The sequence below is a fragment of the Mauremys mutica genome, chromosome 19 (genome assembly GCF_020497125.1).
Source record: "Mauremys mutica isolate MM-2020 ecotype Southern chromosome 19, ASM2049712v1, whole genome shotgun sequence".
NCBI classification, from domain to species: domain Eukaryota; kingdom Metazoa; phylum Chordata; order Testudines; family Geoemydidae; genus Mauremys; species Mauremys mutica.
In genome coordinates, this window is record NC_059090.1 from 26,217,790 (window position 1) to 26,276,250 (window position 58,461).

The 58,461-nt window shown below is 55.3% G+C and overlaps 3 protein-coding genes across 8 annotated transcripts; 1 reads left to right on the forward strand and 2 right to left on the reverse strand.

Moving 5' to 3' along the window:
- Positions 1–3,548: 3,548 nt before the first annotated feature.
- SERPINF2 (serpin family F member 2) lies at positions 3,549–13,270 on the reverse strand. Of its 2 annotated transcripts, none has more exons than XM_044994163.1 (10): positions 13,134–13,270; positions 11,822–11,885; positions 10,956–11,027; positions 9,517–9,588; positions 8,495–8,945; positions 7,987–8,130; positions 7,536–7,739; positions 6,511–6,653; positions 5,726–5,930; positions 3,549–4,433 (listed from the first exon to the last, which is right to left on the reverse strand). In XM_044994163.1, the coding sequence occupies exons 1-10, from the start codon at positions 13,247–13,249 to the stop codon at positions 4,108–4,110; spliced, it is 1,797 nt and encodes a 598-aa protein (XP_044850098.1). In that variant the 5' UTR covers positions 13,250–13,270; the 3' UTR covers positions 3,549–4,107. The 2 variants fall into 2 exon arrangements, with proteins under 2 accessions (XP_044850098.1, XP_044850099.1); XM_044994164.1 differs by lacking the exon at positions 13,134–13,270 and adding an exon at positions 12,442–12,566.
- A 6,379-nt stretch (positions 13,271–19,649) lies between these two features.
- WDR81 (WD repeat domain 81) lies at positions 19,650–35,560 on the reverse strand. Of its 3 annotated transcripts, none has more exons than XM_044993446.1 (11): positions 35,365–35,560; positions 29,072–32,653; positions 28,569–28,676; positions 28,167–28,357; positions 25,668–25,858; positions 25,169–25,334; positions 24,869–25,034; positions 23,803–24,501; positions 23,121–23,266; positions 22,705–22,884; positions 19,650–21,626 (listed from the first exon to the last, which is right to left on the reverse strand). In XM_044993446.1, exons 1-11 carry the CDS (start codon positions 35,543–35,545, stop codon positions 21,300–21,302), a joined length of 5,937 nt encoding a protein of 1,978 aa, XP_044849381.1. In that variant the 5' UTR covers positions 35,546–35,560; the 3' UTR covers positions 19,650–21,299. The 3 variants fall into 3 exon arrangements, with proteins under 3 accessions (XP_044849381.1, XP_044849382.1, XP_044849383.1); XM_044993447.1 differs by lacking the exon at positions 35,365–35,560 and adding an exon at positions 34,358–34,481; XM_044993448.1 differs by lacking the exon at positions 35,365–35,560 and adding an exon at positions 33,788–33,929.
- A 92-nt stretch (positions 35,561–35,652) lies between these two features.
- LOC123352902 (protein ABHD15-like) lies at positions 35,653–43,306 on the forward strand. Of its 3 annotated transcripts, XM_044993450.1 has the most exons (4): positions 35,653–36,111; positions 38,184–38,390; positions 40,614–40,966; positions 41,362–43,305. In XM_044993450.1, exons 1-4 carry the CDS (start codon positions 36,085–36,087, stop codon positions 41,879–41,881), a joined length of 1,107 nt encoding a protein of 368 aa, XP_044849385.1. In that variant the 5' UTR covers positions 35,653–36,084; the 3' UTR covers positions 41,882–43,305. The 3 variants fall into 3 exon arrangements, with proteins under 3 accessions (XP_044849385.1, XP_044849386.1, XP_044849384.1); XM_044993451.1 differs by lacking the exon at positions 38,184–38,390 and having other exon boundaries at positions 35,658–36,111; positions 41,362–43,302; XM_044993449.1 differs by lacking the exon at positions 35,653–36,111 and having other exon boundaries at positions 36,926–38,390; positions 41,362–43,306.
- Positions 43,307–58,461: the final 15,155 nt, after the last annotated feature.

The following is a 58,461-nucleotide window of genomic DNA, read 5'->3' on the forward strand; positions in this document are numbered from 1 at the left end:
CAGTATTAACAAGAATGACCTAATATGCTCAGTGAAGGAGAAATGGGATGGGACTGTGGCTGCAAGCAGCTTGTCTAGAGGGAAATGCTGAAAGTGTAGTGAAGGCAGCTGTACCAAACCCCACATTTGGGATTGTCCTGGAATCTATCCCTGCTGTGCTGCAGGCCTTACCCTCTAGGCAATGAGAAGCATAAAACTGACTTATTCATACATGCACTCATCGCCTACAGGCCCTCAGCTGATGGGAAGAAGGGATGACTGAAGACCCACATGAACCGCAAACCAGCATCTTTGTGAGCTGGAAAAGCAAATCATCCCATTTGGTTTCTTGTGGGTCAGTGCTGCTTCATTGACCATGACCAAGCGAGAAAAAGCAGTCTTCCTGAGCAGTAATAAGATGGACAGTTACAGCCTTATGTGGAAACTGCTTCTGGACTTGTAAGCAGAAATCTGTGGAAATAAGCTTGTCCCTGTGACCCCTTCTGCATTCACCCGAGGCTGAGTGACGCTGGTTGTTGGAGATTAGCAGTTGTCATTTCCCATGTTTTTCTCCACTTCCTCTTCTTAATGTATGTGTTTAGTACTAAAATGCCCCTCGTGAAAGGCTTTGGGCTGATTCTTACTAAGGCCTTGTCTACACAAGAAAGTTGCACCAGTTTAACTATAGGTGTGATTTTTAACCCATGCAAAGGCTGTGTGAACACACCTATTTTGCTTTAGCTAAGTCAATTAGTCCTTTTCTATGTGGAGAGTTTAACTAAAGTTGTGAGTTTAAACAAACTTAGTTAAACCAGTGCAAACCCATGTGGACATTTTATTTTGATTTGAGTGGCTTATTTTATTTCAAATAGGGCATATTCTTTCTGAACAGCATTAGGCTTTATGTTATGGACGTTTTGTATGTTTAATATTCATATGGATTTGCTATAGTGAAGAAATTCAATAACATTTTAGATATGAAAGTTATCCAGAAATATTAGTTTAGTGATGGCTTCACCCTATGGGCAATTGTTTTCAGGGCAGAGGTCCTGTACCTACATGGGGGAACAGAAATTTGATAGTAAAGGGCTTTTCAAACTAGCAGAAAAAGTTATAGCAAGATCCAATGGCTGGAAGTTCAAAAAATTCAGACTGGAAATAAGGTATAAATTTAACACTGAGGGTAATTGACCATTGAAACAGCTTACTAAGGGAAATGGGAAATTCTCCATCACTGGAATTTTTTTAATCAAGATGGGATGTTTTTCTAAAAGACCTTCTCTAGTTCAAACTGGAATTAATTCAAGGAAGTCCTATGGCCTGTGTCATACATTTGAGACTAGAAGATCACAGTCATCCCTTCCGGCCTTACAATCTATGATAGAGCTTTACTTTACCAGAATAGGTTCAAGGGTCACTACCAAGATGTATGGATGTTAGGAAGCAAGAGCATTGTCCTGTGGTGTGAAGTCGTGAGCCTGGATGTTAATAATAGTTTGCATTTCTACAGCCCCCTCCATCAGAAAGCCTCAAAAGACTGCGCAAAATCTCATGAATTAATTTTGACATAACATATTATTTGTTGAACATAAAAAGTTAATTGTGCCTTATACACAGAACAGCAGGAACTAGCCACTGCCCTCTGGAACAAAGTGAAGATGGGAGTAGGAGAAGAAATGCAGGAGGGAACTACCAGAATGAAGGGGAGTAGGAAGAAATAAGAACTGAGTTGTGCAGAGCTTTGAAGAGGAAGAAAAATTTACATTCTGCACCAAGGGAGCCAGAAGGCAGTGGTGTGGAAGGAAGATGACTTTAGCTGCAGGATTTTGGATAGAGTGGAATGCAGCAAGGTGCGAATCAAGGAGGAGGTTGCAGTAGCCAAGGCAAGACCTAACTAAGGCATGGACCAGCATCTCTAAAATAAGGCAGTAATTATGAGAGCAAAGCAATCTGAAATGTTCTCTGAGGGCCCTGGTAATAGAGCTGGATTCCTGCTGGTTTTCTTGTTAATTACATAGTAGAGTAATTACACCCTCTTCTTGACCAGTAAACGTCATTCCATGGGTCACAGGGCTGGGAATTATTCTTAGCTGGTCTCCCCTTAGACTTGGAATCTGTAAACCATGTGTGGTGTCTATTGGTAATTGCAGGTTTGAGCCAGTTGCTTTCTTTGAAAAAGTTTCTTGTGTCCCTGAAGTTTGTGGTCAGTGAGTCGATCCCCCTCCCTCCGATCCCAACAGAAAGTACAGCCAGTCAGTGAGGGAGATGCCAGCAGGCAGCATGCTCTTTGGTTGGGGCAGATCTACTCAGGAAAGGGGGAGCTGTTGGGAAGGTGACTGGTTCTTTAGCTACTTCCATGCGAAAACAAAACCACTAAGGTATATCTGTGTGATGTCTGGGAGTGAGCCTCTCAGCTCGGGTGAAGAGACTTGTGTTAGCAGGGTTCACCGTAGTGTGCTAAAGGTAGCTGTGTAGATGTTGCAGCTTGGGCTCTGAAACCTGTAGGAGGAGGGTGGGCTTTAGAGCCCAAGCCACCCCGTCTACACAGCTACCTTTAGCACACTATCATGAGCCCTGCTAACCCAGGTCTGTGGACCAGGGTGGGAGGCTCGCTCCCAGATGCACTGTAGACATTCCCCAGAACGGCTTCCTAGAAGCAATGAGAAGCAGAATCTGCGATGGCCAACAAAGAGTGGTTCTAAATTCCCTTTGTCAGCATGTAGACATTCACTGTTAATTGCTACAGAAACACTGAAACTAGCAAGACTAACGTAACACAGCTTAAGTTGCTGTGGTGGGGGTTGCTTTTCCCCCAGACCATCAGTCTTTGCTGCTTGGGTCAGACATGCTGAGTTATTTCAGAGCAGGGATCCAGTGAGCTGTACCCATCTCAGAAGTGAAGCTCCAGGTGAACGCCATTCCTGTACTGACAGAAGGAAGTGACGCTGACCCCAAGGAGATGCAGTCATGTCTTGGAAGATGTCAAACTCCAGTAGCATTGTTCTTCAGGCTCAGGAGCATCCAACATAAGATAACAAGCCACATGTAGGATGTGCCAGACCAGATTACACCACTCATCCATTGAATCCAGTAGCCTGCCAGCTGGCAATGCCCAATACCAATTCCTCCCTCAGAGGAAGGCAAAGACCAGCCAGTTGTGCTATGCTGCTAATGGGGACATTTCCTTCCTGACCCCTACAGCATTCAGCTCAGACCCTATGGCATCAGACTGGATCTCCCCACTCTTTGTATCCACCCACATTAGTGGATTCTCTGGTATGTTCAGCTGAGATTTCCAAAGGGGAATAGGCAATGTCCTTTTAATGGTTCCATATTTACTAGCCATTAATCTCATCCTGTGGCACCTCATTCTGGTGGTGAGAGTTGGAGTAAGGAGAAAGGACTGCTCACTTCTCATGAGACCCTTTAGGACCTTCCATCCTTCAGTCAAGCCCCAGTAACTCTTTTCCCCCCAGTCTTTGCAGTTACTCCGCCTGTTTACTGCCCTGCTGTGCCCCTTTCCAGTCTCTGCCGGGTATCTCTCAAGGTGCCAACTCAGCCAAACATCATCTGTTTCACTCTTTATTATTCTGCCAACATAAAAATTACTAAAAAACACTTTACAAAAGATGCCTCCAACATCCCAGGTGAAGGGCTGGTGCACGGGATAGAAATAAGCCCCCTCCCTTGTGCACACACCCAGCAAATCCCAGTACCCGGGGGACAGGGGCAGGAATGAGACTCACATCCCAGGGAAGGCGACTGGCTGCTAATCAATTTGATTGAGCTGCTATTTGCCTAGCTAGTGACAAGCAAGTCCTGCTGTTGGTGAATGTCCTGACCAAGGAATGTGCATAAGGGGCTCGGAGGGAAGAGCAGCTTTTACACCTCTTGTCTTTGTCCAATTGCACAGAGACATTGTCAGAAGCTAATGAATATTCAAGACAATTTGGTGCCAGCACTGCTGCTCGAGAGTGGTGCTGAGGGGCTCTAGGGAGAGCCCTGCCAGAGGGGACCCACTGGGATGGGGCAGAAGGGCTTCTGATGGAAGCCCAGCCAGGAGAGAGAGACCCTGCTACAGAGGTCTCACAGGCAGCAGTCCCAGGACTCCTAGGCACTGCTCCTCCCTTATTTGGGGATACTATTTTTGATGGCATTTTTCAGGGTAGGTGAGTCCTGTGGCTCTTTTTTCTGTTGGGCAGCGCTGGGGTTGGGGTTCTGGATGCTGCCCACAAAGAGTGGGATGCCTGTTGTCTCCTCAAAGATGATGAAGAGAAAGGGTTGGTTGAGGCTGAAAGTGGAGAGTGAACGAGACATCATGACACTAGTGGCAGCTGATGCTTCCACGCCATCTTCTGCAAGCTCCAGGGTGGACTGGTGCTGGATGCTGGATACAAAGAGAGGCTCATCTGTTATCTTCTGCAGGTCTGGGGTGGAAAACAACTCCCCGAGGCCTAAATAGAAATCAAATTGGGGTCAAACAGAAGCCTGTCTACTCACTAGTTCAGTGCCATGGCATGCCATTGGCTCAGACATTCATTCTATCCCTGTAGAACGGTGGTTCTCAACTTTTGTACTGGTGACGCCTTTCACATAGCAAGACTCTGAGTGCGACACACCCCCCCTTATAAATTAAACATGGTTGTTTATATATTTAACACTATTATAAATGCTGGAGACAAAGCAGGATTTGGGGTGGAAGCGGACAGCTCGCAACCCTCCCAGGGGTCCTAGCCCCCAGTTTGAGAACCTCTGCTTAGACTAAAGGAAGCAACAGTCTGTATCGCTGTATACCGTACACAACACCAGGGACTGGACAGCGCACCATACCAGAGCCCATGCTAGGGAATGGGCAGGCAGAGTAAGGAAAAGTGCACTCTGGCCAGATTTATCAGTTCTTCCCTGTATGGCTAGCTGCCAGTGCCAAACAAAACACAGCTTTCATATGGACTGAACATCTATCCTGGGGCTTTATACTGCTGCCCAAAGCAGGGTATCTGAGCACCTTCCCCAGTGATGTCCCTAGTGGAATTCATAGAGTCTCTGGCATTTCTTCCTAAGGGGTGGGAAGCTCTGGTGGGGTATATTTTGTTTGCTGCTTGGTGTTTATTGGCTGGTTGTAAATTTTGTTTTTTTAAGGATACTTGGGTAGGTCGGGGGCTTTGTGGTGAATGTCATTCCTGCTATGCTGGAAATGCTTTGTCCATGAGGAAGGTTCTGCTGCATTTCCTAAACACACTCAGACTCTGCTTTTGCCTAATCTCATCTGGAAGTCCATTTCATAACCCGGTCCAGACCCTCTTAACAAAGACTGTTTTGTCCTTAGTTCTCACACACTTTGTTCTGGGCTTTGTCATCTGTATTGTCACTGAGAAGCACAGTTGTCTTAGCAGTTCATACATCCCAACATCAAGGGGAAATAAATTGAGGTCACAGGCAGGGGAAAGGTGCTCACAGCTGAGTTTGGAAGTGAGATGGAAAGCTGAAGGAGGGGAAGATAGGGAGAGACAGCTACAGGAACTGCAGTGAAGAAGGCTCTCAGATCAACAGTGACCACATTTTTGGGGAGTGGGCAGAGAAAAGGCTGGTGCTAAAAAAGCAAAGGGCAGGGACAGGGAGAAGAGTAAAGAGTTACAAGGTCTTTGAAGTTGTCTGGAGCAAGGAGATCAGTTCTGAGCTTCAGTGAACAGATAACTGCAATCAGCCCAACCCATTCATGCCGTGCAAACCTCATCCTGGGCATTACCTAGTTGGCTGAGGACTTGGTTGAGTTCAAGCTGGTAATCTACATGCAGTTTGGGCATCTTTACCATGGTGGGCTTCTCCTTGGGGAAGCGGCTGTGCAGCTTGTCATGGCTGAGGTTCGCCAGCACCTGGGAGACGTTCCACTTAAACTGGTTTGGGACAATGGCCACAAAACTCATGTTGCCCTTAAAGGGAAACCTGGCTACCTGGAAACAAACCAATCAGAAGAACTGGTGGAACAGGAAACAGCCAGGCAAAGACAATGAGGGCTCAGAAAGCGATTTGAACAATTAGCCAGGGGGAGCAGGGCAGCATGGTGGGAGTGGAGTGGCTGTTTTCCCAGGGAGACAGAGGTCAGACTGGAACAGATAGTGCTAATGCTCAGATCCAGTATTTATCCACAAGACAGGTGGAGACCAAAGATACGAGAAAAGGCAAAGCCCCCCCTGTAACATGAACTGCATTTACAGTGCAGTGGCTGTGTTCTGAAGAGATCCTCCCATCTTTCATGGGAGAATTCCATCTCCACGTTGCTTCATTTCTCTCAGACTTATCCAAAAGGTCCATTAGGTCCCATCTAGTCCATCATCCCATGAATTTGAAGGGAAAGATGTTACAGCTTTTCAGGGAACGAAGGCAAAGGATGTTTGAAAAGAACTTCTGTGTCCTGCGTCTGTGAACAGGTATTACCAATCTCTTCTCATAGAACATGGATGCAGTGGGGGCATTGCAGTAACAAAGGGATATTCCCGTAGCTGCCTAGCAACACCCCAGACAGACTCTTACCTGAACCTCCAGGGGATCCAGAGTAAACCAGCTCAGGGAATATTTCTGAGCTTTCATCATCTCAACTGGAACTATGAACTGGTCGTCAAGGTGGAATACATCTGGCCCAGTCTGGCTGGGATCAAACTTATGCCTCCAAAATCCTGTCCAAAACCATAAATTTATAATTAATCAAACCCAAACCTGAATGAAAAACGAAGGAAAGTGCCTGACAACACATCAGCAAACAGGTGAGTGGTGACTGGAGCAGGGAGAAAGAAGTGCCATAGCAGGAAGAATTGTGAGTGCAGGATGTCTTTATCCTCAGGAGAGGCTGTGTGGTGCAGTGGAATGAGCCAACGCCTAATGGCATCCCCTCTCTGTGCCTCAGTGATGAGGGAGAAGACTGAGGTGCTGTGGGGAGGAAGTAGAGAATGCAAGTGCAGGGTAAAATCAGTGATGGAGAAGAGAGACAGCTGCAGAGCGACCAGTAATGCAGGGATTGAGGAAGGAAGCCAGCATCAGTGATAGGGCAAGGAGCTCCTGCAAGTGTACAGGCCAGGCCCCTGACAGCACAGAGGTACTCAGCCCTCAGGGAATTAGAGGAAGACTAAGCTACGGTTGTGCTGGGCTGTAAGCTGGCCAGTACTTAGCAGGAGCACCTCAGAGCACCTTGCTGGGCACCTAATGAAGTGTGTGTGACCTGGCTAAGAAGAGCAAGATGATGCACTGCTTCCCAGGGATCAGGACCAGCGAGGCGACAGGGACACTGTGGGTTAGTTCTGGCTCCTGAGTCAGTTAACATGTGTAGCACAGGTGAGGAAGTCAGGAGGCTGTGCTGTAATGAGATTTGAAGACAAGACTAAACAAGGGGAACTGCATACATCCAGGGGGAGGAAGAGGGATCTAGCAAAATGGGGAAGAAATGAAAGGAGATTCCACCTGGGTACATGCAGCCACTTCACCTGGGGAAAGGACCTGGAACCCCAGCTAGTCACAGGGGGGAGGGCTGGAAACGGGGGACTGTGGAGTGCGCTGAAGCTCACCTTGGAAGTGGACAGCATTGAGTAGGAGCATCACAGTGCTCGCAGGGAGCTGATCCAGGAAAGTGGATATCTGCCCTTCAGTTGCCTCCTTTATCCACTTGTTTATGGCTATGAGGTCATTTTCATTGTTCCCAGACAGGGTCACAGGCTTTGCCCCATAGAATCGTTCCGAGTTCTCCAAGAATTTCTCTTTAACCTCAAACCCTGCAAGGAAGGAACTCGACATGAAGTCATCTGGCCTTGATGAAACTCACTCAGCGTGTCAGACAGTGCAGTGTGAAGCCAGATGTGCTCACCAGATAGCAGGGGTATCCCCACAGGGAGTACTTCAGGAAACTAACAGGTGTCACTGTTCTATCAGCACAGCTTCTTCAGTCTGTGTGTGTGTGTCACAGAGAGTTTTATTTCAGCAGCCACACCCCAGTAGAAATTCCCCGTTCCTGGCTCTCACCTTTCTGCAGATAGATGCGTGAAGCTACACTGAGCATGGACCCTGTGAGCTGCCTGCGAATGCTGCTCAGCAGGTGGTGGAGACAGGGCACTGATTCCAGGTGCAGCGCCTCCAGCAGGCGTTTCTCCGTCTGGTTTGCTGCTCCTTAAAAGCAACGTCAGATTTGTGTCAATATCCGAGGGACTAAGGGACAGGTGCTCTGACCGCCTCCCTCTGTGGCTGGGCATCTGATGTCTTCCCAAAGAGTCTCTGGTGGTCTGAGTGTAAGGCATTAGCAGCACTACCACAGCACCTCCTGACTGGGTCCATGCTGTCCCAGCAAGTGAAACTGAGACCAGCCTCAAGTGAGGGTAACCTCATTCCCCTTAGTAAATAAAGCCAGAGAATTAACATGGGCGGGAGGGTGCCCGGCTTAGTGTTTGCATTTTGGACATTGGCTATGGGTGCTTCTCCTAGAGGGAACATCATAGAGGGCGAAAGCTTGTGCTGTTTGAACCTAGTAATTTACCTAGTGCCAGCTGGGACAATGCCAGGGTGATGCTGAGGGGAGACAGGATCACATTGGGTCTGCTGGTGTCCATCTGGACCTCTGTCAGGAGATCGATGGTGAATTTCATCAGACCTTCTGCAAGCCTGTGTGTCTGCTCCTGAGACATGTCACAGCCTCTCTCTTGACCTTCTCCCTCCTCTTCAGAGGAATCAACTTCTTGCCCCTCCAGCACCTGCTTGTGATTTCCTACTGTCCCGGTGACAAGATGGCCCTGTGAGCTTGTGAGGCCAGCCCCGGGGCTTGTGGTGCTGGTCGTGGTAGGAAGTGGCTGTGTAGGCCCATGGATGTCTTCCCAGGTGTCAGAGGTGGAATCCAACTCTGCAGCATTTGGCAGGGTCAGATCCACTACTGGCAGAAGAGTGGTGGTGGGAACTAACTGTGGATCTCCTCTGCGGATCTCTTCAGAGTGCTGCAAAGAAACAGAAGGAAGTTACATTGAAAGAAAGCAGGGAAAGAGAGCTGCATTCCTCACTCTCTTACTGGGGCTGCAGGTGGCTTGTCACAGGGAGGGGACGAATGGGTCCAGTTCACACTGGTAGGGAGGCAGCATGCCTAGTTAGCTGGCACAGGCTATGTGCTCTGTGATGAAGCATTACAGGTAGTCAGTGAGAGGGAGGCTACCCAGAGGGAACTGATGAGCAATCTGAAAGATCAGCACTGTCCTGACGACTGAGCAGCTACTATTAGGGATGCATTGAAGAGCAGAGGGACCAAGTCCCCTGACAATAACAGCAACCAGATGATGACCTACAGTAAAGAGGAGGAGGAGAAGGGACCTGTTGCAGCCAGTCCCGTCTCAAAACTTATGTGTATTCTTTGACTATGGAGTATTAGTGCCAAGGTGGCCGCTGTGTGTTGACACCGTACATCCCAGGACAGAATATGCTGAGGTAGTGACAGCATCACCCCTTGTGCCTGGGCTGCTCTGTCTGAAGCAGATCAGCCCCAGCTGTGGCCAATGTCCCCCTCTTCTCTGTTACCTGACTGGTCAGTTGTGCTGAGGGATCCCACGCCGGGTTCTCTATGCTGGTGGCATTTTCCGCTGCAGGGCCCTGAAAGTTGAAAGTAGTTATTCAGGATTTCACATTAGCACAAACTTGGAAAATAGAAAGTGCCTTATTCCAAAGAAAACGGGCCAAGCTGGGGTCTTCCAAGACATTCAATCACTCTTCCCTGCCTACTCTCTTGATCTGTCCTGCCTAAGTGAAAAGATGGCTTCATCTCAGCTTCCTTCGGTTAAATATCTCTGGCTAACATCCTTCTCTTGGCACAAGGAGTCTCCTGCGCCCCAGTTCTGTCTCCCTTCTTGTCCAGGCCTCCCTTTGCCTCTTCCGTCTGTGGCTCCAGCATCATCCTCAACCCCGAACTCTCCTCCTCTCCACACTTCTAGCACTGCAGATCTGCCTTGCACCATCTCTTCAGCATTCTCTGTGGGTGTCACAGCCTCAACATCTACAATGCTGGTCACTTCTTGGACCTAGCTGGCCCTCAGTAACTCCACCTAAATGACAAAAAACCTCCCTACAGAATAGCAGGGGAGAGGGAGAGACAGACAGAGGTTTCCTTGTGTGTATTTGAACAGATCCATGTGGCACTCAGATAACACAGGGATGGGCACAGTGTAAGAGCCAAGACAGACAGTTTCAGACACATGCCTCTATTCTTCCTGGTCCACAGCTGATAATTTCCTTTATCAGTTTTATGACTGAATAATTAATTCACCAGCCAGTCTCTTTACACATCAGTTTCTGTCCCTTATACCAGTGATTCGCAACCAGGAGTACGCATACCCCTGGGGTACGCAGAGGTCTTCCAGAGGATACATCAACTCATCTAGATAGTTCCCTAGTTTTACAACAGGCTACATAAAAAGCACTAGCGAAGTCAGTACAAACTGAAATTTCCTGTAGATAATCTGCTCTATATACTATACAGTGAAATGTACGTACAATAGTTATATTCCAGTTGATTTATAATTATATGGTAAAAATGAGAAAGTCAGCAGTTTTTCAGCAATAGTGTGCTGTGACACGTTTGTATTTTTATGTCTGATTTTGTAAATGGGTGGTTTTTAAATGAGGTTAAACTGGGGGTACATAAGACAAACCAGGCTCCTGAAAGGGGTACAGAAATCTGGGAAGGTTGAGAGCCACTGACCTATGCCATATGCTGGCCTCTCACTTCAGGCTGGGATTTTCAAACCGGCATGTTGGAGTGAGGTGTCATTGAAAGTCAGCTGAGCTGGGCTGCCTGGCCATATTTGGGATGCAGTGCGTGTGGCAGACTCTGCACACAGGGAAGTTGGACAGCCCCATATTTTTGGCATGTGTTTGAAGGTGGCACTGGCAGGACTAGACCAAGGTGAGCTTTACAAATACCCCGGAGTAACCTCCGCACATGGGAGCCTGTAGCTTCTTACCGCAGGGCTCTCCTGCTGGGCAGCGTTGTCAGAGGGGGGAGTCTCCAGCTCAAGGGCATGTGCCAAAGGAACCTGGAAGGAAATTAACTGAGTCAGAGTTGGGGGAAAGGGAAGAGGCCAGAGATGGATACCAAATAGCTTCCTCTAGGTTCGCATGAGGAAATCACTCCCCTCTGGCTCACTTCCTGCCACGTCCCTCCAGACTGGGCCAGAGACTAGCACGGCCCCTGTGGTTCCCTTGGCTGACTGAAGCAGAGATGGTTCTAACCTCTTTGTAGAATGGATATAACAGAAGTGGAAGTCCCGAGGTGGGTGATGGAAATGATTAGAGAGAGACTGGAAAGATTGGGACTGTTTAGCTTAGAGAGTGAACAGGAGAGAGGGATGCAGAATAGTGGCTGGGACAGAAGATAGATTGAGCAATTCTAGATCTGCTGTCATGAGAGCAAGGAGGCAAATGGATGAAATCACAGTTCCTGATAAACTCCTGTAACTCACAGCCACTAGATACCATTGAAGCTCAGGGGTGTTTATCTGGACCATGAGCACATCCACAGTCACATCAGACTGGATAAAGAAACCGAGGTCTATAAGCCCTTGTGTGTGTCAGGGCAGGAGCCAACAACTGACTGAGCGGGTGCTGAAGCAGCGTCCCATGGGGGCAGGTTATTCCACTGTGGTCTGTTTGGGGATTTCTTCAGAAGCATCTGGTGCCAGCCATTTGGAGATCAGCCCTGTTCTAATCCAGCTTGGCATTGCCTGCCCTGTTCCCGCCATTGCCCCTGGCTGACTGGGGTGAAGAGTGTGCTGACAGAGGAGATGTCCTGCAGGACGGATGAAGGCAGTGCTTTGAGCCTGTGTCTTACCCCTGGGCTATCGTGCAGAGTGGACAAGCAGAGCAGCAGACCCCAGAGCAGCATCGCGGTATTTCTGGAATACAAAAGCTGTCAGTGACACTCACAAGCTACTCCCTGGGTCCTCTCTGCTCCCAGGGTGCCTGTACTGTGCCTGCCCATTATTACAATGAGAACAGCAACGGATTATGAGCCCAGAGGAGAGGAAAGGAAAGCAGGATCCAGGAGGAACAGACACAAACTGCTGGGAAACCAACCCAGGGAGACAGCCGCGGCAAGGTGAATGATGCTGAAGCAGCTCTGGAGTCCAGGCCCAGCCCCAAGGCACTGCAGCCAGAGAGTTGGCCAGGCCCCAGCACTGATGCAGTGCTGTAGCTGTGCTCAGGAGTTTATTCTCCCTGGACACTTGCATTTCTAACCCCTCTCACCCTCTTTTGGCTGGAGAGCAAATTGCAGTTTCCTAATGATTCCCACATGAAATCTGTCCCACACAACCCAGGGGGAGGCCCAGCTTCTCCACTCTCGCCCATGCACACAAAGCTGAGGATAAGGGACAGGCCCCTGGCTGACGGGCAGAGACAGTCCCAGCCCTGCTGCTGCTCTGTGCCTCCATGGGGGACAGTGATACTGACCTGCCTTTTAGGGAGCTGCAAGGATTCGGCAGGTGCTGCCTGTAGAGGGTTGTGGATGGGAAGTGCAGCGTCGGAGCTGATCACTAGTGTTGCCCCCTCAATAGCTGGCCTGCACCACAGAGCCCTCCCCTTCCCGCCACTCACATAGTCCCCTTACAGGAAAGCACTGCCCCTCCCACTGCTACACTCTTCTTCCTGTCACTTGGGGGGCCAGGCTCCCAGCCAGTGCCTCAGGCATGGCCCTGCCCACTCGCACTGGCCTGCACCTCGCTGGGACCCGGCTCCAGCCCCAAGCACTCACCCTGGTCTAGTGGGGGTCGTTCTCCTTCTCCTTGATCGGGTAAACACCCAGCACCACCCCCAAAACAGAACTGAATTCCTGGGGGGCAGCGTCAGTTTGCCAGGCAGTCCCTAGCTTAACCTGGAAAAGCTGGGCTGCAGCCCTTCTCCAATCATATGTGAAGAGCTGGAGGGCATTTCCCCCCCCATCAGAAAAAAATCCAACAGCTGGCCCCACATGCAACCCCAAACCCCAAACTCCAATCCCCGAGGCCCCTGGCCCTCAGCTCATTGTTGAATTCTCCACTTCCCACCCACTAGGGCAATTTCACACTGTGCCCCCTCCCCCACTGGAGCAGTTCCCCCCAGTTTATTGCCAAATCCTCCCTCCCCCCAGTTCCTCTGCCCCTTACCTCGTTTTGCTAAGCATTTCTGTTGGTGCAGGCACCCTCTCTACCCAGCCGATGGCTCTGCATGGGGCGGATGAAGCCCCTTGTCCAGCCCACGCTTGCCAGGCAGCAACAGGCATGACCTTCAGCACCACCCCTTATTTGAAGATTTTTCCCTTTCAGCAAATATTGACCCTGTACATCCGGTTAAACATTTGTTCTGGGATGGAGCGAATTGGTGTTTTTCTGTGGGGCTCTAGGTCGCTGCACCCCAAGGACAGCTGTGACCCTGATTTTACCAGTTTATGTTACTCCTGAAAGTCCAAGAGTAGAAGTAACAAGTGGAATCTTTTGTCTAATTGAGTCTCTCCCCCTTTGCGCCTGTGGGGGAGTGCAGACCCCTTACGCCTGGCCACAAATGGGAGAGCCAAGGTTTGGGATTTAATGGCTTTTGGGTTCCTCTCACTGCCACTATTCCTAGAGTTTTCTTTGCGAGAAACTCCAGTTTGCTAGTCTATTTATCCCAGCCTCTCCTCCTGCTGCAGCAAACATGGGATGTAGCCCTTTGACACATGGCCAGGGCCCAAGTTGCTGGCTGCAGTGTGTCCAAGCAGGAAGCAGAGTGGCCTCAGCTTGGGCTGAGCTGACACCCTCTGGGCCATGCCACACATCATGAAGGCAGCAGCAGAGCCATGCCTAGAAGAGTTGGGTTTCCCCACCAGCGACAGTGTTGTGAGCCCTTCTCTCTCTCTCTCTCTCTCTTTCTCTCACACACACACACACAGCAGGATGGTCTGGTGGGAAGGGCACGATCCTGGGTTCCATCCTGGCTCTCTCACTGGCTCGCTATAACCTTGGCCTGAGCTTGCCCTCTGTACAGTGGAGATAATGATCCTCACCTGTCTCTGGGGGTGAGGCGGCCTCATGCGTTACTATCATTGTTGGACTAGAGTGCTAGATGGGTGGAGATTTTGAATGGGACCATAGGGCCTGAGCCAGGGCTGTGCTAGCTGAGTCTAGGCTTAGAGCCTTCGAGTGAGGGCAGGAGGGCTGCTGCCCCCTCCCCACACACATACACCCTGGAGTAGGCCCTGGCCCCCACAGTGACTACAGGGAGAAGCCTTAAGAGGTTAGGGAGGGTAGAACAGGTGAAAACAAGACAGGCCTGAGAACTGTCACCACAGGCTGATTTGGGATGGGTCAGTGTTCTGTTGGGAAGCTGCTTTGAAAGGCCAGGAAGGGGGAGAGGCGCTCTAGAACATACTGAGGTAGAAGTTGGATACAAGGGTCAGCAGTACAACCTACTCCAAGCTGGCAAGGCAGAGGGCTGCTCAACAGCACCCCTTCCGTCAGTGGAGCCTACATGAGGAGAGCTGGCATGGTTCTTTTCAAGTAACTTCTCAGAGCAGAGAAACTGTTGGCTGCAGAGAAGTCACTTTGCAACCCTCTCCAACAACCCCATTTCCCTCAAACACACAGCCACACACCACCTCCACCACCCAGCTACACCCCCTGCCTTTCCCCCAAACACACAGCACCTCCACCACCCAGCTACACCCCAGGCCTTTCCCCCAAACACATAGCACCTCCACCACCCAGCTACACCCCCTGCCTGTCCCTCAAACACATAGCACCTCCACCACCCAGCTACACCCCAGGCCTTTCCCTCAAACACATAGCACCTCCACCACCCAGCTACACCCCCTGCCTTTCCCTCAAACACATAGCACCTCCACCACCCAGCTACACCCCCTGCCTTTCCCCCAAACACATAGCACCTCCACCACCCAGCTACACCCCAGGCCTTTCCCCCAAACACATAGCACCTCCACCACCCAGCTACACCCCCTGCCTGTCCCTCAAACACATAGCACCTCCACCACCCAGCTACACCCCAGGCCTTTCCCTCAAACACATAGCACCTCCACCACCCAGCTACACCCCCTGCCTTTCCCTCAAACACATAGCACCTCCACCACCCAGCTACACCCCCTGCCTGTCCCTCAAACACATAGCACCTCCACCACCCAGCTACACCCCAGGCCTTTCCCCCAAACACATAGCACCTCCACCACCCAGCTACACCCCCTCCCTGTCCCTCAAACACATAGCACCTCCACCACCCAGCTACACCCCAGGTCTTTCCCCCAAACACATAGCACCTCCACCGCCCAGCTACACCCCAGGCCTTTCCCTCAAACACATAGCACCTCCACCACCCAGCTACACCCCCTGCCTTTCCCTCAAACACATAGCACCTCCACCACTCAGCTACACCCCAGGCCTTTCCCCCAAACACATAGCACCTCCACCACCCAGCTACACCCCAGGCCTTTCCCTCAAACACATAGCACCTCCACCGCCCAGCTACACCCCAGGCCTTTCCCCCAAACACATAGCACCTCCACCGCCCAGCTACACCCCAGACCTTTCCCTCAAACACATAGCACCTCCACCACCCAGCTACACCCCCTGCCTTTCCCTCAAACACATAGCACCTCCACCACTCAGCTACACCCCAGGCCTTTCCCCCAAACACATAGCACCTCCACCACCCAGCTACACCCCAGGCCTTTCCCTCAAACACATAGCACCTCCACCACTCAGCTACACCCCAGGCCTTTCCCCCAAACACATAGCACCTCCACCGCCCAGCTATACCCCAGGCCTTTCCCTCAAACACATAGCACCTCCACCACCCAGCTACACCCCCTGCCTTTCCCTCAAACACATAGCACCTCCACCACCCAGCTACACCCCCTGCCTTTCCCTCAAACACATAGCACCTCCACCACTCAGCTACACCCCAGGCCTTTCCCCCAAACACATAGCACCTCCACCACCCAGCTACACCCCAGGCCTTTCCCCCAAACACATAGCACCTCCACCACCCAGCTACACCCCAGGCCTTTCCCTCAAACACATAGCACCTCCACCGCTCAGCTACACCCCAGGCCTTTCCCTCAAACACATAGCACCTCCACCGCCCAGCTACACCCCCTGCCTTTCCCCCAAACACATAGCACCTCCACCGCCCAGCTACACCCCAGGCCTTTCCCTCAAACACATAGCACCTCCACCACCCAGCTACACCCCAGGCCTTTCCCTCAAACACATAGCACCTCCACCACCCAGCTACACCCCCTGTCTTTCCCTCAAACACATAGCACCTCCACCACCCAGCTACACCCCAGGCCTTTCCCTCAAACACATAGCACCTCCACCATTCAGCTACACCCCAGGCCTTTCCCTCAAACACATAGCACCTCCAGCACCCAGCTACACCCCCTGCCTGTCCCTCAAACACATAGCACCTCCACCACCCAGCTACACCCCCTGCCTTTCCCTCAAACACATAGCACCTCCACCACTCACCTACACCCCAGGCCTTTCCCTCAAACACATAGCACCTCCACCACCCAGCTACACCCCCTGCCTTTCCCTCAAATACATAGCACCTCCACCACTCAGCTACACCCCAGGCCTTTCCCCCAAACACATAGCACCTCCAGCACCCAGCTACACCCCCTGCCTTTCCCTCAAACACATAGCACCTCCAGCACCCAGCTACACCCCCTGCCTTTCCCTCAAACACATACCACCTCCAGCACCCAGCTACACCCCCTGCCTTTCCCTCAAACACATAGCACCTCCACCACCCAGCTACACCCCACGCCTTTCCCTCAAACACATAGCACCTCCACCACTCAGCTACACCCCAGGCCTTTCCCTCAAACACATAGCACCTCCACCACTCAGCTACACCCCAGGCCTTTCCCTCAAACACATAGCACCTCCACCACCCAGCTACACCCCCTGCCTTTCCCTCAAACACATAGCACCTCCACCACCCAGCTACACCCCAGGCCTTTCCCTCAAACACATAGCACCTCCACCACCCAGCTACACCCCCTGCCTGTCCCTCAAACACATAGCACCTCCACCACCCAGCTACACCCCCTGCCTTTCCCTCAAACACATAGCACCTCCACCACTCACCTACACCCCAGGCCTTTCCCTCAAACACACACAACATGCAGCACCCATTTCCACCCATAGACTAATAGATTCCAAGGCCAGCAGGGACTGTTGTGATCATCGAGCCTGACCTCCTGTATAACACAGCCCAGATAACTGCCTCCAAATAATTCCTAGAGCAGAGCTGTTAGAAAAAAATTCAGTGTTGATTTAAAAATTTGCAGTGATGGAGAATCTACCACCAACCTTGGTAAATTGTTCCAATGCTTAATTACTCTCATTGTTAACATTTTCCACCTTATTTGTAGTCTGAATTTGTCTCACTTCAACTTCCACCATTGGCTCATGTTAGACCTTTCTCTACTAGACTGAAGAGCCCATTGTTAAATATTTGTTCCCCATGTAGGTACTTATAGACTATAATTAAGTCAGCCCTTAACCTTCTCTTTGTGAGGCTAAATAGATTGAGCGCCTTGAGTCTATCACTATCAGACGTGTTCTTTAATCCTTCTTGTGGCTCTTCTCTGACCTTTCCAGTTTATCAACATCCTTCTTGAATTGTGGGCATCAGAACTGGACACAGGATTCCAGCAGTGGTCGCACCAGTGCCAAATACAGAGGTAAAACAACCTCCCTGCTCTTACTCAGGATTCCCCTGTTTAGGCATCCCAGGATCACATTAACTCTTTTGGCCACAGCATCACATGGGAAGTCATATTCAGCTGAATAGCCACCACAACCCCCAAATCTTTTTCACTCACTGCTTCCCAGGATAGAGTCCCCCATCCCATAAGTATGGCCTACATTCTGTGTTCCCAGATGTATACATTGACATGAAGCCATATGAAAACACATATTGTTTGCTTGCAGCCAGTTTACCAAGCGATGTAGATCACTCTGAATCAGTGACCTATCCTCTTCGTTATTTACCACTCCTCCAATTTTTGTGTCTTCTGCAAATTTGATCAGGAGTGATTTTGTGTTTCCAAGTCACAGATAAGGATGTTAAATAGTGTAGGGCTAAGAACCAATCCCTGTGGGACCCCCCCCCGGAAACACACCCACTCAATAGCAATTCTCCATTTACAGTTACATATTGAGACCTATCAATTAGCTAGTTTTTAATGTTTAAAATGTACCATGTTAATTTTATATTGTTCTATTTTTAATCAAAATGTCATGCAGTACCAAGTCAAACACCTTACAGAAGTCTAAGTATATTACATCAACACTATGACCTTTATCAACCAAACTTTGTCTCATCAAAACAAGATATCAAGTTAGTTTGACAAGATCTATTTTCCATAATCCCTGTATTGATCTGCATTAATTACATTACCCTCATTTAGTTCTTTATTAATTGACTACCATAATCAGCTAGTCCATTATTTTGTCTGTGATCAACATCAGGCTGAAAGGTCAACTCATTTACCCTTTTTAAAAATTGGCACAATATTAGTCATCTTCTAGTCTCCTGGAACTTCTTCAGTACTCGAAGATTTTGAAAAATCAACATTAATGGTCCAGCAAGTACCTCATCCAGCTCTTTTAAAGCTCTTAGATGCAAGTTATCTGGACCTGTTGATTTTAAAATGCCTAACTGTAGTAGCTTCTGTTTAACATCCTCCAGAGATACGAGTGGACTGGAAAGAGTTTTATCATCACCCTACTGCATCATGTTTTTTCCCCAGTATATTTTAAAAACTCCTTGTCCATTGCTGGCCATAGATTTCTCCTTGCATCCCTTGGCTTCCCTTATCAATTTTCTACAATTCCTACCTTCTAAATTATATTAATTACTAACAGCTTTCTCTCTTCCATTTGTTTTATATATATATATATATATATATATATATATATATATATATATATATATATATACATACACACACACACACACACAGAGGGAGAGAGAGAGAGAGAGGGTTTTTTTTTGTTTTTTACTTTTTACAGCTGCCTTCACTTCCTCTCTAACCCAGGTCAGTTTTTTGATCAGCAGAGCCTTTTTTCCTGGTTTGTGGCTTTTTTTGGGCATCTAGTAAGGGGTTCTTAAATGATTCCCAACTATCATTCACTGTTTTCTGATTAAATTCTTCCTTGCAGGTGATTTGGCTCATACTTGTTTTCAGCTTTGTGAAATTGGCCCTCTTAATATATATAGCTGGTCTGAAGTTCATTACATTTATAATGTGCAAGGAGAATAAACTCATTATCATGCCCACCTAAGCTAGCATTAACTTTTAGTTTTGTGATCAGTTCCTCTATCTGTTAAGACAAGGTCTAATATAGAATTCTCCCACGTTGACTGCAACAGGTTTTGAGTTAGGAATGTTTAGAAAGTCCCAAGGATGTTTTAGTACTAGCAGCATGAGAACACCAGCATGTGTCACTCAGTCTGATGTCCCCCATGCTTGCGCAGGTTTTTTCCTGCGTTACAGAAAGGTGCATAAGGAGGCCATCATCCTTTCCCCATAAGTAAAACTACTGCCCATCTTCCCCCAGCACACGCATGCAGTCACACCACACCCCCCGGCACCACACACAGAAAGGCTCCTCTCGTGGTCTCTTTCAAAGGGTTTATTAGAATAAATATTTACATCTATTGCAAGTAGTTAATAGGCAACAAAGGACAGAGCTCCCCTCCCACCCCCAAATGGAGGGATAGCAAGGGACTAAGTGCTCATCTCCCCCACCCTCCATCTGCAAGCACAGGGCAGTGGGAAGTAGAGACCCCCCCCAGTAGTGGGTAGCCCTGGGAGTCCCTCCTGGGCAGGATGACAGCCCTTCCCCACAGTCCCTAAGCTCCACCCAGAGCCAGCAGGAGTTGCCCAGTCTCCTCCCCTCCACCTCCACCAGGTGGAGTGTTGATCTCAGGCCAGGCCCCTCAGCACCATTCTGCAAAGTCTCAGAGTAGCTCAAGAGACCGAGAGGGAGCCTGCAGCAGAACGATGCCATGGGGTATGGACAGGCAGCTACCCTCACTGATGGGCCCAGGGAACGCCCTCTTCCCCCCAGACACAGCTCAAGCACAGCTGTCTGGAGAGGGCTGTTCTAGCCACGGAGTCCTGGGGCAGAGGGCAGCACTTTGTGGGTGCAAGGCATGCTGGGTCCTGCCCCTCGCTGTCCTAAACCTGTAGGGTAGAGTGTGAGGTATGACAGCAAAGAGGGGCTCAAGCTGCCCTCCTCGGTGAGCCTGAACTCCACCCAGCTCAGATGGGGCCCCGCCTTCAAAAGGAGCGGACAACAGCCTCATTCCAGAGCACGCAAAAGAAATCCCCTCCCCGCCGCCATGGGGAACATGGATCTGCCTCTTCTGGGACAGGAGCGAAGGAAAGACGTACATCCCCCTCCCCGCTCCAGGAGCATGCAGAGATTCAGGGCAGAGGGCCTGGCTGGGAGCCTGAAACCCCCCCGACAGGTCTAGTTCCTGCCTCCCCTGGCAGCTGGGGCTGCCCCACCCCTCTGTAGGCACATTCCCACCCTCAAACAGAGGGAGTAAATGGCTGGCTCGGCTACCCGCCACTGCCCTAGGATCAGTGAGAAGCCACAGTGGGTGCTGGGAAGGGTTCCCAGATGGATGCCATGGCGGGGGTGGGGTTGTTAATAGGACTGCAGCAGACTATAAAGCAAACTGAGAAAAAGAACCCGTGTCCCTTCAGCCCTCACCTTCCAGGACAACCAAATAGCCCAGTGCCCTACAGGCCCCATAGGCAAGCATGCCCAACACCAGGCCGTTCCCAGGCTCAGCTGGCCCCACCCCTTTGTGACTTTCCAGCGATTCTGGGCTGGAGTGTGGAGGGCAGCGGCTGTGTTCCTCTTACCAAGGGCTTCCTCTCACTCCTGTCCTGGAGGGAGGCGGGAGAACGCCCAGAGTCCACCTGTCTCTCGAGAGCAGCTCAGTCCCGGGGGTAGTCAGGCACACATGGTGTGGAAGGCTCCAGGCCTCTTGCAGGGGGGTGATGCTGCCCTGCAATGCCCAGATTTCTCCCAGCAGCAGTGGAGGTTCCTCCATTATGGCTTTTTCGAATGCAGGTAGGGGTTGGGGATGATTTACTGAGAACTCCTTAACAAGTATGTTCCCCTGTATCTTGTATCCCGGAGAAATACCTCACCCCCTTTCCCCCATGAGCGAAGATATTGGCCTTACGTGCTACTACCAGAGCTAGTGGAACTGACTGCACAGGGCACCAGGCAGATAGGCCATGGAGGCCACTAGGCCAGGAGACGTATCACACCATTATCAGAACCCAGGAGGAGATGACATTTAGTGGGCAACACAGCCAGGCTGGTCAGGGTGCCCCGGAAGTTCTCTGAGCTCAACTTGGTCGTGCTGGTAGGGAAGGCCGACGACTCCAGCATGGAGTAGACGCCAATCTTATTGGCCACGGTGCCGGTCACCACTTCACTGCCGTAGAGGTCAAAGGCATGGATGGGGTCAGAAGCAGATTTATACTGATGCAAAGGCTTCTGCTCCAGTTCCTTCCAGACAGTCAGGGAGTGATCAGAAGATGAGCTTATTAGCACACTGCCCTCTGCAGCCTGCAGGAGAGAGAGTGCCAGTGAATCAGTGTTTCTGCACTAAGACCACCCCTGGCCTGAGAGCCCAGCTCTTCTCTCCCCAGATCACAAGACGCTGACCCTGCAAACAGGAGTAGCACTGAACTCCTCTCACCAGGGCACCTACAGCGTCTCTTGCTGGCAAGACCTTGTCAGTCCTAGACACCCTCCCATCTCAGACTCATGAGTGCAGTCTGGCAACTGGCATTTTCCCAAGGGACTTACTACAGCGTGCATCTCTGCCTTGCCTGACAGCCCTCTCCCTGCACATCGGAGGCTTGCCCCTTCCTCTGTCAGCCTGTTACTATCACAGAGTGGGCACCACTGCCAGACTCTCTCCTCCCCAGGCCCAGGTCCCCAAAGCACAACCCCGCTCGGCCCAGCTGAGACTCTGCAACACACTGCACTGAGGAGAGCAAAGGGCTGGGGCCGCTGCACTCTGGCTACCAGTGCTGTGAGAGGGTAAACAACCCACGCAGGTGAACTTTGTTTAACCTGAACTGGGTCAAGGACACAAAAACGCCAGTGCTGCTCCCTCAGGGCAGGTAAATATGGACAAGAGTTACTCATTAGAATGAGTTCCTGAGCAGGGAGGGGCTGCTAGCCTCAGGGAGAGAGCAGCACCCTCCCATCCTCCCCAGCTCACGTGTCTGGCCTGCCCCTCACAATGCCCACGCCTGCTCATCAGCAAGGAGACCAGGGATCTGCTGGCTCAGACGGAACGTGAGCTGGAAGAACCTAGTGCACCAAAAGTCACTGACAGCCCCAATCCCAAGGCAAAGCCCTGGCAAGGGGGCGACAGGGGTGGCCTTAAAATAAAAAATAAGTCAACCAAGAGTTGAAAAGACTTCTGAGGAGTGGGGGAAAGATGACAAATGGGCATGTCTACCCACCGCCCTCTGAATACTGCAGGAGCCACCGGCAGCAGGACACCCCACCACAGCCCTGTTTTTCCACTGCCGCAAGGCTCAGCAGGGTCTGCACAGCCAGCTCTCAGCCTTTAGCGCCGTCTGTGGTCCCCCACGTGCGGGGCAGCCCGAGCCCTATTCCAGCCTCTCACCTTTATCTGCAGGATGTCTCCCTCATGGGCTGGCCACCCCCTCAAGATGAGCCCAGTCCTGGTGTCCAACAGCACAATGAATCCAGATGAGAAGCCAGCCATTACACTGCGCCCGCTGGGACTGACAGCCAAGCAGCGGATGAGCCCAGCGCTCACGCCACTGGCCAGGCGGAACTCGTGCTACAGGAGACAGGTACAGGCAGGAGTAGCCCCAGTTACTGAGTGACAGGAGAGGATGCAGGGAGGGCCTGGATGCCAGGCCTAGCTCACCAGACTCCCCTTGTGGGTACCCAGGCACGCACGGACTGGGAGTAACAATGACTGGCCATACAAGCACCTGGGAGGTAGGTGCAGGTGTGGAACAGATCAGGGAGAAGGTGGCCCACAATGTCTAGAGATAGCAAAGACCCCGGTACCTGTAATCCTGGCTTCCTGTGGTCAATGAAGCGCAGCACAGAGTCTGCACTGGCCACAGAGATGCTGCTGTGGGGAGAGGGCATGGTGGTCACGGCAGTGATGGGAACTTTGCTGTCCAATGCATCAAAGGTCCGGAGAAGTTTACCTTTGAAAGGAACAACAAGCTGAGTGCACCAGCGCAGCCTGCCTACCTCATGGCAGCAGGGCAGGATCACTGCTCCCGGAACCAAAGACAATTCCAGTCCTTGTGTGCATCTCATCACTGCACTGCTGCAAGGACACCCATGATGTCAAGAGGGCGGGGAGGGAGAAGGAAGGGAACAGAGCAGTCTCTAGGGGGAAATCATCTGGCACCAGCAACCCAGGACACCTCTACTCCAGTCTCCTGCCTCTAGTGGCAGACTAGACTTGCTGCTTCAGAGCAAGGGACCCCCTCTGTCCTATAGGTAAGACTCTGCCAGGAGCAGGAGGAGAACAGAATCACTCTGTCTTACTCTGCAGAGAGGCCCCAGCCAGCTGTTCCTCATGAAATGGAGAGGGCAGGGCTGGATTTCCTATAGGTGCAGATGTACAGATTTAGCCTGGTCCTTCTCCGTAAGCGTAAGCCGACCTGCTGAGTACAGCTCAGCCTCTCACCCCTCTCCTGGCTTCCCCTCTCTACACCAGCCGACGCCCCCTCACCTGTGAACTGGTCCCAAACATGGACAGTACCATCGCAGCTCACCACCTGCTGCGGGGCCTCCAGCTGGCTCACGTAGAAGACAGATTTCTTGTGCTGAGCATACGTGAGCCGTGGCTCCGTCTCGCTGGTGCCATCCCCAGAGTTGTAGAGGGGCCAGAGGCGGACAGTTTTATCTTTGCTGCCACTCAGGAAGAAGTCCTCACAGCTGAGTGGTGCCACACACTTGATGGCCCCCGTGTGCCCCAAGAAGCTCTGCAGTTTGATCTGGTGGAAGTGGAAGCGGGGGTCGTGCTGGCTCACCCCGATCTCGTACTGCCAGTAGGCCAGCCAGTTCCCACACAGCATGTGGGCACTGCGGGGCAGATCCTGCTTCAGGGCATTCTCCTCACTGGCAGAAGAGGGGCAAAAGCCATCAGCTCTGGGGCTGAAGCAGAGCGAGCCAGAACTCGCATGCTGTGTCTCTGCAGGGACTTGAATGCGGTTTCCCACCAGCACGCTCCCAAAGGTACCCGAGTGACTGTCTTCGTGGTGACTAGAACTGGGTTCGCTGCCTCGGGCATCCTGGTCCAAGCAGGCTGTGCCCAGTGCTGGCTCCTGACTGACCAGTGGCAGGCTCTTTGGGTTCACGCTCTCCAGGTACAAGTTGGCCAGTCTCCCAACCAGTGAGTGGTTAGGGACAATCGTCCGGATAACATCACCTGAAAGTACAGAGCACAGCTCTGGGAGAAGGAACCTCTCCCCAGCCTCCCCATCTCCCTCAGCAAGAGCACAAGGCTCACAGAGCATCCAGTATTCTGCTGGCCCAGGGCCCACTCCAGATACCGTCACCTACATGTCCTTCCTGGTCAGAGGGGCAGGGAGATCTTCCATTCCCTGCAGGCAGGGCAAGGCCCATATGATGTCCTGAGGGTTTATTCCTGTCCGTCAAAGCTGCATTACGGTTCAGGGCTCATGCACAGAGCAGATGCTGCACTTGGACCCCAGGCCAGGCATGTAACACAGAGTGCAGGGCAAGGACTGTTGGCACGAGGCCCCAGCAGCGGAGAGGAGGTAGCTGAAGCATACCTAGCAGGCAAGAGAAGGGGACATAGGTGGTGTAGGCCATCTCTGGGCTAAAAACCTTCTGTAACTCTGCCAGTGTGGCGGGGTCCAGGGGCAGCGCTCTCCCATCTGAGAAGGGCACCTCCAGCTCAGGCGTCTCACCAGGGCTCAGTGACTCTGAAGACAGACCCTGAACAAGAGAAGACAGATGATTTCCAGTGAGACCAGCCCCTCACGCGTGCCGTGGGCACCAAGGGCTGCAATGTCCTTGTGCCCACAGCCCCATGGGGAAGAGGGAGACAGAAGCCATTGACCGTCACTAACCTGCTCTTGCAGTTCCTGCAGCAGCGAGAAAGCCCCAAAGAAGGTTCCTACAGTGTCACTCAGGTGCTGCTGCACCATCTCCTGCCCAATCCGCAGGCAGATCAGGGCAATTAAACTGATGGTCTTAACACACAGGACAGTGCGGGCCTGGACACCACTAGGGAAACTGAAGAGAACACATCAGTCACCACCCCGCCCCACAGACCAACAGTGTGCACCCACTTAGTGGTTCTTGCCCTACAGGTGCACGGGGGAGGGACAGCACTGTCAGAGAGCTCCAGAGAGATGAACTCAGGATTGGCATAAGGAGAGCCCACCAGGGAGGGATGGGGCAGAATGGCAGCATGAGCCCCCATAGTTCTGAGCCCACCCCTGCCCAGGAGAGCTTTATCCCAACCCTTTAGATTGCACATGACTTTTTATCCACACCAGGCAGAGGAAATGCCAGGGTTTGGTGGGTGCCGATTGGTCCCTGGGAGTGGTGGCTCTCTACACGCACCCAATGGCAGGTGACGTCAGGAAGCCCAGTACTGGGAGCAGGACCTCCTGGCTGATCTTGGGGAGAATGTCCATCAGGGTGGCATCTGAAAGGCACACGATTATCTTCTGGGTCAGAGTCACAGCTGCCAGCAGCCCAGCCTCCTTCCTGCTGTTTAGCCGGCCAGAGCCAACCCCACTGCTAGGGCCAACCTGGAGGGCAGAAAGAAGAGTCGAGCAGCCGTAAGCTCTCTCCATTACCACCTCCCATCCCGTGGTTACCAGCCTCCCTGCATAGGTCGGACAAGCCACATTCTGGAGCAGTTCCCAAGGAATTCATGCTTGCACCTCTCTCAGCCTCCAGAGGAGCTTCCCACCCCTGCTCAAGCACCGAGCCCCACCAGGGACCCACAGACTGCAGGGGAGAGGCTGAGCCCAAAGCCCTCATCTGCTAGAAAGACCCTGAAGCCAGGAGGAGGGACAGTGGTGAGAACAAAGCACTTCAATTCCATGGTACGGACAGCGTCTGCCTGCAGGACACACCTACGGCCTGGAGTCTGAGTGGAGGAAGCAGAGAGAAAAGGATGCCCTAACCTGCCCCAGCCTTCAGTTTGCCCAGCGCACAGGCCTGAGCACCACTGGGCCATGCCAGGACGCTAGCAGAACATCCTGGGAACCGGACTCCTGGGCCAGTGTCATTCAAATGAGTGATACAGGATTCAACGCCAGCTCCTGGACCCGGCTCCATTCCGAGGGGCCAGCCCAGCATGCTTCGGAGCTGGAAGAGCAGCCTCTGCCCAGAACCCCAGAGGTCAGGCTTGGAATGTAAGTGACCATTTTCTCTGCCTTAAGGGCACTGGCTACAGCAGAGCTCTGGCCACAGTTACACCGAAAAGCTTTCTAATAATGCTAACACCAAAGGCATCCTTTCTAGATTATCCGCCCTTCAAACCATGCTCTTACCCAGGGGTGGCCAACCTGAGCCTGAGAAGGAGCCAGAATTTACCAATGTACATTGCCAAAGAGCCTCAGTAATACATCAGCAGCACCCCCATCAGCAGCTCCCCGCTCCCAGCACCTCCCATCCACCGGCAGCCACACCAATCAGTGCCTCCCCAGCCATCCCCGCACCTCCCAATCAGCTGTTTCGTGGGGTGCAGGAGGCTGGGGGAGGCGGGGGAGGAGCGAGGGCATAGCAGGCTCAGGAGAAAGAGTGGAATGGGAGCAGAGCCAGGGGTTGAGCAGTGAGCACCCCCTGGCACATTGGAAAGTTGGTGCCTGTAGCTCCAGCCCTGGAGTCGGTGCCTATACAAGGAGCCGCATGTTAACTTCTGAAGAGCTGCATGTGCCTCCGGAGCCACAGGTTGGCCACCCCCACTCTTACCCAAGATGCAGGGCAGAGACCTGTTCACACTGAAAATGGGAACAATTCTCGGTGGCAGCTTCCGATCACAAGCTATGTTTCTTCCCAGGAGAGAGAGAGAGAGAGAGAGAGAGAGAGAGAGAGCGCGCGCGCAAGACAGACAGACAAGAGGCTAAAGCAAATCAGCTGTTAGCAGCTGGAGTTACGTTAGCAGCTGACTGGAGAAATTGAGAAATCCCCTCCAGGGCAAATGGCTCACAGAGAGCTGGTAGGGAAAAAGAGTTAACTCAGCGACTCCCAGGCTCTTATGCTGACCACTTGCATGCTAAAGCTGCTTGAAAGTTTCCATAAAGTTTTTATTGAAAAGTGGCCTTTTTTCAAAACCAAATTTTCCCACTGAAATACGATCAGCATTGTCAAAGTTTTTCATGAACTGTTGTGCCATTCCTCACCCACAATTTTTAATAAAAAAATGTTAGGAAAATGGTTACTGAAATTCTTCATGTAGCAAGAGTCTGTAAGTAGAAAAGTAACAACTATTTAAAAGAATAAAAATGGGTCTGTTTCGAACACTTCAAAACAAAATCAAGGTTGTTGTTTTTTTAAAACAGGTTACCATTTTTTGATCACCTCTACTGAACACTTTGCCAAATAATCAACAGGAGCAACTAAGAATTTCAAACCAAGCCCACAAATCTTGCTAATCTTTCAGTATGGAATTGAGGGGCAGACGGCTTCAACCCCTCCTGGGCCTGTCCCATATGTACGGAGTGCAGAACTCTTACACCAAGAGCTCCTGGAAAGCGAGGGTTTCCAAACAGGAAATCCCTACATTGCACCCATGGGCATCACTGACAGGAAGTGGGAACTCACTCCTGGAATAGGTAGTTCCGGCTCTGGCTGCATCAGCAAAGTGCTCTCCCTGCCAACTCCCAGCCAAGCAGCAGCCCAGCAGGACACTGCTCAGCTTACAATGCCCAGGATTAAACACAGCGAAGGCATGTGCTCTGGAGACTAGCAGCTCTCTCAGCAGCACATGATAAGGGCCTGTGCTGTATATCATCCCTCCCGTGTGCCTGCAGCTCAACATTTGATGCAGCTCTTGCTCCATCACATGCATGAACAGCTACAAGTAAAGGAGAAAGACAGGGCACTGACCAGGTAGCTGATGTAGGGCAGGTACTGATAGGTCAGAACAGGCTCTCCATACAGGTATGCCATATACATGAGACAGGCCAGGACCGGCTTGGACACCTGGTCCCCCAGCACTGGCCGCTTCTGGTAGATGTTTCCGGCATTCAGGGGACTGTTCTCCTCGTTGCTTGGTACAAACTGCTGTCTGGTAGGACCTGCCAGAGAGACAGCTCAGTGAGCTGAGAGAGACATTGTGCTGAATCCCAAAGGGCACATCCACCCCAACACTCAGATGCCCCCACCCCCCAGCCATGCAGGTAGGTCTGCACCTTCCGGGGGAGGGCAGCATTCACGGCACATTGCTCTGGGGCACAGTCAGAGGAGCAGCCCTTCAAAGCGCCTCTACAGCAGGTGGACGGACATTACCGATATAGCAGGATGTGAGGAGACGGAGCAGGTTCCTGGCAATGTAACGAGATGTCACAGTAGGGCCCAGTTTGGCCGAGAGCCACCTCACCATCTTACAGGCCGTGTCTGCAAAACAAGAGCGCAGAGTGGGAGAAGGAGCAATAATCTACCACTCTGTAAGCTGCCCAGACCCTGCCCATGGGACACTTAGAGCCTCAGTCCCCACCAGAGCTCCCCACATAGCTGACTCTTGACCTGCATCACCACCTGGGCTTCTGTCAAGCACCCGGCCAGCTGCATCAGCCAAGCAGCAACATCAGGACTCCATCTACCACCCTATTAAAGTCTCCATTTGATAGGTTCAGATTTGCTCTGATCACCTTCCTGGAGGATTCAGGAGCACGTCCAGAGCTGGTTCCAGCTCCTCCTGCACAGGACTGGCTTCCCATCTCCCCTTTCCATTGCTGCACCAGGCACTCACCACCTCAGACAGACAGACGGCAGCTAAGTGCAGCTCTTACCCAGGAGAATCGTCTGCTCTTTATCTTCAGAGTGGTCATGCAGCTCCTGCTCCTCCCCCTCCCCTGGCTCACTGTGGTCATCAGCCAGGGCAGCATCCATGGAAGCACCAGTGCCCCCTGACAGGGTAAGCTCTGTAGCAACTGTGGCCTCCTCCTCCTCCTCCTCCTCCTCCTCTTCAGAGTCTTCACTCTGCTTCAGGTCCTGACTGCTGTCCACAGACTTCAGGCTACTCTTGTCCTTCTGGGAATCCCCATCTGCAGGTCTGTCCTCCCCCAGTGACACTTCACTGGCGCTGCTTCTGTCACTCAGCCGCCCGAGGCTAAGCAACTCCTGCTCCTGAGGCTGCAGGGACTCGCTGACATAGAGGCCACTCTGGAAATCCTCATTCTCTGGCAGATAGGCCTGGTCGTGGAAGCTGACTCCAGACGTGTAATCCAAAAGGTCGAGTGCCGTGGAACCATGATCCACATCCATTTTGATCTCTTCCCCAAACGCACAGGAAACTGGACTGCCTCCTCCACTCTCCTCATCTTCTGCCGTTCCCAGAAGGGACTTACTTTCTTCCTGGGAGCTCTCAACACCAACAAGGATCTGCAGGATGTGAGCCAGCAGATTAGAGAGGAAGGACTGCAGCCCCAGACGCACCATTAACTGAGCCACAAAGCAGTCTGTATACAGGTAAAACCGGCCATGGAGGCAGCAGGGATTCTCATATGCACCAATCAAGGGCTTGAGCAGGTACTTGTTTGCATTCTTGGGGCCCAAGGCTTTAGCTATGGGTTCAAACAGGTACCAGGCGGTATAGACTGCAGTGTTCTCCTCCGACATCAGAGATAAGATGAAGGGCAGTAGGATCTCCAAGCCTTCAGGAGTGATTTCACAGAGGATCCCCTCCAGCTGCTGGCACAGCTGGAAAACGAGCTCACGGCCTTGACTCTCATCCTCCACTTTCTTTGACTGGTAGGTGAAAATGAATTTGTGCAGAGATGGGAAATATGGAGGGAAGGGAACAACTGAACTGAAAGGGCTAAGGAACTGCGAGGGGCTGGGTGGTGGGAGACCCTGGGAAACAGGGTTGTACTCAAAAAGCTGGACTCTGTTCTTGGCCACCTTGTTCTTTAGAAGTCTCCCCTCAGGCATGTTCAGCTGCAGCAAAGTATCCAGCATGTGCTGGAGCGGGGCTGGGATCTCCTTCGGGTGATACTGGCAAAGATTCCGAACGATCAGGAACCGTTCCAGCAGGGATGCATCTGGCTTCAGGGTGCGTACCCTTGGCGCAAACACAACCTCAGCTATCAGAACTCCCAGTGCCTGCATGTCTCTCTGGAAAAGATCTGAGGGGCCCAGCGGCAGCTCCACCAGCGGCTGCTCCATCTCACTGTTTAAGCCTTTAACCAAGAAGTTGTAGAGTTTTTCCAGCTCCTCCAGGGCCTGGACAGGATTAAAACCCTCAGGGAGCATAATCTTCATCTTGTCCCTTTCAGCTTGAGCCACACCAGGCTTACTCCTTCGATTAGGCCGGACACTTGAGGTTTTGCCTTCTGTAGGGTAGGCAGGGAGGTTGGAGGGCTGAGCTGAAGGCGTGCCGGGACAGGGCTGGTCGGCAGCTCTGCCAGCTGCAGGAATGGAATCCAGAGCTTCAGTGCCTTGCTCCAAATCAAACTCACCACTGATGGATTTTTCACCAGACCAGCTGGTTTCACAAGGTGTGGCTTCCAAGACCAGCCCATTAACTCCATCACCCATCTGACCCTGGGCATCCTCTAGGACTATTGTCTCTCTGGCGTTCTGGATGAGAGGTCGAGCAATGACTGGAGCTTCAGCAGGAATGTATGCAAGTCCCACCATGCGTCTGGGATGTGGCTGGTCAAAGAGCTGCACCACTCCATAGCTGGCCAGATGGGTGTGGTTGTCTACCAGATGGAGGCAGACGTTTTTCTCCTTGACAGCATCCTTCCCCAGCAGCTTGTAGCCAAAAGTGAGGTCAATCCAGTGGTGGAGATCCTGAGAGACTTCTCTGCTCTCCAGCAGCATGCGATGGACTTCAATGAACTCCTCGTAGGAGCTGCACCAAGATGGCACATCCAGGTCAGGCATGTCAGAATGAATGGATTTAAAGATGGTGGGGTCTGTGTAGAACTCAGGGATACACTCATCTGGAGTCCAGCTCTGCATGCGCTCCATGCTGGCAGGATATTCGTTTGGCTCCCACTGCGATCTCACATGACAGCAGAGCACAGCCTTGGGTGTCCTCCGGGCAGTGTAGACGTAGTAGGTGATGTCTGAGAGGACGTCGGAGATGTGGTGGGGCACATGGAGCTGTTCTCCACTTGATCCTCCAGCTGCAAATGCCTGCTTGGTCATCTCATAGGTGAAGTCCAACTGCTTGTCTCCTTTATTGAGGCGGAACTTGGATTTTCTTAGGTCTCTGAACTTGCCGTTTTTGGTGGTGAAATCCACCACCCAGGGGAGAACTGGGTGGTAGTTGGGGTCTCCCATTCTCCGTCCAGACAGGCGATTCAGCTGCATAAGGTAGTGGAAGTTACTGACTCGCCCATGCACCCAATCCAGCACAAGGCCCCTGAGCTCCTCCTGGCAAGCTGTGCGCCTAGCCTCCTTCCCAGTCCACTCCACAGCCCTGCTTTTCTCAGCCCTTTGTTCTTCATCAGCTCTCAGATCCCTCTCTTCCTCCTCCAGTTTCTCATACTCGCGGAGGTTAATTCTGAGCCGGCTGCACAGCTTCTCATCAACTGCCACATCACGAAGGGAGATGGGACCACATGCCAGCCCCGCTTGGTGACAGGCCCTCATGGCCTGCAGGACATGGAAGAGGATGAAAAGGACCTTGGCATGGCTGTTGGTGAGCTTCGCAGGGCTGAAGGTCACAATGTCATGCAAGCAATACTGCACATACGGGTAGATGATGTATAGCATGTTGGCTGACTCCAGAAGAGCTTCTGCTTGGAGGATGTTTGGGCAGGAGGACGTCCCCTTTGTGGCTGTAGAACCGTCTTTGGCAGTAGAGGCATACTGAACACTCCTACCCACCTGGAGAAAAGGGCAGCCATAAATCTTCTGAAGAGCCACTCTGAGCAGGTCCAGGGCCAGCACCGGGGGTGGTGTGTGAGCATGACAGTACGGCTGCACATACAGGCAGTGAGCTCTACACCACAAGTTTCTATAATTCTGGGAAGCAACATTCTGCATGAACCCATGGAGTGTTTCCAAGCGCCCGTTCTGATCATCCTGCGCACTGTGGTGCAAAGTCAGTGGATAAGCCAACCTCTCTTTCCTCAGACCATGGATTTCCACTCTCGTCCAGCCAGCAGGCAGCTTCTGCACAGAGTGCTGAAGGAACGTCCTCACCTCCACCTCGCTCAGCCCCTCAGGCCGGGGGCACAGGGTGGGCAGCACCCTGCGCTCCTTCAGGCTCACTAGCCACTTCACCGGGACAAAGGCAATGAGATGGGTCCCCTCAACAGCAGCAGTGAGCTGACGGTGATCAATATTCAGGTCTTTTTCCACTCTCCTAAGGAAGCACTCCATGCTGGTAAGGCACCGGCAGAGTTCCACAGCGGTCTCTGCAGGAAACAGACACACTTTAAATGAGACAGGCAGCTTGGAGGCTGCGATTCCACCCATCCCCCTGGGGCTCTCGGACTCTCCTCGGTCACAGGGCAGATCTACACGCCTGGCAGCCCAGGCAGACAGACTCATGCTAAGGGCTGGGGCTAGTGCTAGTGCTGTTGGAAGCAGGGAGTCCAGAGGCCCAGCACGCTGGAGGCTAGTCCAGCCTCTGCCTTTAGCAGACTAGCTCAAGCCCTGCTCGTGCGAGTCTGTCTGCCCTGGCTGGGAAGCTCACTCCCCGCCGCAGTGTAGACAGACCTAGGAGCTCCTGAACGGGGGTCACCTGAGGCGGGTGCCTCACCACTCTGCCATGGCCACAGGGCTGGCCAGTCTGTGCTCAGGACTGCGGTGGCAGCGCCATTGAACCTGGGCAGGAGCGGCACACAGGCCAGCCTGGCCACGGCCCCCCGCACCAGCCCCGGCCCCCCCACCAGCCTAGTCGCTGCCAGCCCGACCCCGGCCCCCACCAGCCTAGTCGCTGCCAGCCCGACCCGGCCCCGCACCAGCCCACCCCCGGCCCCACAGCCCTGCCCCCACCCCGCACCAGCTCCGGCCCCCCCACCAGCCTAGTTGCTGCCAGCCTGACCCCAGCCACGGCCCCGCACCAGTTCAGCACCGGCCCCGTACCACACACCAGCGCTGTCACTGCCAGCCCAACCCCGGCCACGGCCCCCGCGAACCAGCCGGCCCCCGGCCCCACAGCCCTGCCCCCACCCCGCACCAGCTCCGGCCCCCCCACCAGCCTAGTTGCTGCCAGCCTGACCCCAGCCACGGCCCCGCACCAGTTCAGCCCCGGCCCCGGCCCCCACACCAGCCCGGTCACTGCCAGCCCAACCCCGGCCACGGCCCCCGCGAACCAGCCTGGCCCCGGCCCCACGGCCCTACCCCCACCCCGCACCAGCCCGGCGCTCCCTGCGGCAGCCGGGGGCCGCGAGGAGCCGGGGCCCGAGGCCCGGGGAAGGGCCGGCGGCTCTAGGGGACGCGCGGCTCGGCGAGGAGCAGCCGAGCCGGGCCGGGCCCCAGCGCCGCGGGCAGCAGCGGCCCCGAGCCCGGCGGGGGGCACGGGACCGGGCCGCCCCCGCCCTCACCTGGGGCCGCGGCGCGGGGCTCCCCGGGCTGGGACGGGCCCGAGCCCTTAGCCCCGGCGGGCGGGGGCGGCCCGGGCCCCGGCCATGTTGGATCAGCTGATGCCGGTCACATGAGGCCGCTTCTCCGGGAAACAAACTCCACGTGGCGGGGGCGCCGGCCCCGGCCCCATCTCCCGGCGGGGTCCGCAGAGCCCCGGGGCGGGGCTGCCCGGGGCAGGCCCGCGGTGTCTGGGAGCGAAGAGCCGCCGCAGAAAGGGGCCCGCGCCAGCAGCCCACAGGGGAGGCTTGGAGTCGTCCTTAGTTCTGGGTCCCCGCCCCTGCTCCGGCCGAGGGGACCCTCATTTCTAGCATACAAAGCCCCTGAGGTTGCGGATGGGTCATGCTGGTACCGGGCCTTTCCCTTCAGCCTTGAGCTCCCGCACAGGCTCGCCCGCTGCGCCCACCCCCTTCACCGGGGGCCCGCGGGGTGGGGGGCCGCCCCAGAAACCCTGCTTTCCAGGACTTCCCACATGTGACCCCCCCTCCGGCTGCTGGGCGCAAGCTGGGCGCTCTGCAACACCCTGTGCTCACCCTGGTGCTGGACAGGGACAACCCTTCCCCAAAACAGGGCCGGCCAGCTGAAAACCAGGTGAATGGCCTGCTGGGGCCCCCCGCCCCTGCCCCCGCAAATGCATGGCATCCTCCAGCTTTATCCAGCTTCTGGGGCCATCACCACAGGGCTGCTGGGTAGGTCCCCATAGCAATTCCCTGCACGTCTGGCCTTCCTCCCCTTGGACAGAATCTTTTCATTCCCCCGCCTGGCCTGGGGCAGGGAGAGAAGCCGCAGCAAGGGCAGGTATTAGGATGATGCTGTATAGAGAGCTGCTGCTGTGCATATTGAGGCACGAGTGCAGGACCCATGGGGTTGCATGGCTGCGAGCCACACGGGGCCGGAAGTGGTCAAGTCACTACAGAAACAAAAGCAGCACAGAACAACATGGCCCGCTCCTCCATCCACAGCAAGGAAGTGGGGAAGTGAGATGATGCGGTGTGGTCAGAGTAAACAGCCAGACAGCGCCCACGCAACTCCGCAGCATGTCTTGGCGCCGCTGACTTGCAACCTGGCCCTGCAGTTTCAGTCCTGAGCTCTCCAGACACCTCAATAGTGATTTTCAGCCTGGGACATCTAGCACATACCCTTCTCCCCCACCCAAATAAAGGCTACTGACCCATCTGTGTTCTCCATATTCTCTCCTCCCCACCGCAGGGTTTTCTAAGCTTTTAATTTGGGGGCAAATTAATGCCAGTGGGATGCTGAGCAGGGCCGGGAAGGAATCCCATCTGCCTCTTAGCACTTGGAGCCCCTCTGATGAAAGGCAGAGGGGTTTTTATTAGTTTCACCTGTTGGAAGGTTTGGTGTAAGGCAGATAGTTTGATGCACATGCATTTGCATGCGCAGTGCAGGGCTGTGTGACACTCCTACTGCGCCATGTTTTCAGCTAGGCTGCTTGTGTGTGGCATAGCCATGTACCTGCTGTGTCCACAGAGCCCTTTTCACAGTCACTTCCACAGAGAAGCAATGGCTTATTTTCTCTCACCTGAATTAGGGACTTTGGGGATCCTGTGAGCTGACTGCGGGACCTGGGACAGAGGCACGCGAAGTGGAGTGGCAGCTGCGCTGGGGTCTGCCTGGTGGCCCAGAGAAAGAAACAGAGGAAGAGAGAAAGCAGAACTGGGAGTGACAGTGTCATGAATCCACTCCCTGCACCACCACCACATCCTGTGAGGTCCTTGTTCAGGGCCCTGCAACCGTCACAGCTTCCTATTTACTTGCTTACGTCAGCTTTCATGGGTAAGTGGGTTTTTGTTTTAGTGCAAGAAAAGATTCCAGGGTAAACAGGCAGCATCTATTAGCCCTGAGGAGGCAGGGCCCTCTGTGGGGGAGTGTCAGACACTGCATGATGTGGATTACTTTTAATGAGACTTTTCATTTGTGGTGGGCTAAGTTCCTGGTGCTGAGCCTGCAGCCCTGCCTGTGTACTTCAGTTCCAGTCACACTTCCTTTCCTAGGCCTTGGGGTTTGGGATGCAATTTTCCTTTCTTTGCCCCACAACCTCCCATTGGCACCTGCTCAGCTGCATCAGATGCTGTGGCCACATGCTCCCAAGCTCCTGCTCTGGCCGCACCTGTTCTCATTGATATTGATTAAGGGACTTGTGCAACTTCTGCTGAGTAAATTATTTGTGGGGGTGAAACAACCTTTAAGGCAGCAGGACGGTCAATGAAGAAACAAGGGACAAAACAGGCTGTAAATCACCATGGTGTGTCATTCAGGGGAAGCCCAGGTACTGATAAACCCCCCACAGGACAATTGGGATTTGCAGGAAGAGGTGTGGGGTGGGATGGCCTGCCCTTTGGGCATCGGACCACCTTATATGGTGGCCAGTGCAGGATGCCTAATCCACCTGCAGTGCTATCCCCTGGGGACACATTTCTGCCTGACCCCTTCCTGGGATCAGTTTATGGCCTGGAGCAAGAGATCAATAGCTCTTGGTTGTTGTGCCCCTGCTGGCATCACTGCAGGTGCTGTTCTCATTCATGTTCCATACAAAGCAATGTTCAGGGAGCGTTAAGCCTGCCTAGTAAAGCACTCCTGGATCAGAAAGGCCAATGACCCACATGCACCCTTAACCCAGTCTCAGGCGTGCCTGCTTACCGCACTCATGCTCACATACTGTTTCTCCCACCAGACAACAGAGACTAATCTGTGAGCGCTACCAAAGCCATCTCTGTGCTGTGCCCTGGCCTGGACCCTGACTGGGAGGCCTCCAAGACATGGTGATTGGGAAGGTCTTTGGAGTAAGGTTTTTGCCTTGTGGGTGGAGCGTTTTGGAGCCAGGGATTTAGTCCTTGGGAGCCGGTCTAGGTTTGCTTTTTGGCCGAGCTGTCGCATGCATTGGAGGTGTGGCCGGGGGGTTCCCCTGTGGAATGTCATCAGTGGTTATGTGTGTATGAGAGGCACCCAAATGCCCTGGAGGATGGTGGGATAGACACTGCTTCTTGCTGCTCTGGTGCCCTGTGTCCCCACTAGACTGTCTTGGTCTAGTCATCAGCTGTCGTGCTTCCTGTGTCGTGGTTTGTGAGTGCCAAGGGGTGAGCCGCATGCTGGGTGTGTAGGGCCAAGAAGTGGCTGGCGGTGCTCCTAGAGGGAGGTGGTGCTCCACCTCTGCACAGTGCTGCTGAGCTGGGAAGCCGTTCTCTGTGAGTGCAGCTGGGGATTTCGGCTGCTCTGCTGAGCGGGCTGGAAAGCACTGCCCAATTAACAATCCTGCTTCTTGCCCATGCATCTGCCCTGGACTTCCAGCCCTGGGTTGGAGCATTCGAAATGCTGCTGCTGAGGGCCAGAGCCTGAGAATAATGGACGGGAAATGTTAACTCCTCTTCTCTTCTGTATTTGCTCATGAGCTAAACATGAAATTGCAGGGGATGGAGCCTCTGGCCTGCATTAGTTCAGCATCACTGAGCCTCTGTCATGGCTCCCATCAGAAATCAAGTTACTCTCTCAAATGCACAGGTTGCTTTGAGCTGCAGAGCCTCTTGGGCAGCATCATTCTCTGCCCCCTCCCCAGGGCTGCCACTGCCAGACCCTGCCGACTGTGACGTCTCTTTCCCTGCCTGTGCCCCAGGCTGTCCTGCTGCAGAGAGTAGCCATTGCCCTTTGCTTCGGGTGTCCTGGGCTCTGTCTTCCTCAGGTTTCCCCTTTGCTTTGCCTGCTCTCCTAGGACTGGGGATGTTCTCACTCCTGTGCCCGGAGGGGTGCGTGCAGAGCGGTGAGGTCCCGCCTGCCCCAGCAGCCAAGTGAAGCCTTTCTCCCCACAGCATCCCTCACACACCCCCTCCCCTCACCCAAAGGGTTAGTCTTTAATGCACAATCTTTGGTCTCTGTGGTTCTCTCTGCTTCTGGGACTGACACGGAAACTGCCGCAGCTCCTCCTCCAGGCTGCTGCTTCACACGCCCTAGCCACCCCCGCCCTCTCTCACTACCAAAGCAGAAGGTTGAAGCTTGCCATGCTAGAAACCTGTCCTCTCTGGAGGGAAGTCTGGACAGCGTGGGCCCCGGGGCTCAGCTCCTTCCTCTCCTTAGGGCTGTGTGTGATTCAGCCCCCAACAGCCTGTAGAGGAGCAGGGACCTGTGAGCCAAGAAGGCACTGTCCTGGCCATGCTGCCATGGGCGGGGGTGCTGGGCTTCCTCCTGCTGCTCATCCTCCTGCGTGTCCGGGTTTGGGTCCCCAGCAGCTCTGGGGCCCAGCTGGTCTGCAAGCCCTCTGCGCTGGCTGCCTACCTGGAGAGCCAGTGTCAGGCCTTGAAAGGCCTATGCGAAGCCAGCTGGCCATGGAGGGCTCTCCCCTCCCTGCAGACACTGGCCAGCCTGATGGGGCCCCTGGATAGCAGGGTGCATTTCGTAAGGACCTATCTGCAGCTGAGTGATGAGGGGCTGGTGGCTCTGGACTGGGCAGTGGGGCCAGCACAGCAGGAGAGGAGACAGACATCCAGCACCTGCAGCACACCCGTCCTGCTGCTTGTCCCCAACTCCTTCGGGAAGGTCACCCGCAACATCAGCAAGGTAATGAGCGGGAGGGACTGGCAGTGACAGGCAACAGGGCTGGGCACCAGGAACTGCCCCCAAGCTCCAATCCTGGTTCTGCCACTGACTTGCTGTGTAACCTTGGGCCAGTCACTTCCCCTCCCTGCACCTCAGTTTTCCCATTTGTAGAAACAGGGACCTCGACCCCTTCAGCTACAGCTCAGAGAATTTTCTTAGACAGACAGTGACAGGACGCAGAGATGGAGCCAATCCCTGCCCCGAGGGGCAGAGCAATGTGGGGGGGGGACGACTCAGAGCAGAAGTGGGCTGTTTGGAGGGTTTGGAAGCATTGTGGCCTGTTTGGGGTGGGGGTGAGTGCCGTGCCTGGCTGGAGAACATGGGGGTCACACAGGCTTTGGAAGGGTGTACGGTATTTAGGGAATTGCTGCACAACCCCTCCTCCCCCGCCCCCACACCAGGGAGGACAGGCTGTTCCCATCAGGCAGCTGCATGGAGCACCAGTCTGTCTCCCAGCTGCCCGGTGCCTGGGGCAGAGGCTGTCTAACCGAGGCTGTGTATAAACCCCAGCAGTGTGTTCCTTGCCCAGCACAGAAGGGGTCCCCTAGCAATCGCTGCTAACAACTGATTTAGGGCCGAAATCTATCTCCCATCCTCCCACAAGCCCACTGACCCCATTTGCCCTTTGGCTTTGCTGCAGCAGCTGACAAGCTGAATCTACAGAGAAGACAGTGGATTCTCTTGGGCTCTGGGCTGGGAGACTTGGGTCTTTCTGGGCTTCCTTAAACCTCTCTTCACCTTACCAGAAATGAGCCTTAGCACCACCTGGCTAGGGCCGGCCAGCAGCTGCGAGTGCAGTTAGAACAACACGGTCAATACCTGCCAGAGAGCTCCCCAGCGAACTCCAGTCTCGGGTCAGAAAACGGGGAGCCTTGTACTCCCTTCGCTGCTCGATGCAAGCGAGTGCTGGTTGCCCCCGCCAGTGGCACCCGCGCCTAGTGCCGCACTGCAGCATGGGGCATGTGCCGGGTCCATGTGCCACTCCTGGATGCCCTTGCCCCCTCCACACCACCTAGTGCTGATATTTCAACAGCTTCACTCATGATTCCTGGTGTCTGAACCCTGCCCCTAGGCGGTGCCCATCTGAAAAGGGGTAAAGAAGATGCCAGTGACATTTTCCAATGATGCTGAATTGGGAGGAGTTGCAAACAAAAGGAGCTAGGGAGATGGGAAGCATGGGCAGAAAATAACAAAATGCCATTGCGTGTGGGAAATGCAGCCAACCCACCTGACCGTCTGGGGCAGAATCCTCCCTCTTGCAAGGAGGCTGAGGGGCAGGGCTCATGGACGTAGAGGTGAGTGGACAGTGTGTTTGAAAGCTGAATGGTCAGTGCTGTTTGGGGCTGTGCTGCAGCAGGGAGGGGGCTGTGGATGACTCCCCCAGGACTGTTGGCTTCACCCCATTAACCGATGGATTTATCCCAGTGGGAGGGGGCCAGAGATGGGCACACGACTGAGCTGGGGATGGGGGGGTTAAGGTGGAGATGAAAGGCACCAGCTGCTCAACGTGCTCACTCATTTGGGTGCCTCAGCTTCCGACCAGCCCCCGTGAGAGCCTGCGGCTCCCCCACTTCAGTGGGTCCTCAGCACACTGGGAATCAGCCCAGGTGTCTCTGGTTGGATGCGCACATTAGTGAGCACATCTGCAAACCTCGGCCTGAATGTGGCGCCCGAGGCCAGGAGACAGGGACCAAGGCAGCTTGGCCAGGGATCAGCACACTGAGGAAAGGAAGAATGAGGCAAACGTTCCAGGCAGTGATACCACGGCACTGAGCAGAGGAACAGGCTTCCAAGACCCATTGCCTGGGTCCTGTCAAAGGACCATTTATAAAGCCGTAGATAATGGCCACAGGGAAGAATCCTGACCTGGATTCCAGGTGTGATCGGAGGTTTCTCCTGTGTCTGAGCCCCTAACCCAGGGCTGTCCCTGGCTTGCGGGGGGGGAAAGAAATGACGGATTCGTCTCTTCCGGGACTGACCGCGCCAGCCAATCGCACCGGCCCACAGGGCCCCCCAAAGCATGGGGCCCAGAGCAGTCACTCCGATTTGCACTACCCAAGGGACGGCTCTGCCCTAACCCACCAGCTGGTAGAGCAGGCCGGGGATGGGGCCCTCGAGGCAGACAGGCTGCCCCTCCCTGTTGTTCCCAGGACGCTCACAGTGACTCCTGTTGTCTGGTTCTAGCTATGTCACGTGGCACTCCTTCATGGCTACCGTCCTGTTGTCTTTAACCGCCGTGGTCAGAATGGCTGCCCCCTAAGCACCACCACGCTGCAGCCATATGGGGATCCTGCTGACCTGCGAGAAGCCATCCAGTACATCTGTTCCCGGTGCCCAGGGGCCCTGCTCTTTGCAGTGGGGGAGAGCACTGGGGCAGGGCTCCTGTTCTCCTACCTGGGAGAATGTGGTTCCTCTAGCCACCTGACAGCTGCTGGCTGCATCTCCCCCATCTTTCACCCTCGGGGCTGGTTTGAAGCTGGGTGCCCCTGGCTATGGCAGCAACTCTTGCTCATGTCCCAGAAGATGTGGCTCAGCCGGTGAGTGACTCATCTGTGGGTCTGTCTGGGGCGGAGATGGACAGCATGTAGTGAAGCAATGAGCCATAGCCTCCCAGCTCCACCATGCCTGGAGTGCAGCTTTGCAGTGCTCTGAGGGATCCCAGTGTCTTTGCCCATGTCTCCTGTGGGATCAGCAGGTAGGGGACAGAGCTGGTGACCCTAAGCTGTAGCTGGAGCAGTCCTGGTTAGTGAGAATGCTTCTCAGCACAACGTGCAGAGCCCTGGGGGAGGTGGATGACGGGAGACAGCCTTGTCTGTCCCAGATAGAGCCATGGTGAGATGGTCCATTCCGCCCTGAGCTGCCCCATGCGCAGGGAGCTGTCCCCCCATCTCATTCTCCTGCTTGGGCTCTTACCAGTGTCTGTCTCCCCCAGGTTTGCCACGGTGCTAGGGGAGGTTCTGCCCCTGGATCGTTTCTTTGGGGGCCAGTCACTGAGGGAGCTGGAGGAGGTCTTGTTCTGCCAGGCCCAGACCTGGGACTTGTACTGGGAGAGGAACGACCCCCTACGGGATGTGGATGAGGTGGCAGTACCAGTGCTGTGCATCTGCAGCCAGGACGACCCCATGTGTGGGGCCCCCAGGGACACTGTGCCCTTTGAGCTGTTTGAGACAAACCCCTACTTCTTCCTACTGCTCACCCAGGGAGGCGGACACTGTGGCTTCTTCAAGGATAGCCTGTGTGGTGTCTTCTGGAGCCATGAGGTGCTGCTGCAGTTCTTCCACACCACTGTGGATTTCCTCCTCACAGAGGACAAACTGAGGGGCCAGGCCAAGAAGAGAGGGGCCAGGCCGGTGCTGAAGGTCACCCAGGGCAGAAGTGGCTGCAGGCAGGAGTCCTGCTGCCCCCACAATAGCCCTGACATTTACCGCTGGCAGCGCTCCTACACCCGCTGACAGCTGGTCTTCACTCGGCACCTGGAGGATGATCTGGTGGACTTTCCCGAGAGCCCCCATGCATGCTTGGGACTGTGACTCTTTGTAACAAGAACTGGGCCTTCCCTAGGGTGGTGCAGGACCCGGGCCAGAAGTGACGGGGTTTGTCTCTTCCAGGACCGACCACACCAGCCAATCGCACTGGCCTGCGGGGCCTCCCGAAGCACAGGGCCCGGAGCAGTCACCCCAATTTGCCCTACCCAAGGGACGGTTCAGAACAAGAACATAGTATTTCAGTGAACAAACAGATCATGTTAGATGATAACTGCAGCGTGACAGAGGTGCTGCATCCTGGCTGGGTGTCGGCATCTCAGATGCTGCCCTGTCAGAAGTGTTTGTGTCCCAGTGCCAATGGCTCCTGGTTGTGGTAATGTGATGTGTTTTTGTGCCTTTGCTGACGGTTGCCAGGTGCTGTGATGTCCCAGTGCTAGAAGATTGGGGCCCAGCCAGGTGCTGTGCTGCAATGGAGCAAAGGGGCATGAATGATTCTTATTTATTTTGTAGCACCCGAATTTGTGCTGGGTGCTTCATGGAAGACATACAAAGACACAGGCCCTGCTGCAGTGAGCATATCTCTAGGTTTTACATGTGTCCAAGCAAATGGTAGCTGAGAGGCGGGAGGGAGGCCAAGGGCTGCAGCAGAATGATCAGGGGCGACTCAGGGTCACTGCCTGGGCAGCATTTTGGGCCTGTTACTTTTCTTCCATATAAAAATAAGGACAATAAAGCTCTCAAACAGTAACTGGCATAGATTCCCTTCCTGAGGCTGGGACTGCTGTACGTAGCTGGGTGATGCAGTGCTAGACACTCCTGGGTCCTCATCTGTAACGCACCCTGGCGTGTAGTTGTACCTCCTTGCCCGTGTGTGCAGGCTAACTGGCATTCTTCATTAATGTTACATGACAAGACTAGAGGATGCTTGAAATGTTATTTTAAGCTCAAAGACTGGTGTCTTCCTTCCTGTTCTGCATCTCATGGGATCAGTAGACACTCATTCACAGACACAAGTGTGTGCACACTCACAGACACATGCACCCACAGGTGTGCGCACACACATGCCGCTGCACACTAATGCTCAGCTTAGGTGATGCTTACTACGCACCGCAGCCAGACAGCTTAGCTCTGTCCCCATAGGGAAGCCACAAGGGTACTTTATTCCTCCATAACAAACACCAGCACATTAAAAGTCCACCACAACCACTGGCTGATGCCATGTTCCCCAAGTATTGCACCCAGGGCTGCCATGTTCCCATGTACCAGCATCGCAAAGGGGGCAGAGGTAAGGTTGTCTGGGTGTGTCGTGTGGCAAGGGATGTCATGGGAAGACAAGGGACTTGTGTTCCAGTACAGGAAGGCCTGAGCCAATAACACAGATCCAGCGGCAGGAGGAAAACGTGACCATTCTTTGATGGGCTGGAGTGCCTGACTCCTCTGTATGCAGCCTGGTGCGCTACGGGGCAGTGAGCTGGTGAGAACAGCAGCATCATGAAGTGGGTGGATAAGGAGCCTGGGAGATGCCGCTGGGAGCAGGGTCTCTTAGGGGGCCCCCTAGCATCTAGGCCTGGCATGAGCAAGGCCCTGGAGCAGGTGCTGAGGGGGGCTAATCGTGCCCACGGGGAGCTTGGTGAGACTGAGCTGCCGGTGAGCTTGGCTATACTCACCTCTTTCCTGAGGGAACGCAGCTCCCCCAGTGCTGCCGTAGACAAGGTCTAGGGACTGCTGTGCCGAGGAGCCCTGGGCAGCAGGTTGGTGAGCAGGAGGGGACTGGCCAAACCCCAGCACATCCCAAGAATCTTACTGCTGGCTCTCAGGCAACCTGTAACAGCCCTACTCCCCTGCAGACTGCGCTCAAGCCAGCCTGGAGACGCCGAGCCCTCTGCTAGAGCCTGTCCGTACTGCAGCGAGGGGCCCGGGGCATGAACTGCTCTGCCTTTTGCCCCACTCGAGGGCCTTGTTTTCATCTTCACTTAAATTCCTGCTTTGTTGAATCCCCGGTGCGGCATTACACTCCATATTATTTATGAAAATATGCTTATTATATGGATATAACACGGACTATGTAACAATTCCAGCTCCCCACTGTTCCCAGTAACCTCCCTGGCTCCTTACTGCCCCCCACCCCAGCAACTCTCCCCCCACAGCCAGTGAGGATCAGCGCCAGCGGGATCAGGGCCAAGGGAGAGGGATGTGGGGTTACTGCAGGAGAAGTACTACTGGAAGAAGGATTGTTATGGGTGGAGGAGGCAGCTGTGGAGAGGGCTGCTGCAGGGCCATAGGGAGCCAGGGAGGTCACTGGGAACAGTGGGGAGTTGGGGGGAGGGTAGCGGGGGTGGGGGCCGTAGGGAGCCAGGGAGGTCACTGGGAACAGTGGGGAGTTGGGGGGAGGGTTGCTAGGAGGCCATAGGGAGCCAGGGAGGTCACTGGGAACAGTGGCTAGGGTTGCCAACCCTCCAGGATTGTCCTGAAGCCTTCAGCAATTAAAGATTATGTCACGTGATGAAACCTCCAGGAACACACCAAACCAAAACTGGCCACCCTCCCGCTCCGTCCTGGCTGCCCCTGGCCCTGCTGCCCCCCGACTCCCCAGGGGACTCTGAGCTGGGACTCAGCCCCCAGGAAATGCTGTGCTTGGCAGCTCAGCCAGAGGGGCTGGGCCCTGGGGAGGGGTTTTCTCCCCTGAGCCCACCAGGGCCCCAAGAACTCGGGCAGGGGAGTCACTTCTCCCCAGGATGTGGCACGGCTGCACCAAGCGAACGCCCAGCCCAGCTTGGGGCTCCCGTCCGGCCCTCCGCCGCCCAGGCTGCCCTTTGGTCAGAACAGGGCCTTTGTGGGAGCCCGAGGTGGCCAGCAGGTGGCTCCCGGAGCTGCCCGCGGAGGCGCTGGCTCTGCCTTGCCCAGAGGATGGCTGAGTGCTGGGAAGTGGTTGCTCACTGCAAGGCTCCAGCTGTGGTTTTCATGCACATAGGCTGCGAATCGCACTGAACCAAGCTCTCTGAACGCTCCCCCCGGGCGGCCCCATTATACGGAGGGCGAAGGCACAGAGAGGTCAGGGGACTTGCCTGAGGTCACACACCGAGTCTGTGGCGGGGCAGTAACAGGACTCGAGTTCTGGCTCCAACCCCCCTCTTGGGAGGGAGTGATTGGCCAGCGGGGCACTGCAGGAGCCCCCAGCCTGCTCTCCTGGCACCAACGTTCCTGCTGACTCCGGGCCAGAGGTCGGGCAACGGACCTTGATTCCATAACGACCTTTGGCTCGGGGCAGACAGGAGGCTAGACAGGGCTGTTCCCATGGCAACTTCCAGGGTTGATCAGAGCCCAGCAGTTAACCAGAGCGCCCCTGAGGGAGGGATGGTGCAGTGTTTGGGGACAGCCCCCAGCCCCAGGCCAAGGGAGCCCCATGGGTCAGAAGAGAGAGGCGAGGCATCATGCTGAACAAAAGGGGTACATTCACCACAGCGCCAAAAGCCTCAAAGAGGGACAGACAGCAGCTTTGGGTCCCTTGGGGCGTTTGGCACCCAACACCCTGCCTGTGCCAGTGGGGACAGGCTCTGGGAAGCCCCCCCCACTCCCAGGGGGCATGAGAACAAGGGAGACCCAGCTGCAGAAGGCGACATAAGTAAGTCATATGCGTGCCCAGAAAGGAAAAGAGTAGGAGGACTGGTCCGGCTCGCTCCAGCCGGTGACCCGCTCAGAGGGTGTGGGCGAGAGTGGGGATCTGCACTTACCATGTGCAGCAAGAGGGTGCAGCTACAGGCAGCGGGGGCACGCCAAGGGCAGTGTGTGAGCATGGACAGCACACGCGGCAGGTGGGCCTGGGTGTGGACAGCGCATGGTGGAGAGGCAGGGACGGCGCACACAGCTGTGGGGCGGCGGGTAGGGGTGACACATGCAGCTGTGGGGCAGCAGGTAGGGATGGCATGTGCAGCTGTGGGTAGGAATGGCCTGTGGGGCAGCAGGTTGGGATGGCACGTACGGCTGTGGGGCAGCAGGTTGGGATGGCGCGTGCGGCTGTGGGGCGGCGGGTTGGGATGGCGCGTGCGGCTGTGGGGCGGCGGGTAGGGATGGCCTGTGGGGCAGTGGGTTGGGATGGCACGTGCGGCTGTGGGGCGGTGGGTAGGGATGGCCTGTGGGGCAGCAGGTTGGGATGGTGCATGCGGCTGTGGGGCGGCAGGGTTGGGATGGCACGTGCGGCTGTGGGGCGGTGGGTAGGGATGGCCTGTGGGGCGGCGGGTTGGGATGGTGCATGTGGCCGTGGGGCGGCGGGTTGGGATGGCGCGTGCGGCTGTGGGGCGGCGGGTAGAGATGGCGCGTGCGGCTGTGGGGCGGCGGGTAGAGATGGCGCGTGCGGCTGTGGGGCGGCAGGTTGGGATGGTGCGTGCGGCTGTGGGGCGGCAGGTTGGGATGGTGCGTCCGGCTGTGGGGCGGTGGGTAGAGATGGCGTGTGGGGTGTCGGGTAGAAATGGCGCGTGCGGCTGTGGGGCGGTGGGTAGAGATGGCATGTGGGGTGGCGGGTAGAGATGGCACGTGTGGCTGTGGGGTGGTGCGCAGTTTGGATGGCATGTGCGGCGTGTGGGGCGGCAGGTTGGGATGGCATGTGCGGCTGTGGGGCAGTGGGTAGGGATGGCATGTGGGGCGGTGGGTAGAGATGGCGCGTGTGGCTGTGGGGCGGTGGGTAGAGATGGCGCGTGCGGCTGTGGGGCAGTGGGTTGGGATGGCGCGTGCGGCTGTGGGGCGGTGGGTAGGGATGGCCTGTGGGGCAGTGGGTTGGGATGGCATGTGTGGCGGTGGGGCGGTGGGTAGAGATGGCGCGTGCGGCTGTGGGGCGGTGGGTAGAGATGGCGCGTGCGGCTGTGGGGTGGTGCGCAGTTTGGATGGCGTGTGGGGCGGTGGGTATGGATGGCATGTGCGGCTGTGGGGCGGTGGGTAGAGATGGCGCGTGCGGCTGTGGGGTGGCGGGTTGGGATGGCATGTGCGGCTGTGGGGCAGTGGGTTGGGATGGCGTGTGCGGCGGTGGGGCGGTGGGTATGGATGGCATGTGCGGCTGTGGGGCGGTGGGTAGAGATGGCGCGTGTGGCTGTGGGGCGGTGGGTAGAGATGGCGCGTGTGGCTGTGGGGCGGTGGGTAGAGATGGCGCGTGTGGCTGTGGGGCGGTGGGTAGAGATGGCAAGAGCGGCTGTGGGGCGGTGGGTAGCGATGGCGTGTGGGGCGGTGGGTATGGATGGCATGTGCGGCTGTGGGGCGGTGGGTAGAGATGGCGCGTGCGGCTGTGGGATGGTGCGCAGTTTGGATGGCATGTGCGGCTGTGGGGCGGTGGGTATGGATGGCATGAGCGGCTGTGGGGCGGTGGGTAGAGATGGTGCGTGCGGCTGTGGGGCGGTGGGTAGAGATGGCGCGTGTGGCTGTGGGGTGGCGGGTTGGGATGGCATGTGCGGCGGTGGGGTGGTGGGTTGGGATGGCGCGTGCGGCTGTGGGGAGGTGGGTAGGGATGGCCTGTGGGGCAGTGGGTTGGGATGGCATGTGTGGCGGTGGGGCGGTGGGTAGAGATGGCGTGTGGGGCGGTGGGTATGGATGGCATGTGCGGCTGTGGGGCGGCGGGTTGGGATGGCATGTGCGGCTGTGGGGCAGTGGGTTGGGATGGCATGTGCGGCGGTGGGGCGGTGGGTATGGATGGCATGTGCGGCTGTGGGGCGCTGGGTAGAGATGGCGTGTGCGGCGGTGGGTATGGATGGCGTGTGCAGCGGTGGGGCGGTGGGTAGAGATGGCGCGTGCGGCTGTGGGGCAGTGGGTTGGGATGGCGCGTGTGGCTGTGGGGCAGTGGGTTGGGATGGCGTGTGCGGCGGTGGGGCGGTGGGTAGAGATGGCGTGTGGGGCGGTGGGTATGGATGGCATGTGCGGCTGTGGGGCGGTGGGTAGAGATGGCGTGTGGGGCGGTGGGTATGGATGGCATGTGCGGCTGTGGGGCGGTGGGTAGAGATGGCGCGTGTGGCTGTGGGGCGGTGGGTAGAGATGGCGCGTGCGGCTGTGGGGCAGTGGGTTGGGATGGCGTGTGCGGCTGTGGGGCAGTGGGTTGGGATGGCGTGTGCGGGGGTGGGGCGGTGGGTATGGATGGCATGTGCGGCTGTGGGGCGGTGGATAGAGATGGCGTGTGGGGCGGGTATGGATGGCATGTGCGGCTGTGGGGCGGTGGGTAGAGATGGCGCGTGCGGCTGTGGGATGGTGCGCAGTTTGGATGGCGTGTGCGGCGGTGGGGCGGTGGGTCGAGATGGCGTGTGGGGCAGTGGGTTGGGATGGCGCGTACGGCTGTGGGGCGGTGGGTTGGGATGGCGTGTGCGGGGGTGGGGCGGTGGGTAGAGATGGCGTGTGGGGCAGTGGGTTGGGATGGCATGTGCGGCTGTGGGGCAGTGGGTTGGGATGGCGCGTGTGGCTGTGGGGCGGTGGGTAGAGATGGCGCGTGCGGCTGTGGGGTGGTGCGCAGTTTGGATGGCGTGTGGGGCGGTGGGGCAGTGGGTTGGGATGGCGCGTGCGGCTGTGGGACGGTGGGTATGGATGGCATGTGCGGCTGTGGGGCGGTGGGTAGAGATGGCGCGTGTGGCTGTGGGGCGGTGGGTAGAGATGGCGCGTGCGGCTGTGGGGCGGTGGGTAGAGATGGCGCGTGCGGCTGTGGGGCGGTGGGTAGAGATGGCATGTGGGGCGGTGGGTATGGATGGCATGTGCGGCTGTGGGGCGGTGGGTAGGGATGGCGTGTGGGGCGGTGGGTATGGATGGCATGTGCGGCGGTGGGGCGGTGGGTAGAGATGGCGTGTGGGGCGGTGGGTATGGATGGCGCGTGCGGCTGTGGGGTGGTGCGCAGTTTGGATGGCGTGTGGGGCGGTGGGGCAGTGGGTTGGGATGGCATGTGCGGCTGTGGGGCGGTGGGTAGAGATGGCGCGTGCGGCTGTGGGGTGGCGGGTTGGGATGGCCTGTGCGGCTGTGGGGCAGTGGGTTGGGATGGCGTGTGCGGCTGTGGGATGGTGCGCAGTTTGGATGGCGCGTGCGGCTGTGGGGTGGTGCGCAGTTTGGATGGCGTGTGCGGCGGTGGGGCGGTGGCAGGCCGCAGGCCTGGACCAGGTGCGCAGTTTGGATGGCGTATGTGACTGTGGGGGCAGGCATGGCCAGCAGGCACAGCAGGAGCCAGTGCTGGGGGAACACAGCAGTAAATGTGAGTTATGTAAAGCTGGGGCTGCTGCTCCAGGCAGGGTGTCTATACATGGCAAGGCTGCTGTTATTTCGGGCCCTACTGCTGGAGTGACAGGGAACTGCAATCAGCTGGCAGGCTCTGCTGAGGTCAGAATGACGTCAAAGCAGCCCCAGGCTGTCAGCTGAAATCCGGCAATCCAAGCTGATGAGGCATCCAGCCTTAAAGGGGTCCCAGCAGCAGGCAGAGGGGAAATGTGGACCCCACAGAGCTGACCTGGCACGGGTGAGTTCCCTTCCAGAGAAGGCTCTGTGCAGGCGTGACTCAGGGGAATTGCTCCTCTGCAGGCCTGGGCAGAGAAGCCAGGGAAGGACTCCAGGCCCTGAGAATAGGTGGTTTGAGGAGTGATTATTTTAACAAACGAGCGTCCTACTCTGTCCACCAGACCTAATCCCAGCTCAGATTGCTGCCGTTTAAGCCCTGTAATGAGATTGGGAGGCAAGTCGTAAGAGTCACCTCCTGCCCTGTCCCTCCGCTTGCCTGCATTCCCCATGCCACCACCCTTCAGCTCCCAGAGCAGACTCACTTTGCCTCTTCCCCTCTTGGGTGAGCAGGGTGTGACTCTAGCCACAAAAGTCAGAGCAGGAGGTCAGAGACGCCTGTGCTTCCCACGGACACAGCACTGGTAACTCTGGAGCCCGCATCCCTTCCAGGGCATCGCCCTGAAGTGCCGACCCCTAGCAGCTGCGCTGAGAACACTGAGCTGGTCTGGAAACCCTCCTGCTATGTCACCCATGGAGTGGGCCACGGCGTGCACCATGCTGTCCAGGTGTAGGACTCCCGGGGCTGCCTACAATGGTTGCCGCCTGTCTTGGCATCCACACTGCCCAGCACTGTCCCTTCTGGACAGAGAATCTATGACCATGGAGAGGGCTACAGGTGGAGTCACAAACATGGGACTTTCAAAGGAAAGTTGAATGGGCAGCTGCCAACCAATGGAAATTCCCCAGCCAGGAAATGCAGAAAGAACTAGGCCAGCAGTTCAGCTCGGAGCAGGAGCAGAGACTGTGGGTATGGCTGCACTGGGAGCTGGGGGTGTGATTCACAGCTCAAGGAGACAGATCCATGCTAGCTGGCATCAAGCTAGTGCACTAAATGTAGATGCAGTAGTGCCAGTGGGGGGAGGGGCCAGCGGTCCTGTCTGAGACACTAAGCACAGCTAAAGGCAGCTAGGCCCTCCTGCTGTTGGCCCTGCCACAGCTACAGTCTATTTCTATTTGCAGCTCAAGACAGGTAGCATGAGTGTGATGGGGTGTCACCCCACCCGAGCCCTGATTAAGGTGGCCAGGTAGGCCAGTTAACTCCCTAGGGAGCATCTGGAGGAGAAGCCAGGGAGCAATGAGGACTAATTAAAGGATGAAGCTCACCTGGGCAGGAACAGGGTGTACATGGAGGTGGGGAAGGAGCCTGATGGAGGCAGTGTAGGAAGCAGTTCAGGAAAACAGCAGCAAGGTGTGGGTTCCCCTACCAGGCACCATTGAGGGGTAGTGAATTGGAAGGCTGTCCGGGACAGTTAGTACAGAGACGCTTGGTACATAGCTCTCTCCCTCCCTCCAAAGGGGAAAAGTACAGTAACCTGGTCCGAGGGCCAGGCTACAAAGAGAGAGTGAGTTCCCGCAGGAAGGGCGTCAGACTGGCTGAGTGAATCCCAGGTGCGGCTACAAGGAGGCACCCCAGTGGTGAGTATAGCACCCCGGGACAACGTGCATCTCTCCTTGTGCTGGAAATCACACCACCAGTTCCAAGTTCAGACATAGCCCCTTGAACACGCTGCATCCCAGTTAGAACTTGCAGAGGACTAGGCCTCTGTGAGGGGACAGGGGAAATCAAAGCACATGAGCAGAGTCCCCCTGAGCAGAGAGCTGTCCTGCTAAAGAGTCTCTCACAGCTCTCTACTTGCTCACCTGCCGGAGAGCTCCAGGCACCTCTAGGAGGCTGTTCTAAGAGCTACAGACTGAGCAAAGCGGAAATTGGCTTCAGTCTCCAATTGGCAACTTCATCAGTGTTAATACCCAAGTCACAAACCTTAGACCTGGGCTGGTCTGACTCTAAATGTCCTGAGTTGGACCCATTGTTCCAGTTCAGACTAGTCTCTAGTCAAGGGGTAGAATCAATTAAATGCCTTACAAACCTCAGGAGCTAGGCCTGGGAAGGGCTGGTGCTTGCCAGATGGCTGCATGGTTGGGGGTTTTTTGTATGCTGTGGACTGCACTTGGCTGCTGCTGCAGGGGTAATACTGGTTTACAGGGTTGATATTGGGGGTAGGGTTTGCAGATGCTCCCATCTCACTGGGTCTCTGAGTCACAACGACTCTGAGACCGAACAAGCATCTACATATGTGCAAAGGAGACCTGGTTTGGTGATGCCTCCCTCCAGGGCCTTGGCAGCCAGAGGCCCTTGTGCTGCCCAGGCGAGGTCATCGCATCATGCCTGAGCCAGCAGAATTAGTATAAAACTAGAGAAAGTATGTACACAATGTTTCCTTCTTGGAAAAGGGCCCCCTGCCAGAGAGAGCTGCTCCCTGCGGAGGTCCCAGTGCCCTGGTGGGCTGCTGCCTGCAGCCCAGCCTCCTGGTGCAGTGTGGCCCCTCCTGATTGCTCACTCGCTTTCTGGGGAGCAAGACCACAGGCCAGGTGTACTTGCTGTCTGGCACCCCCTGGAGACATTAGCCATCACAGCCCACGCATTGCAGGAAGGGCGTAGCCAAATAGCTGACATTCTTGTAGGATAGGCTCATGGCTCATTTTGCTGGATGGCTCCCATCCCAGTCTTGCCTGAGCTGTAAGGGCCTCGGTCAGAAATACCGTGTAATGGAGTAAGTGCTAATGGAAAGGAACAAGCAAACAGAGCTGTGTTTCTCCCAGAGACGGTGGGAGAGAATGGGGTGAAGGGTTTCACTGTGCTTCTGGGGAAGAGGGGAATTCACTCCCCATGTTAAAATTTCCCTGCATGGGACCCAGCCTTCCTTTAGAGCTGATGTAGAGCCCCAGTTACCCAGAGCTTCCCACACAGCCCCATTCCCTGGGAAGAAGAGCAATGATGAGTCATTTAAAATCTGCTGCTTTACACCTTGCTAGACACACTGGGTTCTGCCTCATCATCTTGCCCTTTATGAGCTCAGACAGCAGCAGGGTGCTGCTGCCAGTGAATTCTGAGCTCCCAGCAGAGAGCTGGCAGGCAGTTCATTGGTGCTGCAGCCCAGTCACAGGTGAGATTAGTTGCTTCAGAAGGAAAATCAGTGTTGGGTGCTCAACTGCATCTGCCAATACATTTGAAGCTAGAACTAGAAGACAATAAGTCCAGCTCCCATTAAAACTCTCTTGGTGTATAAAGGTTTGATTGATTCCCAGCAATTACACCTAATCAGATGACATGGATCAGGGTTACAAAGGGTCAACATGCTGCCACATGGCAGGAGCCAGTGTCTGCTAAGCCAAGGGGCAGCTGTTAGAGTGTCCCTTTTTGAATTGGAAAATCAAATGCTGATAAAACATCATCGCAACTACAGTGGCGTTGCATCATAGGCGCATTTAACTTACGTGATTTTAACTATACACAGTCGGCAAAACAAAAAACAAAGAAAAATAACAATTTAAATATTGTACCTCTAGTGCGGGCGATTCCGCCCACCATTCCGCTCAATGAGCATTTGACTAGACGCAATTTTCGCCTTATATGCTGACTTCAGAACCTAACCCCTGTGTAAGATGCGACTCCCCTGTAAAACCAATTGCCACAGATAGATGCAGCCATGGATGGGAGTTGGTCCCGGGCATCTGACAGTCACTCCTGTTTCTGAACCTTCATAGCTTTCTGATCCCAGTGGTGCATCTAATTCTCAAAACAGTTCCCCCTGCAGGGTATTCAGCCACTGGATCCCCCACCTGGTGCCTGTTTGCAGCTCCTGGTGTTTGTTTTTGTAGGGATAGTGGCTGTGTTCTTGCCAGTGCACAAGCTCCCTTAGCTGGCTGGTGCCCCACTAGAGCTGACTACAAACAGCTAACGTTTTGAAAGATGACTTGCCCCATCTAGTCTAAGTAGGGTGATCAGATGTCCCGATATCCAGAGTTTTGTCTTTAAATATAGACACCAATTACCCCCACCCCATCCTGATTTTTCACACTTGCCACTCTGGTCACCCTAATTCTAAGTGCCAAGTTGCATTTTAAATGGGGTTAGTTAAAATGTGCTAGCTAATACACTTTAGAGCAAGACCTGTTAGCCTAGACTATGCATGGTGCTGGTGTGAAGGGTGCAGTGGCTACCTACCACTGTGTGTGACATCTAACATTCTCTTTCACTTAATAGTGGTAACTGTTTGATGCTCTTGTCCTAGGATTACTTCTGTTCTAGTTGCTTGACATATCGCTCTGTTGTAACTACATCAGGGTTGTCTTTGGCTCAAGAATCATGTTAGATATTCTCACTAAAGTTTCTGTCCATGAAGTCTTTGAAGTAACTGTGACCTCACACTGGCTATGGGATGTTCTAACAATGCTATTATTAATACTACTGCCACCTACGGTAACATTAACAGGAACCAAATTCATCCTTAATTGTAACAGCTAAGTTCTCCAGTCAGAAAGCTGCTTGAAGATACAAAATGGCACTGCACTGGCTGATGTGAACTTGTATTCATGCCCAAACCATATAGTCACAAAAGCATCTGTGCTGACAGCTTTATTATGAAATCAGAGGCTAAGGTCTTATCTGACACATTCACAGGGGTCAGGGGAATTGCTGGAGCTGGCCCCGGGTACATTGGGCTATGCACGCTGGCCCCTCCTCTGCTTGTTGGTGCGAGGAGGTCACAGCCCAAGGTGCCTAAGGCCCTGCTCCCCTCCCAGGGCGGTGCATTCACTCCCCAAGTGCCCCGCTCCTGGCCCCTGCCAGCAGGAACAGGACATGGGCCCCGCTCGCACAGCCAGCGGTGGCCCTTTTAAGAGAACGCCTGGATGCCAGCAGAGACGCGCACATGGCTCGGCCTCAGCTCCTGCGTCTCCGGAGCGTGTGGGAGTCACGTGGGCGGGATGTGGCAACAGCTGATTCGTCCCCCGAGGCCCCCACTTTACATCAATCAGCTGTTACTGGGCTAAGGGCAGGAAACTTTCTTAAAGGGGCAGCGCCCTGTGCGGCACCCCTGCTGCCCCACCCCAGCTACAGCTGCTGGGGTGGCACCATGGGCGCACAGCCAGCACCGACCCAAATCCGGGAGGGAACAACGAGGGGGTGGCAGCAGAACATAACCCCCAGCGCCTCTCTCCCAACCCTCTGGGAGGTCTAGGAGCCTCTCGTCCCCGGACTGCAGTGGGGAGCATCTCAGCACTGACTGCCCACAGCATCAGCAACAGCAAGCAGGATGTAGGGGAGAGTAAGTGTGCCTCAGTCCTGCTTCTTGTCTTCCTCCACAAACTGGAATGTGCCACAGAATGAACAAAGGAAGGGAAACTTGCCCTGTGGGATCTGTGGGCTAAAGAAGACCACTGGGCCCCCTGCATGGCGCGGAGCTGGCCTTGTGGAGTGGGGAAGAGCCATGTTTCTGGAAAAGCACTCAGGGCATTTCAGGGGCTTTATCTGGCTAGGAGGGCCCAGTAGGGCAAGAGGCCTTATTGGTCTTATTCTGTGCAGGGCCAGTGTTCCTGAGTAGTTACAGTATGAGGGAGCCCGATGGGTTCTGCTGGTCAGTATCTGCTGCATCTAATGCCATGGACAAAGGGGCGTGTGCCTGTGTAGCACCCAGCACCCCAGAGACCTCAGGCTGGGGAGTTCTCTGGACACTGGTGCAAAGCAGATGTGGATAATGGGGACAAATGACAGCTTGTTCCAGGCTCTGGTCTGAAATAGAACCTCTGCAGTAGGTTTCACAGTGTCCTTTGCAGCAGCCTGTTTTGTCCCAAGCCTCTGCTGTGCTTTTTCTCTCCTGTCTGCAGCATGGAGAGGGGAAGCAGCCAGGCTCACAGCTCTTCACTCCCTCATGTCCTCATTTGTGTCTGATTGAGTGAAGTGCTGAGATCTGTGGATGAGTGTGAGACAGCCTGATGTGGGTGCCTAATGTGCCAGCCAGCAGCGTGGGAGGGAAACAGGCCCAGAGTCCCTCCCCAGAGAGACTCTGATTAGCAAGATCACCTCTTGTTTGAGACAAAAAACTAGGTACAGAAATAAACCAATTCTATGAGGGTGAAAAGTGGGAACCCCTTGGGAGGAGGGAGCATGGCAGCCCTACAGGCTCTAGTCCCTGGGGGTGCAGGGCAAAAAGCAGCATACTTCTCTTCTGGACTAGGGTGCTCCTCCAGAGGCAGGGATGCATTACACCCTTGCAGAGGGACTCTTTGTGCAGCCAGCTGCAACCCTCCCAGGCTGAAGGGCGTGTTGGCCTTATGATGATGATATTGATCTTGGTAAAAGTTCTTTCAGCTTTAAGGATGACAAGCCCTAGGGAAGAGCTAGGCATTATTGTTAGGAGCAAGCCTGAGGAGAGGAAAAGTGGAATCTATCTTGAAGTGATTTAGTTGGGGATTGGTCCTGCTTTGAGCAGGGGGTTGGACTCCTGAGGTCCCTTCCAACCGTGATATTCTGTGATAAGTGGAGTTGGATCCTCCTTCCCCCACTCCCCAGCTAAACAGAAAAGAGCCAAACTAAGCGAACTGCCACAAAGCTTCAGCATTAAAGAGGTGGCTCTAGTCCATGTGATGGTGGGTCAGATGGTGAGTCCACTGCTCCCCTCTGCTCCACTTGGGTCTCCATCCTCTATTCAGCAGAAATTGGATTTGTTCCTCACAAATTACTCTCTATACCCTTCCTGACCCCCTAGAAGTGTGGTAGGAGCTGCTTCTGGTCTCTTGCCCTTGTTTTCCAAGACAGAGCCACTCCCTGAAGCTTCTGGAGCTAAGTCCCTGGCCCTTTAAACAACTTGTTCAGTCATCATGCACCCAGCTCTGGTATTGCCAAGTCATTGGGTTCAGATGAGTTTCTTTAGACAAGCCCATTTGCTGGCTGTGATTGGTGCGTTTCAGAGAAAATCTACTTCTGATTGGTGGCCCAGTTGTAACAACTTCTCGGAATCATTCTGTCATTAGCACGAGCTCTTAAAGCCACAGGTTGCGCTTTGCTGACTGCTGTGGGGGCAGTGCAGTTGGCAGATGCCTAATCCTGCAAATTCGACACCCAGCTCCTCTCAGAGGGGCAGGCCCAGGTCATGGGCACAGACCAATATTTTCTCTGGTACCAACAGTGCACAGCTGTGGGGAAGCTCAGACTGTCCCAGGTGGCTCAGTGCTACTGGGTTCCATGCACCTCACCCCTACATGCTGTTTATTTTGTGGTTGTGCCCTGGGGCCTGTTCTTACAGGGAAGGGCCCCTTCCACATGTGCCCTTGCCTCCGGAAAGTGACAAGATACTGGCCCTGTTTTGCTATGATCCTTGACTTCTTTCCAAATTTCCTTCTGCCCTTCAGCTCCTTGCTCTTTCCCCCTCTCCCACTGCTCCCTTCACCAGCCAATCCTAGACAGTGAAGTATTAGCCAGAAGGCCTTCAGTTCCAGATATACCCCTGGTGTGAGTCTGATAGCCTGGGGAGGGGATTGCTGAAGTTTGGAGTGCAGTTGGGAGGTGGGGTCTGGGTGGGAGGTGTGTGCCCAGGGTCGGGCAGGCCAGTGCTAGGGCTTGGTTGGCAAGGTGCCTGGGGTGCAGCAGTGCTGGGGCCTGGGGTGGGGGTGGGGACAGTGCTGGGATCTGCTGGGTGTTGTGGAGGGGCTGCCTGGGGGCAGTGCTGGGGGTTGAGGTGGGTGCCTGGGGTGCCCTGGCTGGGGCCTGGTTAGCAGGGTGCCTGAGGCAGGACTGGGGGGAGAGGGGGTGGCAGTGCTGGGGTCTGGTGGGTGTTGGGGGGCAGAGCTGGGGGTTGGGGTGGGTGCCTGGGGTGCCCTGGCTGGGGGCAGAGCTGGGGGTTGGGGTGGGTGCCTGGGGTGCCCTGGCTGGGGGCAGAGCTGGGGGTTGGGGTGGGTGCCTGGGGTGCCCTGGCTGGGGGCAGAGCTGGGGGTTGGGGTGGGTGCCTGGGGTGCCCTGGCTGGGGGCCTGGGCAAGGGGGGGGGCGGGTGGCAGTGCTAGGGCCCTGGGGGGGCAGGCCCATAGGAGCTGCTGGGTCCGGGGGGGGGGGGAGCTAGGCCTTGTGGAGCTGGGGTGCAAGGCCCGAGGCCGTAGGACGCTCCCTGGGGCTGGGTACGATGGGGGGTCTCTGTCCCTTTAAGAGGCCGCACCCCTCCCCTCCCCAATTTCTCTCTGCTGAAAATGCCAACTCACAGCGCGCGATGCATGATGGGAGCGCGTCTGCCGCGCCAACTACACTTCCCGGCATGCTCCGCTTCAGGGCGGTGTCCGGAGAGTTTCTAAGTTAGCTCTGCACTGCTGATTGGATGAACCTGATGCCAGTGTCTGTTCGGTTACGAGGGCGGGGCAGGAGGTGGATGCTCTTAGTCCATTGGTCAAGTTGCTGGATGACAAGAGGGACTTGCAGCTCTTCTGCCCTCTGATTGGCTTTCTAAAGTGCCAACCAGGGCCGGGGCGGGGAAGGGGCGGCCATGGCGCAGTGGGTGGTCTCACAAGGGCGGGGTTACCCCTGTCAACGGCGGGCGGTGATTGGCCGCCGGAGGAGCCGGTGGGTGGCTGCGTCACGGCGCCGCCAGCTGATCAGAGCCAGGAGCCGGTGAGTGCGGCCGGCTGGCTGGGCGGGACGGAGCTGCTGGCTGCGGGGCAGGTGGGTGCCGGCGGGCCCGGCCGGGGGAGCCGCTCGGGGCGGGGGGTGGCCCCGGGACCCGGCCGGGCCCCTCAGCCCGCCACGGGGCTCGGGCACGGGCGGGTCGGGTGGGGGCCTGCCCCCTTCCCGGGGTGGGGGCGCCGCGGGCTGGGGCGCGCTCGGCCGCTGCCCCGGGCGCCCCCCGGGCGGTGTTATGTAAGGGGCGGGGGGTGTGGGGAGGCAGCCGCCCCTGCTTTGCAAGCTGTAGTTTAGGGTTTCAACGCGGGGGTGGGGGCGGGGGAGGACGACTTGAAAACTTCCAGCAGCGCCACCCTCCCCCCGGCCAGCCCCTCTGCCCGGGGGCGCCCGCGGGGGAAGGTCACCTTCCTGCCGCGGCCCCGAACTTCGGCCTTGGCCCTGGAGTCGGTGCGGCGGGGGCTGGCTGCTGGGGCGTGTGGGGGGGGGGCGGGACCAGGCCACTTGGGGGGGCTCCGACCCCCCTCCCGCCCCTCCCCAGGATCTAGACTGGTCCGTGGCTTCCCAGCCAGGCCGAGGAGCTGCGAGCAGCTCCGCTTCCCT

Coding starts and splice junctions, on each gene's coding strand:
- SERPINF2 (XM_044994163.1), bottom strand. CDS start 13,249: ATGCCTGTTGCTGCCTGGCAAGCGTGGGCTGGACAAGGGGCTTCATCC. Junction 6,654..7,535: donor CAATGCTGTCCACTTCCAAG/GTGAGCTTCAGC, acceptor GGTTTTGGACAG/GATTTTGGAGGCATAAGTTT. Junction 5,931..6,510: donor TGGATCCCCTGGAGGTTCAG/GTAAGAGTCTGT, acceptor GTTTGTTTCCAG/GTAGCCAGGTTTCCCTTTAA.
- WDR81 (XM_044993446.1), bottom strand. CDS start 35,545: ATGTGGTGGTGGTGCAGGGAGTGGATTCATGACACTGTCACTCCCAGT. Junction 28,358..28,568: donor CCTCACATCCTGCTATATCG/GTAATGTCCGTC, acceptor TCTCTCTGGCAG/GTCCTACCAGACAGCAGTTT. Junction 25,335..25,667: donor CTGACGTCACCTGCCATTGG/GTGCGTGTAGAG, acceptor TGTTCTCTTCAG/TTTCCCTAGTGGTGTCCAGG.
- LOC123352902 (XM_044993449.1), top strand. CDS start 37,986: ATGCTGCCATGGGCGGGGGTGCTGGGCTTCCTCCTGCTGCTCATCCTC. Junction 38,391..40,613: donor TCACCCGCAACATCAGCAAG/GTAATGAGCGGG, acceptor GTCTGGTTCTAG/CTATGTCACGTGGCACTCCT. Junction 40,967..41,361: donor CAGAAGATGTGGCTCAGCCG/GTGAGTGACTCA, acceptor TGTCTCCCCCAG/GTTTGCCACGGTGCTAGGGG.